At 47.0% G+C, this 59,015-nt stretch overlaps 1 pseudogene; it reads right to left on the bottom strand.

Annotated features, from left to right (window-relative positions):
* Positions 1–5,960: 5,960 nt before the first annotated feature.
* On the bottom strand, positions 5,961–57,157 carry LOC127689840 (ribosome biogenesis protein NSA2 homolog; annotated as a pseudogene).
* Between the last annotated feature and the right edge of the window lie 1,858 nt (positions 57,158–59,015).

The following is a 59,015-nucleotide window of genomic DNA, read 5'->3' on the forward strand; positions in this document are numbered from 1 at the left end:
GATAAGCACTTATTTTGTCCAGCAGTGGTACCCTGGGGATGCAGCCCAGCCTTGCTTCCCATTCATGGGGAAGGCAGACACCACGGAGAGAGGACCTGGGCGGGTCCTGCATCCAGCTCACACAGGAGCGCCTGTGCTTGTGTTCTCACCCTGCCAGCCTCCCCAGCTGTTAGCAATACTCCCTCTGTGCCGTGGGTACCCGAGCCACCCCACCAGCTGTGAAGGGGCCTTCTCTGTCCTCTTTCCAGAGCACCAGTTTTTCCTTGCTGACCAATTGACATTATAAACAGGTTACTCTCCAGTGTGTCCTTAAAAAGAAACCATCTAGGGGGCTGGAGAGATGGCTCAGCGGTTAAGAGCACTGACTGCTCTTCCACAGGTCCTGAGTTCAATTCCCAGCAACCACGTGGTGGCTCACGACCATCTGATCTGTAATGGGATCTGATGCCCTATCCTGGTGTGTTTGAAGAGGGCAGCAGTGTATTCATTCATACATGAAATGAATAAATAAATCTTTTTAAAGAAGCATCCGCCGGGCGGTGGTGGCACACGCCTGTAATCCCAGCACTCAGGGAGGCAGAGGCAGGCGGATTTCTGAGTTCGAGGCCAGCCTGGTCTACAGAGTGAGTTCCAGGACAGCCAGGGCTATACAGAGAAACCCTGTCTTGAAAAAAACGAAGAAGAAGAAGAAGAAGAAGAAGAAGAAGAAGAAGAAGAAGAAGAAGAAGAAGAAGAAGCATCCATCTACCTTCCTCTGCAGCTACCGCCTCTCTCTCCTTCTCTTCATACCCTCTGCTCCACGTACACAACTCCTTGGTCTAATTAGAATTTCACCACAGTAACTGCATCAGGTCTTCTTCACGCAGGCTGTCGAAGCTTTCACTTTACAGTGTTACAGCCAAGTGTTCTGTGACAGCCAGATGTCGTGTGACAGCATTTAACCACTTTGCGTTCTCCTGGCCTCCCCTGTACCACTACTTACTCTGCTCTGCTGAGTCCTCCCTCTCACCAGCGCTCCTCTGCTGGGGTCCTCCCTGATCCCCCACTGTGGTCCACAGTCAAATGCCCCAGGAATGAAAGTGTAGACAGAGGCTACTTCCAAATTCTTCCTGTGATGTAAGGTCATAGGAAGGGGTGTGTGTGTGTGTGTGTGTGTTCTTGAGGAGGAGCCTGAGGGACACCAGGCAGCAGTATTATCACATTGCACTAAGACATTCTTTTGTTGTTCTTTTTTCTTCCCTTTCTCCCTCCTTCCTTCCCTCCCTTCTTCCCTTCCTATCTCCCCTTCTCCCTCCCTTCTTCTCCTTCCTTTCCCTTTCTCTGTCTTGAGACATAGTCTTGTCATGGAATCCAGGCTGCTCTAAAACCCGTAGCAGTGCCTCTGTCTCAGCTCCCAAGTACTAGACTACACAGTGAACGCTACCACACATGGTTAAAACTATTTTTTCCGTGTTGGGACGCTCTGGTGAGACCACTATCACGCCTGACCTTCACATTAATATTCACAGCTGTGTGACTAGACTGTGATGAGCACTTGGTCACTGATAAAATTACGGATTAATCACAGGATTCACCAGCCTTTCTGAGATTAACATGCCCTGCAGACAGACTTGAGGGAGAAGCCACAACGTTCTCCTGCCTTAATGCACAGTATTGAAAAACTGCAGAACCTGACAGGGACTGCATGTGGGGAGTTCCTTTGAGGAAGCTGCTGTGGTATGCAGGACTCTTCAGAGACTCAAGGCAGCGGCAGGGGCAGCGGTCTGGGTCACCACTGTCTCCTTCCATCAAACCTTAAGGGTGTCTGATGGGAACACTGGCTTTCCCAAAAGCGAATTGGCAAAGAAAGGCCTCTGTTGGGTGATGTGTCCTGATGCCACTCTATCGCCAAGGGAAATCAAGGCAGGAACTCAGCAGGAGCAGGAGCAAGAACCGCGGAACTGCCTGCAGCTCAGCCTCCTGTGTGCAGCCCGGGACCACCGCCCCGGGGGTGGGCTACCCACGGCGGGCTGCGGACGTTCACATCTTATCATTAATCAAGAAAGCAGACTTGCCCACAGGCTAATCCGGTGATGTAACTCCTTATTTGAAGTTTTTGATTCCCGGGTGACTCCAGTTTGTGTCGACTTGATAAAAGGAACCGGCCTATCTAACCAGATCAGATGCCTTGCAGCCCGGCCCTGTCGAGGATGCCTTTCTGAGCGCATCCACCAGAGGGCGCACGTACACTGCCCTTTACTGCGCCGGGAGGCGGAATGCTTGGAGCATCAACTTCAAGTTGACTCGGGAGAGCAGCGTGGGATTGTGAAATCTGTGCTTAATTTTTTTTTTTTTATTTTGGGGTTTGTTTTTTTTCGAGACAGGGTTTCTCTGTGTAGCCCTGACTGTCCCGGAACTCACTCTGTAGACCAGGATGGCCTCGAACTCAGAAAGCCGCCTGCCCCTGCCTCCCAGAGTGCTGCGATTACAGGTGTGCGCCACCACTGCCCGGCTTGTGCTTAAGTTTAGATTCCCGCAGGCTGGGCGTTGTGTATGGGGCTCTCTTACACTGTCCTCACCATGAGGAGGGGTGGTCAGCACTGTGGGAGACAGGCACGGAAACAGCTTCAGTGCTGGGGTCGAACTCGGGGCCTCAAATGTGTTAGGCAAGTGCCCTACCAGTTAGCTACGTGCCCATTCCCCACTCACACACACACAGTGATGTCATTGATCATGGATGAAGCCTGAGCATCTAAATGTTTTTAGCGCCAGGTTTAATGCTTAAAAATGCCATGTCCCTGTAACGTCGCCCGGCTTCAGGGTAGCTGGCCCACGAGAGCCCCATCTGCCTCTCCTGCTGTGGCCGTCTAGTTAACTAGCTTCTCCATGAAGCTACCAATTGTAACGAGAAAGGAGACGTGCACCCAGCTTCAGCGCAGCACTGCGTTTGAGTCCTAGAACTTCCACTTGGCCGCTGTGAGACTTTGGGTAAACTACTGAGCCACCCCGAGCCTCAGGAAATCTTATAAAAATCCATATGCCCACTGTGTAGAGATATTGTAAGGACGGTAGCCGTGAAAACCGATGTAACTGGCTTTAGTAAGGAGAACCATGCTATTAGATCAGATGAGAAGTGAGCGGATAACACATTTTAGTCAGCACGCTTGTATGCCAGGCGCTGTGCTAGACTCGAATCTCCTAACGCCGCTTAAAGCATCACATGTGTTTCTAGATACTAATTAGTTTCCTTGCTCATTGCTGTGATCAAATGTGTGGCAATAAGCAATTAAAGAGAGGACGGTTTATTTTGGCTCACAGTTTAAGGGGTCAGGGCATCCTGGACAGGGAGGCATTCGACTGTAGCGTCTGGAGAGACGGTGGCTCCCTTATGCACCGTGGCTCAGAAGCAGAGACAGGCCAGAAGCCCTAGCTCTCCGGCAACCCTCTTCCTTCAGCTGGGCCCTGCCTCCTAAGGGTCCACAACCCCAACAACAGCGGCACCCGCTGGGGAGGGAGGTTGACGCACGCGTGACTGTGGAGGACATTCAAACCCCGGCAGGGCAGGGCGTAGTCAACTTGCCGCTTAAAGACAGGGCTGCGAGGAACTTCACCTTCGCGGGGGATGGGAAGGATGTGGAAGAAAACGTACTTTATGTACATTCCTGTGGGTGCCGCGGAGGTGCGTTCCAGATTCAGGAGCCACTACAGAGGGACATCGCGACTGTGGCTCTTTCCAAGCCGCGCAGAGCAGAGGCCATAGATTTGGACCATTTCTTCCCCGCGGAAGACGCCACCATGTCGCAGCCTTGATTCCTCTTGACCATGGCTAAGACTGTCTCGGAGATGTGCTAGAATTTCTGTCTCTGTCTCCTCCTAACTTCCTGTTCCCTCTGACTGGTGGCAGCTGGATGCTCGCCCAGGCTTGCTTCCACCTCCTCTTCCCGTGGCCCCACCCCATTGAATCCCCGATGAAGATGTGTTTGTGTCTTCCCTGTCTACTGCTTGGGAGACCCAATTGCTTTCACGAAACCAATCTCGTTTTGGTTTGTTGTTGTTGTTGTTGTTTAATAAAAAGCACTTTTAGTCTTAAAACGTCTACCAATCAGAACACGATATCTAAAAGAAACTGTGTACCACGGGCTGCCATAACCTTTTAATGTCGGGTTTTGATTTAGCAATTTCCCATGGGAAAACTGACTCATAAACCTTAGCTCACTTCAAGATGCCAAACACGAAATGCCAGCTGCTCTTGAAGCTTACTGTCAAACGTCAGGTTCTGTCGCTCACGGATGTTAACCCCGGGCCTGGCTCTCTGATCTACCCAGTGCACACGGGCTGAGAAACAGCCGGCGGCTGCTCCTGGAAGGCCGGAGAGAAGACTCATCGCTAATGAAGAAAGGATAAAGAGTAGATAAAGGAGAAGATGAAGACCCTTCCTGTGGACTGTGCATTGAACTTTTGATCTGTTTCTGTAACCATTAGCCCTTAATTATGAAAATTATAGATGGACATTATATAATATGTGGAAAGAAAAAAAGAAAAGTAGGAAAAAAAAGTCCCCAACGTTGGTCCTAGCCAGAGGCAGGCATGGTCAGCACGTGGACTTCAGTCCCTTAGGCGCACCATGCAAGTGTGTAGTTTTATAAACTTTATTATCCACATAAAGCCATGGTATGCATATTTTTCTATTTGATTACAGATTTTCTGTAGGCGTGTTTTAGTAACTAGCAGTTTACTGTGTAAATGCAACAAATCCTTCTCTCTGCTTTTACTGTATTTTAAGTTATTTCTTGCTGTGGGAACAGCCATGCAGTTTTTCTCCCCATTGACAAGTCAGAAAGTTCTAATACTTAAAAATTCATCTTTATTATTAATATCATTTTATGTGTGATTTGACTTATCTGCATGTACACCTGTATGCTGTGTGTGTGCAGTACACAGGGAGGCCAGAAGAGGACATAGGATCTCCTGGAACTGCAATTACAGACTTTTGTGAGCTGCCGTGTGGGTGCTGGGAACAGAACCTTGGTCCTGGGCCAGAGCAGTCAGAGCTCCCAAGTCCTGAGTCATGGCTCCAGTTACACTCATATGTATGTGTGCTAATACATTAGACACTACTACCTCACACTGAGTACATTCGAGGCTGTTACTACACATTGAGTACATTACAGGCTGTTAATATACATTGAATACATTAGAAGCTGTTAATATACACTGACGGCCTCTTCCTAAAATTCCACAAGTACTGTGTTCTCAGGATGGCACTATGGTAGAATTTGCATATCCCACCAAGCCAAAAAGGATTGCTTTTGTTACTGTATTTTATATGTTATTTCTATGTTATATGTATATGTATTTGTTATATGTATTATATGTTATATGTATGTGTTATATGTATTTATATGTTATAGTATTTATTGGATTAGTAAGTAAATACAAATTGAAGCTAAATGGTCATTTGTATTTTTGTCTGTTTTAAAAATCAATGTAAATGAAGCCTTTAGAAAGACCATACTTCTCTGTTTTCAATTTGCTGTGTGCTTTCAATGTCGTGGTGGTATTTAAGCCATGTGCATTTAAAGTTTGTATATTCAAATGATCATGGACTCCTTTAAGTTCATAGGGAGAAGTCCAACTTTCCGGTGTCACCAGAGACGGTGTCGGACACACAAGCCTAGAAATTTCAGAGAAAATGACAAAAGTGGAAGCAAGCTCCCAGAGCTTAGAGTGTTCTAACACTACAATATACAGTCATAGAAAAAAATAACAAAGATTGTCTGGCTTTCTTTTCCATCTCTGTGATGAGACACCATGACCAGGGTAACGTATTCAGAAAAGTGTTTACCGTTTCAGGTTAGAGCTCACGATGCCAAGGCGAAAACACTGTGTCGGAGACAGGTGAGAGCTCGCATCTTAATCCAGAAACAGGAAACAGAGTATTCCACTCAGAATTAAGAGGGATGGCTTGTATGACATCACTGTCAAACCAGCAAGACCACATTTCTGCGCCCATCGTTTTCAGGCTTGTTGGTAACTTGGGCACACGTTCCCCAAGCCACTTACCTCCTTGTGTCACAAGGCCCGACTCCCTCACGCTCACATTCACCTCGATCACTGTACCTTTGGTGATCACACCCAGGGTTGTATACAGTGGGGATGTTGGACGCTTTTTCACCCTGAGGCGAGGCAGGCAAAAGGTAGCTTTCAGCTCAGTGTGTGACATGAAGACCCACTGGCCTAATGAACCCTTCACACTTAGGTGGTTTTCTTGTCAAACCATCGCCAACAGAGCAGACTTTAGTAACCAGCCTCTTTTGTGCCTTCTTTCTTCTTTATCCTGTTCAAATAACTTTCAATACTTCTGTTTCTCCTTGGGCGTGAACTTTGGGTAGAGGGATCTCCCATTTTCCACGTGTCTGAACAGTCTTTTCCATCCGTATTTCCTCGGCATGGCGCTGTTTATGGTAGAGTTTAGCCTTCAGGCCAATCACCTTTTGCCCTTCTGTGAACGTTCATGAGCCTGCCAACCGTCTTTCTTGCTCTTTTTCTCATGGTGGTCCAAACAATATCCATATTATTTGCGATGCAGTTCAATATATTCATTTTGTGGCACGATGACAACCGCAGAGCAGCCGCCCGCGACCTCCCGGGATCCAAAGCCCTCTTCATTTCTGGGTGTCACTGGCCCATGAGCCTGCTTCGCTGAGGCCGGGATGGAAACAGGCTAACACGAGTTTCTCAAATGCTGATCAAAAGGACATAATCGTACTAAGCATAGTGGTGCGTGTCTCTAATCCAGCACTGGGACGCTGGGGTAGGAACATCAAGAGTTCAAGGCCAGCCTGGGTCAGCACAAAACCTGTGCCCAATAGAAATATAATAATGCAAATAATTTTATTGAAGCTATTTATGTGTGCACGTGGCGGTCAGGAGACAGCTTGTGGAAGCTGGTCTCTCTTTCCACCAGGCAGGTCCTGGGATTGAACTCAGGGTTAGCTGAGCCATTTCACTGGCACATAGAGCTAATTTTTAAGGTAGTTATGAAACATGATTTAAAAGAGGAGGGTGCAATGTTAATCTGCACTAATTGCAAATAACCAACATTATAAGATAGCTTTGGAAACAAACCTAGGTTAAAAAAACCCACCATATTGGGAATTCTTAAAAATTAAAAAGATACTACATGCTTAAAAAGTTTGTAAGATTAAAGTAGAATTGGTATTCACAGAGAAATGTGTAGCCTCCCTTAAATATGAGCATTAAAAAGTAAACTTGAGCATTATTTAACTAAGCCGTTTTCTCCTGGCCATAGAACGCTAGCAAGCATTCCCCTCCAAGTGACTGACCACAGCTAAGCACTTCATGGGAAATTAAAAAAAAAAAAAATTAACAAATCCTAAAGAAAGACCTAGAGAATAAAGATTAAAGTCATACCCTTCTGAAAAACAATCAAAATGTAAAATCCAGCAGAAGCATGAACCAAAAAAAATCCTATTCTTGTATTTTTGTTAATGTTCCATTGCGGAAACTTCCGGCTCTGGGCGGACACAGCCCTGGAGCCCGGCTGATTCAGCTCCATGTGCTTGTGCGTGGACGGTGCTGTGCTTTTATCTCCCAGTCAGCCTCCTAACCGCGGACGCCTACCACTCAGACGCGTGGACTAGGAGAACAAAGTTTTAACATAACTCACGAATTTTAAAAGCAGACACAGAGTACGCAAGATGACTCAGCCTGACGACCTGAGTGTGACCCCCAGAACTCACATGAAAGTGAAAGAGAGAGTGGTCCCCTGACGTCCGCACGTGCACACCCCACCTCACCCCCACAACAACAACAGTGATATTAATAAATAAGCAGCAGAAGGCACAATGACAGTGAAATCATTAAGGTTCGGCAAGAGTCAAACAATGAGACTGTTAGAGCACACGTAACCTTTTTGAAATGTCAAACAAATTGCCATATAATTTTAGATAAATATGTAAACTGACAAAATGTTGTCAGGAAAAAGAGTAGAAAGATCTCACTGCAGTGTGAAATTGATGAGCACACGGGTCTGCAGCTGCAAGCTTGAGGCAGCAGACTGGCTGGGTTCGCTTTAGCTCACTCTGCTCCTACAGCGAGCTTGACAAGAAACCCGATCCCTCCTCTCCTTCTTTCCTGAGGCATAAAAACTGCCCGCTCAGAGGCCTGGCACGCTAAGTGGCTATCAGGTAATGAACCAACGTCTTGGAGGAGGCCCTGCGTGTGCCATATTAACTCTGACAGAGTGATAAAAAAGGGAAAAAGCAAGAAGCACTGGTCATCGTAAGCATCTCTCCCCAAAAAGGAGAGTAACGGGGAAGATGGCTGTGCCCGGAGAACAGCGCGTCCCGTCTTACACACGGTGTTCCAGATGATAGCCAAAGACCAAGCCATTGCATCTGTTTTATGAGACAGTATAATACGATTCTGAAGCTACTCAGGACAGGGTATGCCACTCTGTCTAGAAACATCTATGTAACGAATCTGAAATACTCACAAATACAGAGGAAACATTGTAAACATAAGGCTAATCTGTGCCCCAGGCACCCACAGAATATCTAGCTTCAGAAAAGACTGTCAGAGTTATTTATCAAATAGCAGGTGAAAGGGGCGGCCCACAAGATGGTAGGTGCAGGCACTGAACAAGCGCTCGGCACTTAGCACTGTTTGTGTTTTAAAAAGGCAACAAAAAGGGAAGCAAGGAAAACTGAAAATCCTTGGCCTCACCAAACACATCCCAAATCTCCTACGCTGTGTAAGCCATGTCACTGGATACTAAAGTGGCTTTTCCATTTAAGTTAGGAACAAGGAGCTGGTGTGGGACACAGGCCTACAAGGCCAGCATTTGGAAAGAGAGGCAAAAAGATTAGGGGTTCAAGGCTAGCCTTAGCTACGTGGAAAGCTTGAGGTTAGCCTAGGCTACATGAGACTGTCTCTAAAAATACAAAACCAGAAATGAAACAGAGGCAGGAGGGGAGGGCAGGAGACAGAAGTGATGATTTCTTCTGGGTGTGGTTGTCTATTGTCAAGTGCAGACAGTCCTGCAGAGCTAATATTTTCTATAGATGAACCAGGAATGCTTCTAATGCTGGTTTCAGAAGTCAATAATTACAAGGAAAACAATCAAATGCCCAAATATACAAAACAAAACATTTGCAAACATTATGACTGAGAAAGCTTCTTTGAAGTTTTACTAAGTTGATCTTACTGAACTGTGCTCCTGAGGGGGTAATCAGCGTGGTAAAGATTTGCCCTCAAAACATCAATCTGTGCCATTCCAATACAAATCCTAATACAGAACTTTAGAACAACCGCGTGGGAGAATAAACCTCCAAAAACAGCCAGAGAATACCGAGAAACAATTGTGTATTTTAACAGATACAAAGATTTATTATGGAGTTGATCAAGTGAAATAGTGTGGTCTAACCTGAGCTATCTGTGGGCAGTTTCAAAATTCTCAAAATGAGTCTCTACGTAGAGACCCTTGTCAACAGGGTAAGTCGGGTACCACACACCAGGACGCAGGGTTAAGACGGCTGAGCTCCCTAATTCTTACGTGAAGGAAAAAAGAGAAGACTTATTAGAGTGCTTGACAACTAGGAGGAGACACGGGGACCGCCCTGAGGGGCTGCAGCATCAAATACTTCCCAACCACTCACACAGGAAAGGGCTAGAATCTCGGACTCTCTATCCATGAACAACGTCCTGCTCAAATGGAAGGTTTGGTCAGCACATCTATGTCTGCAAGAGTACCAGCAAAGTACATTACTTATTTTATTTTACTTTATATATACACACACACACACACACATACATACATATGTACATATGTGTATATATTTGTATGGACGGCATGTGCACCTGTGTGTAAGTACCTTTGGAGGTACACCGGATCCATCAGGGCTGGAGGTGCAGGTAGTGTTGGGGTGCCCAGTGTGTGTGCCAGAGCACTGTGTGCTCCTGCCCATCAGGCCGTCTCTCCAGTTCCTGGTGAGTGTTTCTGCGCACTTAAACATTCCGGCACCAAGACAGAGAGTGAGCAGTCCTCGAGCAGTCACAGCTGCCCGTGACCTTGTGAGGTTCTGACACGGGCCACCCTTGAGCCACAGTGACACAGATGTGTGAGGAGAGGTACCCCAGAGGCCTTGGAACCTCAGAACGTGGTCCAGGGCTGCAAACGCCTATGACATCAGCGTGGGGGTGAATACTCTGTGAAGTCCACAGTGGAGTGTGCCGGTGATGAGTCCATCCCCTGAGTGACAGGCACAGACGTTCATACATCACATAAAGCAGCCACGCAAGACACTCCGAGAGCCATCCCAGCTCCTCTTAGGTAAGAGTGAGGACGGCGAGGCTGAATTCCAGGCTCTGACCCCACAGTCTCTTGTGTAGCTCTCTGCTCTTATCAGAATGCGAGCCGTACAGTCTGTGCTGGAACATTCCTTCCTCCATCAGGGCTTCGGTCATTCAGGGCTCCTTGCTTTCCGCAGCCCTCCCCCACCCCCAGCCTATTCCTGGAAAGGGCTCCTAAGTTGCCAGTGAGGCTCTGTCTCTGACCAGGGCTTACTGTGCCTGGACTTGCCTTCTCTGTAGCTACTAAAGCCTTCGGTGGAAACCAGCTTTCTACTTGGTGTCGGGCTAATGCGCGTGCAATATTCAACTCCTTTCGACAAGAGTGACTTCTGGCTGAAGTCAAGGGCCTGGTGCCTACAGTGCAGGGCCCGACCTGAGAGACCTGAGAAACCCCATATCTGCTTCTTTCTTACCATCCAAATGGCTTTGCTGTTAAACAATGCCCCAGATGAACTGTGAATTGATGACACCGTTTAGCACCATCCACAATCTCTTGGGACTTAACCTTTTTCTGAGACAGCCCTGCTCCACACCAGGTTCCCTCTCTACATAGCCACTACAGGTGGGGTGCTAGTAGCAATGACTATGACATGTGTCTGTCTACACCAGCACAGATGGCCACAAGGACATGGGCAGTGGGTCCAGGAGAGAGAAGGAAACACCAAGGGGTCTGATTCTGCCAGAGACAATAAGATGAGGGGACGTGGCTGGGACCGAACGGAACAAAGTCTGGGCACTGGAGAGGCTGAACGTGGCTCCTTGAGGGTTGGAAGTACACGGCTCCCTGAGGCTGGCTGGACATCCTAGCCTCTGTGCCAGGAAGTCCTACATGGGACCAATCTACAAGACATCTTTGTTATCTTAAAAGAAATTCTCCTGCTTTTGCTAAAGTAAACCAAAGGAAGATGATCATTGTTATAGAGCAAACAGGAGCAGGAGAGCAAGAGATGAGAAGAGAAACTGAGGCAGCGGAGGGAATGACGTGAGGAAGAGACAGCTCAGCGAGTGGGAGATGCGCTGGGCAGAAGGTTTAAACAGCCTCTGTGATGTCTCTTTTACATTTTATTTTTATCATTTTAAAGTTGTATGTGTGTGTCTCTGTGTGCCTTTGTGTGGGTGTGTGCACATAAATGTGAGTTTCTGCTGAGGCTGGATGAGTTGGAGCCCCTGGAGCTGGTGGTTGTGGTCCCCAGATGTGTGTGCTGGGAACTTTAGTCCTCTGCAAGAGTAGGAAGTGCTTTTAACCGCTGAATCCATCCTCTCTCTCTCTCTCTCTCTCTCTCTCTCTCTCTCTCTCTCTCTCTCTCTCTCTCTCTCTCTGTGTGTGTGTGTGTGTGTGTGTGTGTGTGTCTGTGTGTGTGTATGTGTGTAGAGGCCTGAAGTCAGCATCACATCTTTCCTCCAGTCGCTCACTACCTCATTCTTTTTTCTGCCATATTGTTCAAGGCACTGTCTCTCAGTGAACCCGGAACTTGGTGGTTTGCTTGGTTTGAGTGACCAGCAAACCCTGGACCCTCCAGCACACATCCTGGCACGCCTGGCTTTCAGGTGGTGAGGGGCATCCAAACCCAGATCCTTGCACTGGATCAATAAGCCTGTCACCAACTGAGCTTCATCTGCATCCTCAGCGCCCGGCCCCTGAGATGCCCACGCCCAGCGCTCACACCGATGAGCGATTCCTTCCCCTTCAGCTGTACCGGGGTCTGACTCTTCTACAGCCTCTAATTAACTGACTGTAAGTAATTAAGAAAAGGGACTCATCTGATTGTTAGTCAGCAAGGGATGAGGCGCCCCGGCTTTACAGCTAGGAGACCGTGTTTTCTGTCTATGCTGCTGCGAGCCTGGAAGACCCCAGGCCTCAGTGACACTCAGCCCTGCTGCCAGCTGAACTTTATCAGACTGTGGGACTAGAACCCAAACTCCTATGGGTTTCAAATCTGCTATGCAGAAAACGAATGGCTGTCTGTTCATCTGGCCTGCCGTGGCTCCAGTGTGTGAGGACAGGGTCCCTGAGAGGCAGCTCAGTGCCCCGCCATTGCTGTGGTTTACGGGCACCCTTCAGCCCGGCTGCGGGCCCTCCCTCCACTGAAGTCTCGGGAGAACCATTGCTCAACAGATTAGCCCAGAACCAGTTATAAAGGATGCACCACTCATCGGCCCCAAGGAGAAGAGAAGGGCAATGTGGAACATGGACAGGATCCGGATCTGGGACAGAGCCGGTGAGAAATCTTACTGACGGGAGATGGGACCTTCCCAACGTGGGGAAGTGAGGCAAAAGGAGCAGGAAAGACCTGGGTCCCTTTCCGTTCAGCAGTCTTCACTTGGATCATCCCCCTGCCCCACCACCCCACACGTATTAGCCAGAGCCAACTTAGTCAAGGGCACCAGCATTCTCCTGGCTGTTCAGAATGGAAGCCGTGATGGCTAAGAGGCATGCACTTTGAGAGTCAGGCTAAATGACCAATGCGAATAATAGACACACGCAACTCCACAGGCACGTGATGGCCTGCACCTTTTGAACTGTTGCAAGCTACATTTATCATTTGGTTCCAACAGTCTTCAGTACAAAGTGATTATTGTTCACTTTCTTTATTAAGACAGGGTCTGATACAGCCTAGGGTTGTCCTTGAACTTGCTTTGTAACAGAGGACGCCTTGGGACTTCTGCTCCCCCTGTTTCACCTCTGCAGTCCCGGGATGGCAGTTACCTACTACCACATCTAGTTCGCATAGTGCTAGGGGTGGAGCCCAGGGGTTCATGGATGCCTGGCCAGCACTCTGCCAGCTGAGCCGCCTCCCCAGCCCCATCACGCACATTTTATTAGGTGAAAACATTGAGATCAAGACAAGTTAACCAAAATCACACAGCTTAGGATTGGCAGAACTGGGGAAAGAAGCCAGGACCTTCCTCACAACTACTCTTGACTCTTTCCCCCCAGATGTGTCTAGGGCCTTGGGGCGGGGGCTATGTCAATGAGCAAGGCATGCATGTCCTAAAGCAGCCATCAGATAGCCACAGATGGTGCAGGAACTGCACAAAGTCTTAGAGGAGACTAACTGAATGACCTGCCCAGTACTGACACTAGGAAACTCTCCTACAGTAACACCCACAAGGTAGATCTAAAAGCCAACATTTGTGACCCAGAGGGAGAACATTCTAAATTCAGGGAACAGCTTGGCATCTTTGTACAAAGGGGGGAAATCTAGTAACATAGCCATTCATTCAAAGGGGGAAAGAAAGGGAAGCAAGGGAAACTAAAGAGGCAGGGGGGTCTAGAGGCCTTACGGTTCTGACTGGAATTCTGCATGATTCAGAGAGCGATAGGAGCCTGAGTCTTTCGCCAAGGGCTTCTACTTTCAGACTGCAGTAGAACAGTACTGTTATTGAAAACCATGTGGGGATGAAGAGGAGCAGGGCGGAGATAGGAGAGGATCAGGCTGTTGTGGTCACCCATGTGAAGGGCAAGAAAGAACGCAGTGTGGTGGCGATGCAGAAACCAGCTGGGGTTGATCAACATGGCCGTGGCTGAGAGAGGCGGGAAGCAAAGTCTGTGTTCGATCCTCCTGCACGGTTGTTCTTTACGCTCAGCAAAAAATGGTTCAAGCATTTTTTTTCCTGACACAGACAATACCAGGTCCTTGGTCACTGCCTCTGGAACACAAGGACAACTCAGCCAACAGTCTGAGAAGAGCTTTGCTGAGATCGGTTGCTACAGATCCACGTGGGAGCAGGGCAGGTACAGTGCTCCATCTTGAGGGTGAGACTCTTAGAGGAAGACACTGAACTCCTCAAGTGGAATCTAAACAACCTGGAATCCAGTGGGAAAGGGCCAGGTGACATGAGACCTTCACGTTGCTTTCTTCACGCTAAGCCCAAGATCTTATGGCAGAGTCTGAAAGCCAAGTGCCCCACTCCCGACAAAGGAAATACTTAAGTCCTTATATTCTCTCTGAAATTCTGGAGAAGGGGAGTTTGTAAGGAAACGGGGGACATGAAGGTGTCACAGCAGCTGGAAAAAAGGGGGGTAACATTAAGTGTGTGTCACTGAAGAGCAGTCCAGAAGAAACACGTGGGCTTCTCTGTCCATCTGTCACCCTCATGAGGTTAATGTCCAAGAAACAGAGCCCTCCCCCCCAAAAAACAAAAAACCTGTTGCAAAAGCCTCTTTTCCTCATGGCCATATTTTGAAGCAGTGTGGTCCCTGGTGCCATCTGGATACGACCAGTATACCTGAACCCACAGGGAAAATGGTCTTAGCCAAGTTTTGATTCCTTGGTTGCTCAAGGGACAAAGGTCTTCGTACAACATTAGCAATAATGAAAACGGCATGTCTGTTGGAAACCAGGTACTTGTAACACACAAAATTTACCTTTGAAAGATCCCCACCCCCACTCCTACCTCCTGTCTCTTTCTGTGTGTGTGTGTGTGTGTGTTTGTGTGTGTGATGTATCTCCTTTCTGCTTATTTTGTGAAGTGATGTTGAACCTCAAGAGCATGTGACACAAACCACAGGCCCGCTGGGTCTAAGTCCTTTGGGTCTGGGTCTTGTCAGTTTCAGTGGGGAATGAAAGGGGTGAGCACTCTCACAGACAGGAGTTGATGACCAGCAGAGGGGACATCTGGCAGGTCGAACTGATAAGGACCATTCTTCCTGTATCTGGACATAATTCCTCAAAGCTTGCTCAGAGAAAAAGTAATAAATAAGAGGGCTGAGGAGATAAACAGTGGTTGAAGCGCTTGTCAGGAAGTGTGAGCACCAGAGTTCTGATTCCCAGAGTCCCACACAAATGCCAGCTAGGCCTGTGATCCCAGCTGTAGTAAGTAATCAAAGGGGATTCCGAGAGCAATCAGTGAGATCTGGGTTTGACTGAGTGGCCTTCCTCAGTGAATAAGGTAGAAGAACACCGCGGCAAGTGCCTACAGCAAGCTTAGGCGTCCACATGCATGTTGCACACAAGTGTGTGTGTGCTCACACATAAGTGCCTGCCCCACACGAATGTCAAAATAAAAACAACCTCGTTTGTTTGTTTTAGAGTAGTTGTTTTGAAATGGGTCAGAAGCCAACATGGCCACTTTGGGATGCATAGGGTTCTGCTCTGATGTTCTCCTGTGATGTTACCTAGCTTCTCTCTAAAATGAAATAACTCGGTGAGCATCCAGCCAACCACCAGCATTTGCTTTTGAAATTGCCGCCAGAGACATGCAGGCTGACGAGCCCACTCGGAGAGACCAAGGGCTCCGTCAATTTTTAATTCAAGGTCGATGGCACTCTCTGAACATCCATTCCGCACTGGTCTCATACAACACGGTGGTGCTATGAAGCTTGAAGCTGATGAAGGGGACAGGGGCGTGGACAGCTCTGAAGCCCTGTGGGGGAGACGCGAGGATTAACCATGACATTAAGGAGGTGGGAAGGCTGAACTAAGGTTTGAAGGGGGAATAGACGAAATTTGCAGAAGTTAGGGATCATGGGCGGAAGAAACCCATTCTAATAGTAAGCAGCTGGGACGCAGCGCCCCTCCCCACGGCCCACAGTGGAGTCCTGGGCTGCTTTCCTGCTTCTGGGACGGGCAGAGCACCAGGCATGCTGTGTCCCCAGTGTCTTCTCACCACTGTTCACTGAGACCGCATTTAGCTAGCTTTGATCCTTGCTCAAACCAGATACTGTTGGGGCGGGGGTTGTCATTCTTTGCTTCCAACTTCAATGGAATGTGTTCTTTGTGCTTTGTCGAGAAAAGGTGTCAGGTATTTTCAGAGTAAGGCATTTTTTAGTGCCCTGCCTGCAGCCCTGACCTCTCCATGGTCCAGGACTCTGTGTGCTGATTCCTGTCATGAAGTGCTAGGCCCCGGTTCCTGCCTCCCTCACTGTGACTGTGTACACCCGCCCTCTTGGAAAAGGGCCCCTTCCCCACTCACATTCCATAGAAAGAAGAAAACAGGCCAGAAGATCGCCCCTGTTCTAGCTCTAACAGGAGCTGAGCTGCTTCCTTTTTGAAAAGGTCCCCTCACTAAGGGACAAACCACAGAGCAACCTGCTGATGTCATTCAAAATAATATTCACCTCTGAATTAGCACATTTCAGTTAAAATCCCATCCTCCTCCCTCGGGCTCAGCACTGCTGCTCTTCTCTCTGGGGGGAAGGGAATCTCACTGACTAAAAGGAGCCTATGCCGGGCCTGTCACCAGCCAGGGCTGAGGAGAGAAGTCCAATTAAAACAGACGAGACATGCCTGGCATTCACATCTCCTCAGCAGGACTCTCTCTCTCTCTCCCCCTCTCCCTCTCTCCCTCTCCCTCTCTCTCCCCTTCTCCCTCTCTCCCTCTCTCTCATATCAATATGAAATCTAGGCCATCCACAAAACCACCCCAGGCTGCCTCTCCTCTCTCCCTCCTCCTACCTGCTGGCCTGAGTTGGAGATCAGGTGTTGGGTGGGGAACACCTCCTCCACACACCCTGTGCCCTTTCATCCTTCCCGAATAAGGTTCTACCTCAGCATGGAGACTCCAGGACAAGATCTTCCCATTTATGCCCTTCAACTCTGCATTGCTTTTCCCAATATTCTCCTCACAGTGTCTTAGAATGTCCTCATACCAGAGGCCACGGGATCCCAGTGGACACCTTGGGTGTATCTCACTGGCTTTCTGCTTAGAGGAATGGCAATGAAGCCCAATATCACTGAGTCCAGGAGACTCTCTTCTCCTCCGGCCTGTGAGATAGTCCCTCCAGAAACAAAAGACAGCAGCAGATTGATGGTGTGGCCAGAGAGCTGTGCTCTCAAAGAACAGCAGGGCTTTAGCATGGGGATAGGAGCACTGGCCCCCAAAAGGCATTTGGGAAAGGCCATATTGAGCAGTTGTTTGTTGCATAAGACAATCCCCTTGCATGGGACTACGGTGAGTCCTTTCAGGGTGAAAGGTCAAAGAGAGGGCTGAGCTGGCAATGGCTTCTGGATGGCAGGCAGGGTGACACTAGGCTGGGTAAATGGAAAGAAGAGTCATGCCAGCTCTGTTTATGAGACAATGGCAACGGTGTGCATAGGGGCAGCAAGCATGAGCCATGCCACTGACGGTCAACATGAGACATGTCACTGATGGTCAACATGAGACATGTCACTGACGGTCAATGTGAGACATGTCACTGATGGTCAACATGAGACATGTCACTGATGGTCAACATGAGACATGCCACTGACGGTCAACATGAGACATGTCACTGATGGTCAACATGAGACATGTCACTGATGGTCATTGTGAAACATGTCACTGATGGTCAACATGAGACATGTCACTGATGGTCAATGTGAGACATGTCACTGACGGTTAACATGAGACATGTCACTGATAGTCAACATAAGACATGCTACTGATGGTCAACATGAGATATGTCATTGATGGTCAACATGAGACATGCTACTGATGGTCAGCATGAAACATGCCACTGATGGTCAACACGAGACATGTCACTGACAGTCAACATGAAACATGCCACTGACGGTTAACATGAGACATGTCACTGATAGTCAACATAAGACATGCCACTGACAGTCAACATGAGACATGTCACTGATGGTCAACATGAGACATGCTACTGATGGTCAATGTGAGACATGTCACTGATGGTCAACGTGAGACATGTCACTGACGGTCAACATGAGACATGCCACTGATGGTCAACATGAGACATGCCACTGATGGTCAACATGAGACATGCCACTGACGGTCAACATAAGACATGCTATTGATGGTCTACGTGAGACATGCCACTGATGGTCTATGTGAGACATGTCACTGGCAGTCAACACACAGAACCCATTTCTACTTCACTCTGTCTCTGATAGCTGCTACTGGGGTTATGCCTAGAAGTCTTGTCTGAGTCTCCACCGCTCTCCCACAGAGCCTAGCTTTCCCTCACAATGAGTGAGAGAGCAGGGGCTGGGAGGGGACTTGGCAGCTCAGACTCAGTGCCTCCTGGCTGTGTGGCCCAATCCTCGGCCTCTCTGTCTTTTCATTTCAATTCTATAACAAGGACTTTGACACTAGCTCTCACTGGATGGGGGTAAGGATATTGAACTTGGAAAAAAAATCACTTGGCTAACTGATGCTGTAATCTGAACACTGAATGTCCCTCAAAGCCCTTATAGTAAAGACTTGTTCCAGGGGCCTGGGGATAGAACTCAGTTGGTAAAATGCTTGTCTATGTAGTACCTTGAATGAAGAATAGCCCCCATTTGAATGCTTGGTTTCCAGTTGGTAAACGACTTAGGAAGGATTAGGAAGTGTGGCCTTTTTGGAGTAGGTGTGGCCTTGTTGGATGGGGTGGCACTGGGGGGTGAGCTTTGAAGTTTCAAAGGCCCACACTAGGGCCAGTCTCTCTCTCTCTCTCTCTCTCTCTCTCTCTCTCTCTCTCTCTCTCTCTCTCTCTCTCTCTCTCTCTCTCTCTCTGCCTCCATCTCCAGGAGGTCAGATGTGATCTCTCAACTCTGGTCATCACACTCTCCACCATGATGATAATGGACCAACCCTCTGAAACTAAGCGAGTCACCATTTAAGAACTTTCCTCTTTAAGTTGCCTAGGCCATGTGTCTACTCACAACAACAGAACAGGTTGTGAGTAAGACACCTATCACGCAAGCGTCCCTAGGCTAAATCCCATCCTAAGACTACTTAAACGAAGCATGGTGGCACAGCCAGGACATGGTGGCACACACCGGTAATCCCAGTGCCCAGAAGGCAGAGGTGGGTAGAGTTCAAGGCCAGCTACCCAGAGAAACTTGGTCTGAGGGGTGTGGGGACCTAGCTAGTGGCACATACTTGCTATCTCAGCTCTCATCAGGTGGAGGCTGATGGCTGAAGTTGAAGCCGTCTTCAGCTACATAGGGAGTTTTAGGACAGCCTGGTCTACATAAGGTCCTGTCTCAAAAACACAAATCAAACCAAGACAAATCCGCCCCCCACCCTAGAAGACTTGGTATCTTCTAAGACTTGGTATCAGGGTGTGAGTGGATTCTTGGTATCAGGGTGGTGGATTCTTTAAGAGAGTCCTGTGAAGTTATGGGGTGTGACATTGAGGAAAGCGCTGGAGTCCTGGCCTCTTCCCCTCTGTCTCTCGCTTCCGGGCCATAGATGAGCAGTTTGTTCTGCTATACAATTCACATCCTGGCCATTTGACCCCAAGACCCCAGGGCATGGAGTTTGCAGGATCTTGAATGGGAAATGGTAAAATTGTAAGGCAAAGCAAACACGTTCTCTTCATGTGTTAATTAGACGACCCTCTGAGCAAGCCTGGTTACCAAGGCAGGAGGGAGACCGCTAGAATGCAAATGAGTGGCCTTTGAAAACACTTTAGCTCAGGGGACAGGGTGGGGTTTAGTGCTGATGGAGAAAGGAGCTTACCTGGTGTGACTCTACAGTTGTAAACACAATCTGCATAGGCTACCCACTCATTTCTCCAGAGGGAATTCAAGTGCCCCTCATCTCTCCTTTAGAACTAACTTTCCATCCTGATGGGCATCCCCTGTGGGCGCATCTGTCCATCCCTCAGTGAGGTGGGATGTTCGTGAGGCCACGGGCCTCTCTTTGCCGGGCACTGCTGGAGAAACTGCCTGGTGCACACCTGTTAGAGGCTGAGAGTGAGGATCTGCATCCACCTTGACCGTTTCTTAAATCTGTTAGAGTCCACCTGACCTCCAGGAGCGGCTGAAACACAGTCCTGCTCTGGAAGACTGAGAAATGAATCAATGACCTTCTGAATCTTCAAGATTCTACAGTCACTAAATGTAAGCTCACCAGCATGACCACCAAGTGTCAGTTTGCTGTGAAGTGACAAGGACAGAGATACCTTGTCTCTGGAATACAGCTACCTGGTCTCTGGAATACAAACCTACAGTCTCTCTATGTGTATGGGCTCATACAACGTCGAGTACAGCTCTTCAAAGCTTGACCGTGGATAATGGTAAAAGCCTTACACACACACACACACAAACACACACACACAGAGGGGGAGGGGGAGGAGGGGGAGGGGATGTCTGATATATAAGGTGCTGGTCTGGGATTTCAGCTCCCATGTAGCTCAACAGTTTTTCCTTCAGGAGCCACTGTCATGAGGCCCTCCAGGACTGCAAATGTGACTGCCCCACCCCCACCCCAACGTGACTGCAGCTCGGAAAACTAGCAAACTGCCTGCCTTCCTTTCTCCCCTTCACAGCAGGATAGGGATGCAGCGCTCCCCAGGAGAACCACAGGCGTCCTATCACAGCGGCTGCCTTGCTTGTCAGGCTGTCACAGGGGCGCAGCGGGTGCTTCACCTGGCTTCACCTGCTGCCTTTCTGACAGCCCTGTGAGTCAGGCAGACAGGTATTAAGGTGCCCATCTGTAACTTCCTGGACCAAGCTGGAAATGTGGAAATACTGGTTCCTGATCACAGGACTGGGGTCAGTGCCAGATTCCCCCACCCCTTACACCAGCCCTTACAAACCGAGGATTCATGATGTAACTGGCTGAGTGTTCTAACCCTCTCACTTTTTTCCTTCCTTCCTGCTTTCTTTCTTTTAGTTTGTTTTATTTTTATTTTCTGGAATGCTGGGAACATAGACGAGCTCAGAGGCTTAATCCCATGATGACAGCCAGCTTTGATAGAGCTGCAGACACATTAGAGCTAGAAGACAGGACCAGGCATCTCTCAAAAGGATATATACACCTTATACACACACATGTGCAAGGGGGTGGAGGGACCATCGCCCACTTCTAAGAAGAAAGAGCTTCACTTTGCCTGCCTGACTTGGACTCTATTCAAATTTGATGGGCAGGGTTCCTGAGAGCCAGACAGACAGGGAGGCACGCGTTCCAGGGCCGTCTCTGGAGGCGGTTTTGAAGAGAGCTCGCCAGCATGAGCCTGGAGGATGATTGACACCTCCCTTCCAGGATAACCAGGTGGGGCGTGGACCTGTCCCAGCAGCTGTGGGCACAGCATCCCGACTTCTGTCCTCAGGAGACCAGTGTGGGCGTGTACAAACCGACCCAGGCAGGCCCTCAACCTGAGCCCTCAGCACAAGAGCCCTTAGCACAGCTCCCTCCCATCTATGGCTCTGAGAATCAGCCTCTATCTGGTCCCAGCTTGATTCAGCTCACTCTGCCTTCATGGGTGTGGGGGTCTGAGTGACCCCCACAGGTATTAGCAGTGACCCCAGCACAGCTCCTGGCCACGTCCACCTTGCTCCCCTGGCCATCTTCTCCGATATACAAAATGGCGGTCATGTCAAGGCTGTGGTAGAAGAGAAAGAGGACCATCCCAGAATTCTGCAAATTCTAAATTAAGATTCTGCTGGGGATTATTATCATAATGTGTTCTTTCACTGGCTTGGGCCAGAAGACCCAGGGAACAAATCCAAGGCTGGTTTCAGGAATTGTTCTTCACCACTTTTCTACCAGTTCACTGGGAGCAGAGGCTGTCTCTTACGTAAGCCCAGCTGTGCCACTGGCCAGCTAGCTCTGAGATCACATATTTCTACCTCCTGGGCTGGATTGACAGGCAGATTAACACACCCACGTGGTATTCATGTGGCTTCTGGGGAACTGAACTCTTGGTCTTGACCTTGCATGCAGGAAGGATTTTTCTAGCCCACCTCCTCTGAAGGCGGAAAAGGAACTGAATTCTTGCATGAGTGAGTGAATTAGAATAAAACATAATCCATATATGTATGAACTGGTTACTTTTCTCTGTATGCTGACCAAAAAAAAAAAATATAAAAGGTTCTCTGGTCTAGAATAAGAAACATACTTGGATTTGAGTTTGCGACTCATCCATTTTCTAGCTGTGGGATCTGAAGTGCATTTTAGTCATGAAGGTTAAAACAAACAGTGCTCGCCCGCCTCCGTGAGATGCTGAACATGCCCGGCCGTAGCAGGCATTCGGGAAATTCCTGTGGTTCTGAATTGCTTCAGCTAAGAAGCCTGCACTCCGCAGGCAGACAGACAAGGTTCAGCACTGTAATTATTTGTCATAAGGAAGTTAACTCAGTTGCCTAAACCAGAATCCTGTGAGTGAGTCCTGACTTCTCCCACTCTCTCTCCTTCTCGCCATTGGATGAGTAGAACTCACTGTCCCCACATTGATCTTTAAATGTCTTTTATACCTTTTTTTTTTTTTGCAAGGAGCTCTTCGCCAGTTCAAACCATTTTAATATGCAATATTAGCTTTTCTATTGATCAGCTTATTCATCAAAGACATGTACAACTGGCCACCAGTCTAGTCTTTTAAGATAGCCACGTTTATTTCTGAGGCTGATGGGAGACTGCGGCCCCAGGCAGCAATGTCTCTTAAATGTGTGCTGCACCTTTTACCTGTAGCCTGCCGCAGATGAGAGCCTCTCCCACAGGCTCACGGGGTTGAATACTAAGTCCCCAGGGAGTGGCTTTACCTTGGACAGTTAAAATTGTGGAACCCCTAGAAGATGGGGCCTCACTGGAGAATGTGGGTTGCAGGATGAGGAGCGGCTTGAGGTCTCACAGGGGACACTTTCTGTTTGCTCTCTGCTTCCTGAGCTCAGATCCTGTGTGACCACTGGTTTTCTCCTGCAGACAGACATACCTTCTCAGCCAGGAGGGGCCATATTTCTGAGAGTGTAAACTCTCTTGTGGGCTTCTTGTGAGGCCTCAGCCTTGAGAAAAGTAACAGTATCGAGAGTCACCGACTTTTTTAACCTCAGAGGTCTCTTACAGAGTACTTCTCTGTACCTCGCCCCTTGGTGCCTCTCAGGAAACACTTCACAGGCTGATCCACTTGAGTTCAAACCACTGTGTTCTCTACTTTTGGCACCTCTTGCTGTTTTGAAAAGTAAGATTTTTTTGTGGGAATTTAGAGGCCTGATGCACTGGGCTGACTCTGATTTCATAGGTTAAACCTCCTTCAAGACCGTGGCGGAAGACAGGATAGTCAATATGGTGTTCAGTCTGTAGCTCTGGGCCTGCTTCTGACTTGCCTGTGTTTCTAAGATATGGATCTTTATGCGGCAGGAGAAAGCAACAGCCAGACTGTGCTACTAGACTGGCAGCCCTTGGGGGAGTTCTAAGTCCCCAGTCCTTTCTTTACGCTTTCTGCTTACAACGAGACCCCATGCCACTTATGTCTAGTCAAGGGTGTGGAGAGGAAAAGTATCCCATAATGCCACACTCTTCCTGTCCTTTTCATGCCTCTGCTGCCAAACCGCAGGGCAGCCCTGACCTTTACTGTTTAGCTACCGCTTTCTGCTGGGTGGCTTAGGCTCTCTCCCTGTTGGTTATGAGCTGGCAAATCACCGGAGGGGCTCTCTTCGCCAGTGTCCTCTTCCCTCAGACTCTTTCCTTCAAGTCTTGGCTGCCAGGGCGATGCTAGTTTCCAATTCACCTTTTCTACTATTGTTTGGTCTGCTGCAAATATTCAAATTATCGGGATGCAGCTGAGAGTAAGGCCAGGTTTTCATTTAAAGAGAATTTCTAGATGGTTTTTAACATAACGAAAATTGACCTTAGCCATGCCTGGTGGCTAACATCTGCAATCCCAACAGTCAAGAGGCAGAAACCAGAGAGAGGGTCTTCCTAAATTTGAGGTCAACCTAATCTACATAGCCAAGTCCAGAGCTTCTGATCAACTCCTCCATCAAGTAGCAATGAGGAGGACGCCCTGTTGAAGTGTTGTCTTCTACTGTCTGTAGTGGCTATTCCTGGTCATTAAGGTGACTTTATCTGGAAGGAACTACAATCCAGAATTGGAGGGCTCACCTGTGATCCAGATCTTGAGGCTGGAAGACACAAGTTTCTGACCTGGATCTTTGCACAAAGATCTTGAGGCATAGTGGCCATGAAAAGCTTAGCCCCAGGCAAGGTAGTACGTGCTTAATCCCAGGAGACTGAGGCAAGCAGATCTCTGAGTTCAAGATCAGCCTGGGACAAAGCAAGTCCCAGATCCAGGTGTGGTGGTACACACCTTTAATCTGGGCCACACCTCTGCTGGAGACCTACATGAGGACACTGGAAGAAGGGAGAGTCACTCTTCTTGCCTGCTTGCACTCACTTGCTGGCACATCTGTTGGAACCTGCTTACACAGAAGACCAGCTGAAAACAACTGGCCTCATGGGACTGAGCAACTACTAAGATTCTTGGACTTCCAATTCACAGCTGACCATTGTTGGGAAGACTGTAAGTCATCATAATAAATTCCCTCAATACAGAAAAACATTGCATATGTTCTGTGACTCTAGAGAACCCTGACTAATACACTGTCTATTGTAATGCTAAGTGTGAGTCCTGGTGACTTGGGGTCTGCACATAGTCCCTGTGACCCTTCTCCCAAGTTAATTCTGATTGGCCAATAGCTGGGCAGAAGAGACATGGGTGGGGTTAGGTTTTGCTGGCTGTGGACAGGAGGAAGGAGAAGTCGCCATGAGTTAAGAATCAAGTGAGTGTGGCTTTGAGGGCTGGCCAATTGACATTCAGAGCAGCCAAGACGGAACATAGAAAATAGGAAGTAATAATTCAGGGTTATCAATAGGAAAGTAGATTTTAAGGCACGGAGGCTGGGTATCCGCCAAGCTCTTATGCCGATCAAGGCTTATTGTAAATATAAAGGCCTTGAGTGTGTCTTTCATCTGGGAACTCAATAACCAAGGCAGGGCCGTAACCATGGGTCATGATTTTAATAACTTTTACTACAGCGCTCTACAGACATGCCCACAAGGCAAGCTGATGGAGGCAATTTCTCAACTAAAAGTCGCTCTTTCCAGATGTGTAGAATTAACAACCAAGATTATCCATCACAGAAACCCATCCTTGAAATGGCAGTACTAATATGTCTGCTAGGCCGGAGCCCTCACACCTGAAAGTGCCCCTTCTCAGCACTGTTCCTGGGGCGGGGAAGGGCAGAGCTTCCAACATGACCTTTGAGGTGTAACGTCCCCTATAGAAGTCTTGAAGTACTGTCTTAGACTTTCTATTGCTGTGATGAAATACCATCACCAAAAGCAAGTTGTGTGTGTGTGTGGGGGGGGGAGCAGAGTTTATTCAGCTCACACTTCTACATCACATTCACCGTCAAAGGAAGTCTGGACAGGAAGTCTAACAGGGCAGGAACCTGGAGGCAGGAGCTGAAGCAGAGGCCACACAGGGGTGCTGCTTACTGGCTTGCTTCCCCCTTCGGGCTCATTCAGCCTGCTTTCTTATAGAACCACTCAGCCCAGGGATGCCCCGCCCACACTGTGCTGCTCCTTCACCCATCAATCACTAATTGATAGAATGCCCTACAGGCTTACGTGCAGATTGATCTTATAGAGGCATTTTCTTAACTGAGGTCCTCTCCTCTCACATGACGTTAGCTTGGGTCAAGTTGACAGAAGACTGGCCAACACAATCACCCTCCTAGAGTCCTTCCCTAGGAAGGATCTTCTCTGCCTCTCTGTCTGGTGATTCGCTGGCAATCATCATTCCTTGGCCGCAGAAACCACCCTGGCTTTTGCTTTTATCATCACATGCTGTTTTCCTGTGTGTGTGGCTCCACATTGGTCACTTTTACTTTTTAAATCAGATTTGGACCCACCTGCATTGCCTTGCTACAGTGATCAACCCCTATGTAAATAAGGCCACATTCGGAGGAACAGAGTTTGGGCTCTGGAGTAAGGTTTCCTAGCACAGCCTCTGTCTCGATCTTACCCCGGGGCCTGGTGGCAGCAGATTGTTAGGGGAGTTCCCCAGTTAGGGCTGTTGGTATTCTGTCTAAGCTCCACCCCACACCTACCTGGCAATAGCCAGGTATGCCCCGCCCCATAGATCTGGCCCACTATAAAAGGAGCTACTTGCCCCTCCTCTCCCTCTTTGCTCTTCGCTCTCCCACATACTCTCACCTCTCTGTCTCTTGGGCTCTCCCCCCCCCTCCACGTGGTCATGGCCGGCCTCTACTACCACTGTACTCTCTCTCTCTCTCTCTCTCTCTCTCTCTCTCTCTCTCTCTCTCTCTCTCTCTCTCTCTCCCCCTCTCTACCACTAACTCCCATCCTCTACTCTGAATAAACTCTATTCTATACCATGTCTGTGTGTGTGGTCCTTCAGGGAGAAGAGGTGCCTGGACAAGGGCCTGCCTGGACACCCCCTTCCCCCACACCACTGTGCCACTCTCTTAACCCCCATCTTCTCTTTTTAAGCCCCTTCAAGGGCCATGTGCCCAGCCAGAGAACAGAACACAACAGAAGTGTAAGGATGAGAGGCATTGGGGTCACACAAACTCAGCGAAGGCTGAACATGCTCACTGACCTCAGGAATGTCAAGGACACCACTCTAGAGCCTCAGTTGAAAGCACACGCCAACGTCTCATTATAATCTCATTGCAAGTGACCAGGTTCCTCACAAGCTAGTTCCACAGTTTGCCTTTGGTGAGAGACACCTCACAGGAAAAGATACTGTGAGATTCTTCAACCAAGAGACTAAAGAGAAAGGATTGTTTCGTTAAACAACCGAGTTAACACTGATGTTTGACCGAGAAAAGGCGGGGCTCAGTTCCCAGAACACATTGTAATCTTACTCAAGCTAACCAGAAAACTGATTGATAAGAGCTTTTAGGAGAACATACTCTAGGGATGACAGTCCAGTCCCATCCATCACAAAGGCAGAGCCTTTTATAGAAACAGACTCTGGGTTCTGTCCTTTATCAAACCTAGAAGGAGGCTTTGTTTTGCTTGGGAACATTCGTGGAGTTTGAACCCAAGATGTGCTTGGAAGGCCCACTGCCACTGACCTCCATGCCAGGCCCAGAAAGCATTCTTTTACCAGGGTTCCAGACCAGTGCCAGTAACACTTGGGCTACTTCCTAAGGGTCTCATGGCTGTCACATGGTATCTACTCCTCAGTCATCTCTCCACATAGAAGCAGGCCCTGCCTACCCAGCCCGACGAACACTCACAGTCCTCCAGTCACCCTCTATCTCAGACCCTGTCCTTAGCTCACTGCCCTCTGCCCACTCTGGCCTCTTCCCAGTGTTTAGACCTACCTGCTTCTCTTCTGCTCAGGGCTTGGTCACTTGCTGGTCCCTCTGCCTGGAGTGGTTGGGGAGCCTGTGCTCTCCCATCTGGGGCTCTGCTGTCCCACTATTCCATTCCGTCTCCTTCCATCACTGCATTCAGTACCACACGCCTCTTACCGTGGCTTTTCATCTGCTCTGTCTTCCGTGACAACTTGTTAGATACACATAGGCAAGACACTTATCCGTATTGCTTACTGTAGTATCCAAGCATCTGGTATCTGTCACAGACACTTAACAAATTGTTGAGAGCCATTTAATATAAATAAAAAACTGTAGCTCTAGGGTCACACAACTCCAGGTGCTGCCTCATGGAGAATCTGACTGGCCCTTCCACGACCCGTCCTTTATCCATTTCTCCTCCTGACCTTTCTTCTGCATCTCTGAACCAGCATTTATTCGTTTGCTTTTCTTTTCCTTCCTGTTTTGGACAATCCCATACGTGAATACAGCATACTTGTGATACAATTCTCCTCCATTACTTTGCTTATCTCCCCCACTCCTGCTGTCCCCTCTTCTTAGCTAGTACGTCCACCGTCACATGCCTTCGCATGCAGGTCTTGTGTATGCAGCCACATCTTTAGTGTGTCCGTGATTACAGTGGCCATGTCATATTCAGAAGACAACTTTTCATAGCTCCTTTCCCTGTCTTTGGCTCTAACAACCTTCCTACCCTGTATGATACCATATTACCCAAGCCTTGGAGTGGGTGATAAAGATTTATGTTTGTGAATATGTGTGTACTGTGGTGTATGTATATGAATCTGTGTATGTGTAGTATATTTGTGTGTACACATGTGTATGTATTGTATGTTTGTGGTATATGTGTATGTATATATGTATGTATGGTATATGTGCATGTTTGGGTATATGTATAGTATGAATATACATGTTTTGTGCATGTATGTGTTAGTATATATGTGTGTATTGGTGATATATATATGTGTTTGTGCATGTATGCTATATGTGTATGTATGTGGCATATGTATGTCTATATGCAAATTGTATGTGTGGTATATTGTGTATGTAAATATGTGGTATATGTGGGTGTATTGCACATGTGTGTGCTTGTATACATGTGTATATGTATAATGTATGTATGTTTCTGTGTATGTGTGGTATATGTGTGTCTTATGCATTGTGTGTGTTTGTGTATATGTATACAGCATGGGGTAGATATGGGATATATGTTTGTGTCTATATGTGGTATATATGTATTTATGTTTCTGTGTATGTGTGGTATATATGTGTCTTATGTGTGTGCATTTGTGTACATATGTGTATGTAGATATGAAATATGTATGTGTGCGCATATGTGTGTAGTGTGGCATAGGTATGGGATATGTGTGTGTTTTGTGTATATGTGTGGTATGGATGCATATGTTTGCATGTACATGTGCTTTGTGTGTATGTGTGTTTTGGGCACGTGTGCATCCTTTTTCATGTAGAAGCCAGAGGGTGGCATTGGCCATCTTCCTCTCTCACTGAGACCAGTGGCTAAACCAACTGGCTAAACTGGCTAGCCAGTGAGACCCTGGGCCTGCCTGCCTCCTATTCCTTCCTCTCTTCGCTCTCCCTCAGTCTAGGGTTACAGTGTATACCACCACTCCTTGGTCTCATACAGGTACTAGGGACCGGAGCTCAGCTCCTCACGTTTGATGCAGACACTTTACTGACTGAACCACAATTGCAGCCCCAGGAATTCTTTCATTGGGCTTCACAATCTCTGAGCCGCACTGTGCTCTCCAATCTGTTGCATAGCATCAAATGCTCACAGAGGAGTCAGCACTCAACTCCTCCTCCTCGCCCCAAGTTTCTCAATCCACACTGCTCCGTGTGGAGTCTGGTCTGGGAGCAGAGTGCCATTACTGCTTCCTAGTGACACTTGGTCCCATGACTTCTACACCAACTAAACACAAATCATTCAGTAACCCTTTCTACCTTTGCTCACACCAGACTTTTCCTCCTGTCTCTGACCCTCTGCCTTACTCACACTTGACTGCCTCTACCTCAGGGTAGGCGGGAAACAAGCCATGCCAGGTCAGTAAAAGCTTTAGCTTATCACATTCAAGTAGATTTTTGAGGCAACCAGCAACATGCATCTCAAGTTCTTGGCACGCCGCTTCTGACAACCTGCAGCCCTGAGGAGATCCGGAGGGGGCAGGTAGAACTGGCTGGCCTTGCTTCACATCAGATGTGAGCCCAGGACAATCTAAAATTAGCCACATTCCCTGCCAGGCTGAGACTCTGCTGGAGCAACTACAGCTGCGAGCCGGGCACTGCTGCAGCACCCTCTGCCCTGCCTGGGGCTCTGTGCTGAGCGGTAGGAACAGGTGATGGAAAATTGGCCCTGGAAGAAGAGCCGGATCAAGTTCAGAGACTGAAACCAGAATGCTGGGTTCAGGAACCAGGACCACTAATCCAGGCTGGCATGGCCAGGGTCAAGGAGAGATAGCTTTAGAAGCAAGCCAGGCGTGCCCACAGCAGTTTCTGCAGGCTGGGGAGGAGGTAGGGTGCAGGGAGGGAAGGGAGCATTTAGGGACCTGCTGGTTGTGTTATGTCCAGAATCTCCTCATTGGCCTCCTCTGCCATTTGTCTCTTTTATCATTTACCAGATGGAAACCAGAGATGTGCAGCCACTCTGCCACGGTCACACAGCCACTGAATGGTAAAGCAGGGATGTAAACGTAGGCCTGTGTAACACAAGATCTGGCACTTCCCTCTGTCTGGTCCTAGAAGTAAGCAAGATGAGGTGTTGCTATGATTGGTTGCTAGGACAAAATACCTGACAAGAGCAACTTGTATTATAAGCGTGTATTGACTTCAGTTCCTAGTCTTAGGGTACAGTCTGTTGTGGCTGGGACGCCCATCTGCAGGAGCTCGACTGCAGGTCCCACAGCACTCCCAGTCAGGAAGAAGAGAGAGAGAGAGAGAGAGAGAGAGAGAGAGACAGAGACAGAGACAGAGAGACAGAGACAGAGATAGAGACAGAGACAGAGACAGAGAGAGGAGTGCTGTTGTTCATTATCAATCTCCTCTGTGTGCAGCCAGGACCCTGTGATGGTGGCACTGACCACATTCAGGGCGAATCTATTAGAAATGCCCCACAGATGTGGCCAGAGGCTGATGCTAAAGTTTTGGAAGAAGAAATGTGGACACAGACACAGGGCCGAGGGCGGGTAGAGACTGGTGGTGGGTGGTGAGCAGATGCACAGGGAGCAGTCCACGCAAAGTCAGAGGCCGGGGACTACCAGCCAAGGCCAGTCAAGGTGCCCATCATGATGAGAGGGTAGGAGGCAGTGCAGAAGGATCTCCCCCGAGGTCCAGGGCCAGGCTCCTGCTGAGAGCTGGATTTTAGCATCCAGAATTGTGAGACTATACATTTGTGTCATTTAAGCCAATTTGGGGGACATGTTATAGCAATCTTAGGAAATTATCACAATTACCTATCACCTTGACCTACAGGACAACCCCCACTAAAATCCACACTCAATACAGACACACATGATCAGTGCACATGCAACAGTGCCTTAGCCATGAGGTTACAGGAGGTGACACTGTGTAGAGTGTGTTCTCTGACCATGTGGGGATTACATTAGAAATCAGTAAGAGAGGAGGGGAAAGATCATAAATTAAATAGCATATCTTTAAGCAATCTGTTGTTGTGAAAAGAAACATGTAGACCCAGAAACATTTTGAACTGAAGGAGCAAGATATAACATTTTGAAATTTGAAGTTTCAGTTAAAGTAAAGCTTAGGGGATATCGTTAGCTTCAAAACCTATCGAAAGAATGTCAATCCAAAGATGTAAGACTTTGTCTTAAGGATGTAGAAAAAGAAGAAAATCAGACAACATGGACCCAAAATAAGCAGAACAAATATATATATATATATATATATAAATTACTAAAGGCAAAAGGTAGGTTTTTTTTTAAATATTTTTTATTTTCTATATTCTTTGTTTACATTCCAAATGATTTCCCCTTTCCCGGATCCCCCCTCCCCATGTGTCTCATAAACCTTCTTCTCTCCATCTATTCTCCAATCACCTCCCTCCTTTTTCTCTGTCCTTATATTCCCCTCCAATGCTAGGTCAATCCTTTCCAGGATTAGGACTCTCTCCATACTTCTTCATGGGAGTCATTTGTTATGCGATTTATGCTAAAAGGTAGTTTTTTTGTTTTCTGTTATGGTTTGGTTTTTGTTTTGTTGTTGTTATTGTTTTTTGTTTGTTTAAGATTGGGTCTTGCCATATAGCTTAAGCTGTCTGTGAGTTTCCAGGATTCCAGAATTCTCCAGCCTGTTTTCTTAGCGCTGAGGACAGTAAGCCTAAAAGTCAGAACTTGAAAGTAAACGGCAATTCGCCTTAATTTGGCAAATTACTTGCAAAAGACCGTCAGCTCAGCTCCCATTACGGTTGTGAAATGTTGAGTTCTTAAAATTCCCTTAAAATAGGGAGCAGGGCAAAGACACCCAACTGTCACCATGTTTTTCAGTATTGGGTAGCAGGACCTAAACCATTAAATAAGCGAATAAATCGACAGGAAGCTTACAGTTCAGAAGGGTGTGAACGGCAGATGATGTGATTGCCTACACAAACATTCTTGTCATGAATTTATCAGAGTTACAGGTTCGAGATTAGCATTCCGACGTCATTTGTATTTTCATGTGTTATCGGGAATGAAATGGAAAAAATAAAAGTTAAAAATAATTCCACTCTTAAGTGTCGAAGGGAAATGCTTGAGAACATGTTCAGAAGCCCCAGATGACCTCAAAGACAGTGTTGATCGCTGAACCAACTCAAGGCAAGTCTCCAGTCCTCGCTGTAAGGTCCACCTTCCCACCACAGTTAAAAACGTTAATAGAACATTGACAACAGAGGCAACTGGCAGATTGTCTACCCTTCTAGAAGGCGTCCAGGCCCCAGGGACAAGATGTGAGTGTCTAGTTGACTTCAAGGGCGATAAGGTCTGAAAAGGAGGCTTCTGGGTCTGGCTCCTGGGTTAACACTGTGACCTTGGTGAGGAACCTGAAAGCAGAGACAACACTAAGGACCGAGATCTCCTGTGTCCCACAGACCTGACTTCCATCCTCTCAAATGGTCTTACTGACAAAACAGTGACTTTAACATTCAATGGGACTATTCTAGAAACATGGAAAGGGCAGAGGTGGCCCCATGCATCCTCTATGGGACACTTGCTGTGTGCCTCTGTAGACTAGACTTTGAGAATTCTATGATGAACTGAATAAAACAGCTCCTTCACTTGTGAACTTATCATTGATACATTCCACCCCTTCTCTGTTTGGATCACTATTTGTACCTTGAAGAGAAGCCTTCCGAGTCTCTTCAGAATCCATGTTGACATTTCTTATATTTCAAAGTTCAAACACCCTCTTCTACTCTTAGATTCTAATATAATATTTGATTAGACAGGGATATTTATTATTTTTCTGCAGTGAAACTTGGCACAGAGAGATCCCAAAGGCCCAGAATAGCTCAGCAAGAAATCAAATCCATGTCCAGTGACCTAGATTCTCCTTAAATTCCCATGACATAGAGGGATGGGTGAAGGGCAGGCAGCTGCTTAGCTCAACGCTCTGTTCCATTCCAAGAGGGGAGTACAGCCATCACCACTCAGCACCCCAGCTAGAACAAGGACTCATGCAGAGGTGGCTCCTGGACCACTGAGTAACTGACATGACTCCCATGTTAGAAACCGGATTGCTGCGCCCTCTCTCTGCTTAAGATACAAAACCAAAAGTTCCGTATGCAAATGTCCTTCCCCAGTGTTTCAGATAGAACATGGACATGTTTAGGACTGATTTGCCAATATGACACATGAGCCCACACACACAGTTGGGTGAATATTAGAAAATGAAACCCAGTCGTCTTTGTTAGACTGGCCTCTTGCTTAAATCAATACTTTCCCCTGTGAAGTCCAGTCTCCAGTTCACCAGTCACCTTTGTGCGCTCACATAAGAGCTCTGAAAATTCCTCAGCAAGGCAACTGTCCCGGACTTCTCACCCACCTCCCTCCCCTCCCCTCCCCACCGCTTTCCTAGGGATGCTTGCCTCCCTAACTACCTGTTTCTTTCCCTAGAGTGCTGGTAGGTTTTAGAGTTGGATTCTTGGGAGATAATGACCTGGCTCAAAGAAGTGCCTGCCTGGCTTTCCTCCCCTTGAGCCAGCAGAGGCGACTGATTGGTGCTTCAGGACCTTGAGAGGATCCACAACAACTGAGCTGTAGGATTCCAGCCTCCACCTTGTGAGAGCTGAGCGTGTCCGGGCAATGCCTGTGGCTCTGGATGGAGTCATCACGGTTGAGGTAGAGTTGGCTCAGCTAGGGAGCCCTCGCTGCTCTTTTTAAACTCCACGGCACCAGGGATGAAGTCACCTTTTAAAACTAGCTGACTTACTCGTGAGTCGCTGTCACTGCTGTTAGAACTTAGTGGTTTTTTTCCCCACGGCTGGGCACCAGAACCTTCTCTCAGGTAAGCATATTTTTATTTAGTAAGTTCCCACCTAGGGACATTGGGTTCAGGGGACTTTGGAGGACATCCTTGGAGATATTGGAGTGAGGTCAGGAGTTAGGACAGGGGGGAGGGAAGCCCTTGGTGCTCGTCTGAAAGGATAGCAGACCCTGGCTGGATGGTTCAACTCTGAGCCTCAGGTGTGGACAGGGGGCTGTGAGTGGGGCTGGGTTTGGGTGCCTTTCTCCAGTTGTGCTTTAACTGATGAGGTAGATGATGACCTGTGTTGGGCTGGCATCCTCCGCACTCCGTACCTTTTGACCACGGCTTTTCTGTTTGAGTGCAGAAGGGCAGAGGCTCTGTGGCAAGCCTCGGTTTGTTCTTTAGCTGGCTTGAATGCTTCCCTTCTTCTTCAGGCATGTAGCAGGAGACAAAGGGGCCTAGGATCCCTGCCCCAACACGCAGGCACCTCTTGTAAACAACGGCTGTGCCGCTATGCTCGTGGCAGAAATGAGCAAACACACGCTAGAGCCTGTCTGTGCAAGTTCTTCTAAGGAAATGGAATGGTGTGTGTGTGTGTGTGTGTGTGTGTGTGTGTGTGTAGAACTCTCCCAGCCACTCTGTCCCTGAGTTACATTGTCACTGATTGACTCACAGAGATCTTACTACCTTGGGAATCTTGGGAAGGTTTGATAAAAGCATCTCAGTTATCACAGAGATTATCTAATGAATTGGATTTGGAAAAGGAGCTGAGCCACTACCACGGGAATACTGAGAGCGAGACTTTTTATGTCTTGACAGGACTCCGTCTCTCACAGGACTTGGAACTATCTTGAATGACACCAATACCAACTTTCTAAAATTACTATTTTATTTTTCAAACAAGATTTTGCTATGTAAACCTGCCTGCCCTGAAGTTTACTGCGTACCACAGATTGGCCTCAGATTCACAGAGAGCCTTCTGCCTCAGCCTTCTGGGAGCTGGGGTTACTTTTTATTTTGAGATGGTCTCATCAGGTTGTCCAAGCTTGATTCAAACTTACTGTAACCCAGATAGGATCCTCTTGCATCAGCTTCCCAAGCAGCTGGGGTTACAGGCGGGGTCATGAGCCCTGGCCTAGCCTATGGCACAGCTTTGGCCTGGTCTTAGCTATGTGGCATTCCTTTGATTCATTTTTCCTGTTCTGGGATGGAAATGGGGCCTATCTTACTGGGCCCTATAGAGAAGTAAGTGCACTTGTAGAAGACTCGGCACTGGGTAGTTAAGAACTGCTAGCTATTTTTCTCTTTTCCTTTTCTCTGAAGGTCTATAAGCTCTCACTGTAACACAGCTGTGTGTGTGTGTGTGTGTGTATAAATTTTGCCTATATGTGGCACAATAGGAGGGAGGCACAGCAACAAACACAGAGGGACACGTATGTGAGGCCTGATAGATAGCACAGAACACTGAGATAGGCAAGTGTCCAGAAAATGCAATGTACACAGCGGCCAGGGAGCACAGAGCAGGGGGTTTGAGTGAGCTGTGCCTATGCCCGTGAAGACAAAGAAAGATTCATATCTAGTACTTTTGTGTTCAGAATCCTTAGAAATTTAGAAAGTATGTAGGATTCTCTGAGGTAAAATCTTCCAGAAGGCCTTTTGCTTCCAGAATGACGTGATGATTGATATCTATGTTAGTGCTTTAAGTGCGAGTTCATCCATTCACTCATTGGTCAAACATCTGGATGTCTGCTCTGAGAGGGCTCTTTGGTACTCTTTCCATGGAAGATTGATGGAACTTTTTATTTGAACCCGAGCCAGCCTTGGGGAGCTGTTTGTCCAACAAAACAGAAGAAGGTGACATCCAGGGGCAACCAGAGCTAAGGTCTGCAGCTTACATCTACCCCTTGTCTACCCCTCACTCAGAGGGAAGCCAGTCGCCATGGAAAGTGACATAAGTGACATGCGGCTAAGCCAGCTTCTGGGAAACGAGCAACCAACTTGAACTTTATGATTGCTAGTTTTCACAGCGCCAACTCTCTCTCCCCTGGTGGCATTTCAGGTATCCCAAGCACAGGTGGGAAAATACACTCACCCTCGTCAGAGGACAGATATGTGGGGAACTCACACAGTAGGTGTGAACTGACCTGCTTAGCCCAGCCGCCCACAGCACCTTGGGAGATAACCATTTGTATTGTCCAAGCTCAAGGTTGGATTTATGCAGCATTAGGCAACCATTCCTGGGTAGAGAGCTCTTGAGCTGATGTAAGGGACAGATATCCCATGATAATGTTGGTTAAAAAACAAACAAACAAACAAACCAAGATCATTATTTGTGTTTGTTTGTGGAATTTTTTACTGAAGCAATAATTCTTATATGACAAAAGAAGTGCGAGAAACTTAGTAACTTTGCTAATGAGTCTTATCATTGTAATAAAATCATTGGGAAGTACCCTGTCACATCACACATACTTCAAGACATCCCTTTTCATCTCCTACCTACCCAAATCTCTTTGAATCAATTCCAGAGGCTCTGTGTTGCCTAACCTATTGGCCCCATCTCATCTTCCGAAACAAATTGTTTAGAGGAAACAGGTACCACGGAGAAAAGATAAAGTCAGAGAACATCCCAGCCGGACACCTCTAGGGGGAAAAAATCAGTAAAGACTAGGATTGAAAACAAGTCTTAAAGAAGATACAGATTTAGTAGTTAAGAGCACAGATTTTGAAATCAGATGGCAGAGTTGGAGCCCAAGGCTCTAACATTTCTAACTGGCTGACCCTAGACTGTATGGAGACATTCCTCAACTTAGTTCCCTCATTCTTCAAGTCTTGATGATGATGTTATTGAACCATGATCTTGTGAGGATTAAGTAAAATTATGCATGTTGGGTCATCAACAGTTGTATGGTGTCCCCCCACGTATATGGCACATAAACAAGCACTGGCTAACTGTAGAAGCCATTATGTTGATATGGCGCTACTCAGAGAGCTGCTACCACCATGCCAACGTCATAGCCACTCTGGCAAATCCAGGATTTTAGCCAGTCACAGTAGAGGTGCCCAAGACGAGCCAACATTATATTCAACTGAGTACTTGCTTTGTGAATTCCCTTCTTTATACCCAGGTTTGTCCTCTTATCATCCCAAATGGTTTTTCTAAGATTGCCAAGCCTTGCTGGCCAGTGCAAGCCCATGTGTTTTTGACTTCTTGAGTCCTTTTCTAATCCTCGTCTTACCCATGAGAGTTGAGTAACTGAGAGTTGAGTAGTTCAAAGCTCCACTCATTTAAGCCATTATTATTTTTTAAACTCTGGGGACAAAGGGTTGGTTCATTAGTAAAGAGCTCACACCATGAAGATCCAAGTTCAAGCCTCAGAACCCACATGAAAGCGCGCTGTGGCAGTGTGTGTCTGTAATCCTGGGGGTGTGAAGGCAGAAGGACCCGCAACACTTACTCGTCAACGAATCTAGATGAATCAGTGAGCTCTGGGCTCAGTGAGAGACTCTATCTCAAAAGATACAGTGGAGATAAATTGAGAAAGACAGCCAACACCAACCTTTGTCCTTTACAGCACACACATTGGGGTACAAATTCTATTTAAAGAGGCATTGAAGTTGGATGACATTGACAGCAATCCTGAACCCAGGGTGCTCCAAAACATTGCAGGTTACAAGCTCACAGCTTACTCTTTGGTAAGACAGCCCAAGTGAAGGATAACATCACTCTGGCGCCAAGAGGTACATATTCAGTCCCCACCCCCATTTATTTATACCTTTGGAAACAGCACATTTTAATCTATGAAAATGTAATCTCTTGGTTAATTCTTGGTAGGCATGGCTCTTTTGGCTTATGGCTGATCTAGTCATATAAGAGCTCTAGACCAAGCATGATGCAGACATTCTGACTATTAAAGAATGGCTGGCTCATATATTATACAGCTTTTATTATGAAATATTTAGATATCTATGAGTCTGTGGTCATTTCACCAAGCCTCACTCAGATAGATTTAACTTTCTGCATAATTACAGTGCTGTATCAGAACTAGGTCATTGATGCTGGTACGACCACAGACATTCAGATTTCTCCAGTTGCTTGCACTCCAATATGTGTGGGTGGGGTGAGGTGGGCATGTACACTCCTGCCTGTGTGTAACTGTATGCAAATTTGTCTCATATTCTTCATGTAACTACCATGTCAATGTAGTTACAAGACACAACACTATGACATAACTACAGACCTGTTTCTACCGCCTCCTGCTATTTCTAATCCCTTGAAGCCCATTGTCTCTATCACGCTGTTTAGTGAGTGTGCTAAGAAGGAATTTATGTAGAGTTGGTTCCACTTGAGGTCCCCCAGACTGTTGCACGTCACCACTGATTCCTTCTTGTTATGGAGTGGCACTGCTCAGGATAGACATACTACAATGGCTGGTCATTTGCCGTTCTGCACACTGGAATACATTGAAGTTGTTTCTATCTTTCATTACAAATGCATTAATTACTTTTCTTATTGGTGCAAGCAAATATGGAACACGAAGCAGCTTGGATTACTGTTTGAGGGAAACAGTCCATCCTGGCAGAGAAGGCACAGTACATGCTTGAAGCAGCTGGTCATATTGCTGCAGTCAGGAAGCAGAAGACAGGAAGTAGGTGGGGTTATGCAACGCCAAAGTCTTTCCACAGTGACCCACTGCCTCCAGGGGGACTCACATCTTTTAAAGGTCCCACAACCTTCTAAAATATCTCCATCGGCTGAGAAAACACAAGAGTTCAAATGCATGAGCCTTGGGGGACACATACCCAACGCTACCATTAGCATTACTTACAAGCTTCTGAATGAAGGGAGATGAACACCTCTCTGTGACAAATGCAGAGGATGGTATATCTGATTCCTATGGGAAGCTGATTTTAATTTTAATGGAAGCTGCCAAACTGCTATTCAGTAGAAGGGGGGATTATATATATGATATATATCCATCATATATAGCTGATATATGGATGATATATTATCATGTGCAATAATGGAATTTGTCTGTATCTTTCCCAGCTTTTAGCATTATATCTATTTTTTATTTTACTCACTATGATAAGTGGGCATATAATCTGCACTTGTAATACTGTGGTTATAATCTGCGCTTGCCTAGTGGGTTTAATGTGGTTATTCGCTATCAGTATATACTTTCACTGACATGTGAACTTGTATAGTTTGCCTGTTTAACAACTGACAAAAATTTTACTGAATACACACACACATACACACACACACACACCACATACCACCCCTCCACATATATATGTATGCATGTGTATATACAGATATGCATATAGTCTAGGTAAATCCATTTATCATGTGTTTGGAAATATTTCAAGTATTTAATTTTCATGAAGTTCAGTTTGTCAGTGTGTTTGTTTTTCTTCAAGTAACCCTCAAACATGCCATATCTGAGCCTCTCAAGTTTTCCTTTGATATACTGTGCTTTTTATTGCAAGTTTTAATCTTTTACCTAAGCATAATTCTTGAACTCTACCCTTATATTTTTCTAAAAGAGTTGTAGCTTTATATATTGCACTTACATCTTTGATTTACTTATCATTGATTTTTTTTTATAAAGTGTCAAGTTAAACCAAAGTTAATTTGGAGAGAGGATGGAAATTTGTCAAAGTACCCTAGGACCATTTTTTAAAGGCTAAGCCTCCTTCATTGAGTTACTTTTGCACTTTGTCAAAAATAAGCTGGGCTGGGCTTGGTGGCACATGCCTATAATCCTAGCACTTGGGAGGCTGAAAAAGGAAGGTTGTATACACACCTAAGAAAGTGCTCTGACACTGCATTCTGTACAGTAGACTCATCAATCTAGCTTCCCCCACTGATTGAAAATGTTATTTTTGCTACACCAAAGTAACTACACAATTTTCTTTGAGTTGGGGTCTTACAATGTAGACCAGGGTGGCCTTGAACTCACAGAGCTCTGCTTGCCTATACTCTAACTTCCAAGTCTGGGAGTCTATGTCGATTTTTTGGCAAATAGTTTATTCCAGTTACAAGAGCATATTGCTTTATTTCAGCCTTATGGTAAGTGTCATTATAGACATTATAAATGCATCCACATATACATCTGCATGTTTAAAGGTAATTATTGAAAACAGAACAAGAAACAGTAACAGCTACCTCTAGAGAGAACTTTTAGGGTGTCACTGGTGAGTGAGATCTCTCCTTTCGATCATACTCAACACCTATGTTCTTTAAAGTCAACAAAAACCATTTTATTGCATTTCGTATATAATTGAAAATAATGTCTGCTCAAACCCAAAGCCTGTAGGAGGGTGTATTCTGTACCTCAGTTCCTCCATATTAGAAGATTATATTATATAAAAGGGAGCTTTTAGGAGACATGGAAACCTGGAGTCTGCCCCTAGATGCTCCATATTCTGCTTCAGATTCAGTACATTAACATATTTTAAAAGTCCCCTAGAAAGTTCTAGTGCATAACACAAGATGGGAAATTCTGCTGCAGAGAATGGGAGGAGGCACATAAGGGTCCCCAGAAGGCGCCCATGGTGAGGCAGTCTCAGCATATGGGTATTTGGAAAGACAGTTCAGAGCTCTCTAGCTTTTCTGTTGTGCTAATGTGAAACTAAACTCAAATAAGCATGAAGAAGCAGGGCGAGCTGTGCTCACACTGTGTGCACACCTGCAGTTCTGGGACACCAAGGTAGAGCTACTCAGCTCCTGCCACATGAGAGGATATAAAGATATAGGATATCCTAGCCACGACCCTGAGAAATCAGACCAAAACCCAACAATGGGGTATTCCCACCCTGTGACTGGCATCAGAAGGCAGGAATTCTTTTGTCTGGAGAGCCACTTTGTTCTAACGACGTGGCTGGAAACCTGGTCTCAAAGGAGGCTGAAGAACTCTCCTAGGGGGGGCTTATTCTCCACCTAATACTCCTCCCTGAAGGGGCTAGACTCCCAGTGTGGGTAGCTGTTCCCTCTCTGCACATCTCTCCTGATGTCTTCTCCATCCTGACTGATCCTGTCTCTGTATTCTTGACACATATACTTGGCCTACCTCACAATGCTCTCTGCCTCTGCTTGGGTGACATTTTCAGCACTGGGTAGCTGTCTTACTCAGGGTTTTTATTCCTGCACCAACATTGACCAAGACACAAGTTGGGGAGGAAAGGGTTTATGCCACCTACACTTCCATGTTGCTGTTCATCACCAAAGGAGGTCAGGATTGGACCTCAAGCAAGTCAGGAAGCAGGAGCTGATGCAGGGCAATGAAGGGATGTTTCTTACTGGCTTGCTTCTCCTGGCTTGCTCAACCTGCTTTCTTATAGAACCCAAGACTACCAGCCCAGGGATGGCACCACCCACAATAGGCCCTCCCCCTTGATCACTAATTGAGAAAATGCCTCACAGCTGGATCTCAGGGAGGCACTTCCTCAAGGGAGGCTCCTTTCTCTGTGATAAGTACAGCTTGTGTCAAGTTGACACACAAAACCAGCCAGTACAGTGACTACAGGAACAAATCCATTTTTTTTTTTGGAGTGTGTGTGCTCGTATGGTTGGCAGGGCCTGAGGGAAGATGGGAGCAGGAGGAACAGTATGATCAGGCCACCGTGTGTTTGTAGGAAGAAAGCAAGCGGAGAGGTGGGTTTCCTTCGTGTGGACAGAACGTGTGCCACAAATAGTGTATCCAAGTCTTGCATTAGATCAGCACCAGGGCATGACCTGGAGGACAGATTTTAGTGGAGTATAAAACTTCCCAGAGTAGAATAAGATCCTGGGGAAAGCCTGAGATTCATCTCCAAAGACCTGTTCTGACTGCAAGAATCTAGAATTCTCAGAGGTCTCCTCAGCAGGAAAGGGCAGGGTGATGGTGTTCATTTTGCCCTTCATTTTGAATATTGGCAAATCAGCCCTTGAAACATAATTCAGTCCAATGAGACATGAAATCATAAGACATTTATATTAACAATGTCATACATTAACAGTGTATAAAAGTACTATCTTGACTATGTAGAGTAGATAAATTAGGGGGACAGGGGAGATTGCTTAGTGGTTAGAGAGCTTGTTGTGCAAGTATGAGGACCAGAACACACAGCAAATGTGTTGTGCAGCCTGCTTATAATTGCAGCCTCTGATGGTGGAGATAGGGAGGAAGCTGCTAAAGATGTGGTTCATATTTGCAAGCTCTGGGCTCAGTGGAGAGACTCTCTTCTCCTGACCACCATTGACCTGCATGTGCAGGTAACCCAAGAGCACTTGCACCTACACACATGTGAACACACATATGCGCACAGGAACACCATATCAATACATGGAAATGGAGAAAGAAAACCAAAAATACTTCCTCTGTAATTGAAAAAGTTTAATTAAAATTTAAAAGTAACTTAAAATTTTCTTTAATTTGGAATTTTTTAAAATGAGTAGACTCAAGTTGAATGCTTGGTTCTCCCCAAATTCAAATTCCTATGGCAAAGACCTAGCCCTCCGGGTGGTTGTATTTAAACGTGGGACCTAGGAGAGAGGATAGATTCATAGGAGGTCGTGGGTGGGATTCTCGTGATAATGAGGGTCCTTCAAGAAAAGGAGAGAAGAGGCTTCCTGTCACTCTCTCCCTTGTGAAACGTAGCGAGTGGGTGGTAAAGAGCCTTTTTTGTGGCATGTAACCAACCAGTTGGCACCTCACTCTAGAATTCCTCATCCTCCAGAGCTGCTAGACAGAGATGGCTGTGGTTTAAAACACTCGTTTACATTCAAACCGTTCTGTTGTTATATTCAGTCGAGCTTAGAGAATTCAAAATTATCTAAGAACCTCATAGGGTTGTTTTGGATGGTAACTTATATTTTTCCCTCCAACTCAAATATGTCTTTCAAGATGCACTACAGCCTCAGGCTCTATTCCCGCCAACACTCTATTCTTGGTTTGTAATCAGAGCTGCTGTGACAGTTGATCTCATCTGACTCTGACTCCCTTCTCTAAGACAGTTAATCCTCTGCAGTGGTTTCCTGGCACCCCGTGGCTAGCCGGTGCTGTTTACAACTCTTCCCCAGAAAGCTCTTGCTGCCCCTTCGCCTCTTCACCTCTGCTGCACTTTGCTGGCTATTCTTCTCCCTCTGAGAACCGGCCACAGGACAGCTGCACTCTTACCCACTTTTTCCAGTGATCTTCTTCCATAGAAATGTACCCTAGCCACCACCCAATGGAGCCCTCACGGAGACCAACGGCAGCCTTCTAGAGCTCCTCACAGTCCGCTCTCACTCCCTGTGAAACGAAAAGGACTAAGATACTCTTCACATGTTACCAATGACAACCAAGAACAATGGCTAGTGTCAGTGGTTGTGCAAGACCCCAAAAAACCGAGGGTGCCCCGGCACCCCACGCCCTGGAAGGCAACACCCAAATCACTCGCGAGAAACTGTCTCGATGCAATAACATGAGGATTTCTTTATTCCAGAATTCTGGGTTCCACAGCTGTATACCTCGCAGGGTTAGAGGACTGTGGACCACGAGTGCCGAATTGAGACAGCTTTTATAAGTTTACGACAAAGCCCGCGACTCACAAACCAATCATTTCTTAGCATGGAGAGCACATGAAATGTGAGCCAATTGATTTGTACCACTCCATAGTTTTTAGGCCAATTAGTTTAAATTATCGGAGCCCACGCTCAGTGGACCAATTAGTTTCCTATATTCTTGAATGTCTATAGCTGTGTGAACTCTTCCTTCATAGGGATAATGATGTAAGCAGTTTACAGAAGCAAGATAAGCTTAGTCCATTTCCAGTTACCCTATGGGGCCAGGATCAAGGCCTTTCTGCTAGCTCTAAACAAAGGGCGGGCTCTGGAATGTGACCTTTTACCTAGTTTCTAACAAAGCGAGATAGCATTTTAAACTTCTGACTTCTTGGGGTCATTAGAGAGTTAGGCTGTATTATTTTCTATCCTTTCAGTTGAATTATTATTTTTTAATGTGGTCAGGATTTCCACTGGGCGCATTACAGACCTTTCTCCATTGCTTGCTGCATTGACCCGACAAGCTGTGATCCAATGTTAGAAATGAAAAAAGTCAGGCTCATCAGGTTAGCTTGCTCAAGACCACTGCTACTACTGGGATTTAGCTTCGGAGCTATCCCCAGAGTCCTTGCTGCTAACCACTGTGTTTACCCTGCCTCCCTCAGGCTTGTCCCCTCACAGCTTGAGCAGCCAAGTTGAAATTCAATTCTGATTATGGAATGATGTCTATAAACAAATTCACTAGGAGCTGCTATATATTTGTGTATTGTTTTGCATATTCTCTAGATGATGTCTGTTTTCCCCAAAATTGTGCTCAGGAAGGGAGAAGAGACTTTGTGAGCCCCTTTTTGCATACTGGAAAAACTGAGTTTGGGGGAAAGTCTCATGCTGGGTCAATACATTAAGAAAACAAGGAAGAGAACCCTGATCTCTTCAAACACTTTTGTTTCTTTGTCCATCAACTTATATCTGGACAACTGCCAAGATGGTGGATTTTGTGACAGGACTTTTGTTATGGCTGTAGGTTTACCTGTCTTGTGTGAGGAGTTGTGTTTCTCAGCTGAGAGTTTAGTATACCAATCTCTACTCAACAAGCATTTCCTGAGCCAGCCTGGTCATTGTGCTCCTAGGCAGAATGTAGCGGTAAAGGTAGGGCTTTGCTCTGAGAAGGAAGGTGGCCTTAATGTGATAGACCGTCATCTTGTGAGAGGAGTGGTCTCTGGTGCAAAAGAACTGTGTTGAAGTTCTAAAATGAAAGGGAACGGGAGCTAGTCTGCATGGGAAGGTCTCGATGGGGAGGGTTCCAGGTTTGACCTCCATGGACCAGCAAGGGAACCAGGAATTAGTGTGCACAGGATAGACCTGCTGGAGAGAGTCTGGAGTCGGTTCTCCATGGACCAGCTTTAGAAATGGAAAGCCTGAGTTCTGATAACTTGTAACTTCATTATACTTCCTAAAAATATGCCTGTTGCCATAGCTCCGTCGAGAGCGACAGTATGAATTATTTATTGGCATACTTAAAATATTAACATCAATAAATTATACCACAGCTTTGAAAACACTCTACCCCTTTGGAGAAGCCAGTGTTCAATAATGTTTTTCAAGTTATTGAAATTTCCCAGTTCTATGATGTTAGGGGGATTCTCAGAAACAAGTAAGAAGCACAGAATAATTGGCTCAATGCTCGGACATCAAGCATTTCAGACAGAAGAGTGCTCTGCCTTTCAATGCTTCTCAACCTTTATTCATCCAAAAAGCAATGCCTTCACAGTATGTGTTCACGCAGTTTTTTTCCCCAAAGTTTAAGTGCTGTCTATTGCATGTTAAGAGTCCAAGTGTCTCTTTTTCTATATTTGGGTTCTTCTGAGCTAGATGGAATGCATCTTCCAAGGTTAGATATTGGAACTCATCAGAATAAACCCTTGCGGTTGCCCTAAGGGGAGAGTATCCACCGTTCAACTGTGGTCAGCTATGACACTTTGTCCTTGACATGGAGGCTTGGGACTTAGGTGTTTGAGAACTGAGTGGTAAAGGAGGCCGAGTCCCATGCTGTGCTCTCTTCTCTTTGCCGTTTCAGTCAGTTGTATCATTCAGCTTCTGGATGGGGCCGTATAAATTTATGTCACCATCATCCTTACTCCTGCCTCATCAAAGAAGCGGGCCTCGGTTTGCAAGCATGGAGACTACTAGATCTGGGTGAGCTCTTGCCATTCATAGAAAGATATACATCTCACCTTTAGACATCCTTTCAAAAACAGAACATGGTCCAGAAAGGGCTGAAACAGTTCAGAATGCAGGACATTATCAGTTTTTTGTTGAAAATCTAAATATGAATTGCTTGATAGGTGTTCGCAGATGCCCCGGGCTGGCTAGGGTCTCAGGGCGCGCGGTGTCTCTGGTGGGGCTTCAGCTCAGGCTGAACAGCATTTGCTAGAGAGTCAAGAAAAAGGCAAGGCTTGAACTAAGACCTCCAGATCATCCTCACAATTCTAGAACCTACTCCTTGCAAATCCTTGTGTTTCACTGGGTGTGCACCCACATTTCCACTTGTTACATTGTCCTGTAGTGATCTGTCCAGACATGTTTCCCTCAAAAAATAAAACAAAAATCTATTCTTGTCTCCATTTAGTCCAGGGGCTAGGACATGAAAGCCACTCTTAAGATTGTATAAATATTCATCTACCGAGTGAGTGAATTTATATGCATGCATTCATGGGTACACACACATTTGTGTATAGTTTAATTTATAGCTCAAGTTATCATCAAGTAGACCTGCCTCCCAGGTCAGATTTACAGTCCTTAGAACTAATATGGTTGTTTAAGTCCCTTAACAACAGAATGCACTACCTGATTCCCCAAGCATTGTACTTGTAATTAATGAATTCCTTTACAGATGGAACCACAGAATGGCAGAGTAAATAACCAAAGTCCAGGCAGGATTCTTCTGAATTGTATTTCTAGGTCAAGTTCCTAACATCAGAAATGGCCCTGGTGACTAGGGCTCCAAGTGTGACTTGGCTGCTTTAGGGAGGTTGGTGTCTACATGGGTGATCAGGCATGCCAACCAGATAGGCAGGTATGTAAGCTGAAGTGGGGACATGGGTAGGGGGCTCTCAGCCAGTTAAAGCCAGACAGGGTCAAGACCAGATAGAAGTAGAGGTAGATATGGTGTGCCTAGGTAGAGAAATTCCCAAAACACGGGCTGTGGAGGAGGGTGCAGACAGAGTGCTATTCAAAGAGACTTGCTAAAATGAGATGGACTTATGCCAGATGCATTCCTACATATTCATTCTCCCTAAGTGTATTCATTTGCTCAGTGTATCTGTATTGTTTACTCTGGGACAACCACTGTGAAAATATAAACATACCAACAAGGCACAGCCTCTGTTCTAAGCTAGTAAACTGTAAACCAAACCTCTCAGACACATGAGTAGAACAGTAATACCGTGTCATAAATGGCAGAAGGGGTGGGAGCTGGTAGAAGACTCTGGGACCCCTTGACCAGGTCAAAAAACCAGATCGGTAGGATGTAGTTAGCAAAGTGAGGATGGTGATCAGTCAAAAAAAAGTCCTGCTCAAGGTGCATGAATGTATGTATGAATGAAAATGCAAAAGAAACCAGAGGAGTCTTACTCAGGAGTTGTACACACCCAGTCACAGCTGGATCGTGTATGCACCATTGAAGCATCCTCACTTTCTCCCAGGAACAATGAGTTGATTCAGCTGGGGAGTGGGTTCATCAGATAAGTTTCAAAAGCATCTGCTACAACCAAAGTGTGATTATCCGGACAGAGGCCGGAAGACAGACAAGGGACACGGTCCGCTGTGAGTGCAGCGGAGGCAGTGAGAGCCAACACAGATGGATTCCATGTCAGAGCATTACCAAAGGCCAGTGGTTGGCTGGATGTGAACACGCTCGCCCAGGCAGCCACAGTTTGTTGGCCAGATTCTGGTCTGAGTGGCTGGGAGACTGCCTCACTTAGGAGGCACAGAAGCAAGAGGAGAGGAGTCAGCTTCATGGAGCTAAATCCCCATACATCCTAATCCCTGCCACTCAGCTACCTTACCTCACTTCCTCAGAGTCAGCACGTCTCCTCTGGGAGTTTAAAGTGATGTAATGCCTGGCTTGTCCTCACTTGCATGTGATCCTTATATATTCCTTCCTTTACTCAACCAGTATTTATTAAACAACAAGTATGTCCTCACAACAGCCCAGCATCTCATAGCCCCCGGTGCTCATGTGTGCAGCACCTCTCTGCAGAGGGCAGCTAAGTCCCAGGTACAGCTATCACCGAACACGCTGTCCTGTGCTGCCTAATGCAGTCCCCTGTTCGCATAGCGGCAGCAATTTGTCACTAGATTAATGTGGCTTCCTTAAATTTTAGTTTAGTTTTTGAGATTTTACTTGGGATGTTAGATACCCAGAGAAAACTCTGGGTAAGTTTCTTTATAGGGACACGGGCTTGGAAACTATTTTCTAAAATCTAGAATTTTATGACTAACCCCAGGGCTTTCTGGGACTCAAGGGATAGTGCTGTAGTCACAGTAACAGATGTTTGAGTCACTCAATTTCACTTCATATGTGATGCTTGGCTTTTCCAAGTTAAGGTATGAAATTCAGGCATCAAGACATGTCAGTGGCATCTACAGAAAGGAACCTAAAATGTTCAGATGGCGAAAATTCATTCATGGCTCGAGTCTTAGCCCACACATCCAGAAGACATCATCTTACACATCTAACAGTCCTGGAGTTCAGGACTGTCTACATTAGTGGGCCTGGAAGGATGAGGAATCTACTTCACACACTACTCTCTGAGGGATAATTAAAAATCAAACAAAGCTCTTGGAATTTTCAACTCCTCAGGGATATGCAGAGATTAATAGAGTGATTTGGAATTTCTAGCCTGTTGTAAATAAAATCTTTTCCAGGATTTTAGTATTACTAATATCATTTAATAATCAATAAAGACATAAACATTATATATTTGTTTCAGTTGATTAAATGAGACCATTGTGGACATGGCTCAGATTAGTTTTGTTTTGAAGCTACCTTGTGCATTTCATGTTTGTTGCCGCCAGCGGCCACATACGAAACGGAATACCTGAAAGAGAATTCTGAGGTTAACGGGAAGGGGACGAAAGAGAAATGAGTCAAGAGGACAGTTGCCCATAGAGACTGACTTTACTATCATTAAGCCAATATTTATAATCTTTGGAAAAACCACCCTGCCCCCCAAATGGCTGCGAGTTCGTAGGATCTTCTTCTCGGCAGGTTGTCTGCTTTCAGTCACGCAGTTTTCTGCTGGTCTCCGGGTGGAGCTGCGCTGAGGCGGCCTTGGTAGTTAAGGTGAAAATGGCTGTATTGTTCCCAATGGAACAAGGGCCAGAGATAACGCCAGGGGAAGGGTGGAGGCTGTAGGCCAGGAATGCCGCAGGTTGAATAGGCCGGAGATAACACCTGGGGAAGGGTGGGGGGGTTGCCAGCCAGGAGGGTCACAGCTAAATGCTGTGGGGGGAAGGGACACATGTTGGTCTGTAACTTTCTGTATTGCTGACAATGACACTGAACACTTGATGGTCCTGTGTTCATCTTCCAAGTGCTGAAATTACAGCTTATACTACCCAACTTGACTTATATTTTTAGTTTTGCTCAGAGAATGTCTCTTGCTCAATAGTAGGCAACCTCTAGCTCAGTTGGCTGCCTATTACACACTTAGCTAGCCAAAAACCAAATAATGTAGCTTCCTCAGTCCACTGACATAGGAGAGAGATTGCCTTTGTGTCTTGTTTGTCTATGGCTGTGAAAAGCTAGCATAGCCAAGTCAACTTACAAAAGAAAGAGTTTAGTGGGGTTCTGGTTCCAGAGGATTAGAGTTCATGCCCATCATGGTGGGGAACATAGCAGCAGGCAGGCAGCCGTTGCACTGGAGCAGTAGCTGAGAGCTCACATGTGATCCATGAACAGGAGGCGGAGAGAGGGGGAGGGAATGGCATGGGCTTTTGAAACCTCAGAGCCCACCTCCAGTCACACACATCTTCCAACAAGGCCACACCTCCGAAGTCCTTCCCAAACAGTTCCACCAGCTGGGAGCCAAGCATGCAAATATCTGAGCCTGTACAGGACATCACCATGCAAACCACAAATATAAAAGCAAAATATTCTTGCTTGCAGACCTCGGGAGCCTGGTTCACCCTCTGACACCATCAAATCTTGATTCTTTCAGTAAGAGTGTGAAAATTTAGCCTGGATAAAGGGATTTGTTTAGAGGTCAAAGTTATCATGAGAGCCAGGATGAGCTCTGGCTTCTTAAGTCCAGGGCTGTCGTCAGCTATTACTGTTAATGCACACTCTTGTTCTAAATTATCTTATAAGACCTTGAGGCTGAACACAGATTCCTGGCGAGCTGTCTGCTGAGTGCACCACGATTTCTATTGTTCTTGGTGCTTCATTTAAGACTTCTGCTTGGTGCCACTCTCAGGAGAACCACATCTAGAAAACAGCAATTGAACTGCTCTGGCTACAGCCCTTGTAGGCTGTGCGCAGACCCACCGAGTGGCTCTGAACAGCATTCTGGAAGTTTTAGAGACCAAATCGAGCTACCTGGTCTGATTACAGCAACCCATCAACTGTGCCCAACCATTCAGGCCTCAGGGTTTCTGCCACAGTGGAGGTCCCACTTGCCACATTCACAGACTGTTACTCAGTTATGTTCAATTATTCAAAACCCACTTTTATTTGCAGCCCTGCCCCATGCAAAATGTTAGGAACATTGCAAAACTTTGGCCAGGAGCTGTCACCAGCGAAGCTGCAGTTTATGCCCCAGGAGGCCGTCTCAGAAGTAGTTATTGTGGTGGTTGGATCTTTTCATGAAAGCCAAGCATCCTTGTGACACAGCCTCCCTATTGGGCTTGGCAAACAGAAGTAGAAAATTGGTCTCTGAGGTCCTCCAATACTCTTACCCATTACTGAAGCCTGTAAGGAACTGCAAAAATTTATAAATGTATATATAATTTATAAATGTATATGTTATATCTAATGATAGTTATAGCCTCTAATTTGATGATTTTTGATCTGTTTTTCAGGTATATATATATATATATATATATATGACTACAGTCTCTCTTCCTTCCATCCCTTCTTCCATCTTCCTCCTTTCCTTCTTCCTTCTCTGTCTCCTCCTACCTCTTTCTTCCTCCTATTCTCCCCTCTTTCCCTGAAATTCTAGGAGTCAGTAACATACATGAAAGTAAAAAGAAAAATTTTTCCCCAAGATGCAGGTGTAACAACATCTGCTTGAGAACATTTCTTCACCAGTGGACAGAGGAATGTGGCTTGGGGACGTAAACCACCTCACACTCAGGCCAGCTTCAGAGCTCTGCAATAAGACTGGAAGCTAAGATAACAGGATGGACTGGAAACTGGCCACTTTGACCCGGGAAGGCGTCTTCTCCCGGAGGGAGGGCGTCAGCAGCACCCCACACCCCTGTTTCTGTTCTTTATGTCTTTCAGGCGTTTGGTGTGAGCTGCATGCACGAGGGGCTAGGTGGGGACATGGACCTCAGCGGAGACTGGGCTCTGGAGGAAGGAAGCTGGCTGTCACACACTGGGGACCGCCATTTCCCCAACACCACAGGGGGTATGGCCACTTCTCCACTGCTGATCCTCATGGTCTCCCCCATTCCTGCCCTTCACTGTGCCAGCCTGTCTGTGCTGCCTGTGTGCCCAGAGCTGTTGGCTTTCAGGGTAGCTGAGTGGGGAATACTGAATTTGGGCTTGGAAGTCCAACAGACCTGTGCTCAGATCCTGAATGTACCTATCCCTAACTAACATTACCTATGTTACTTTAAGAAAAACAATTGCTCTGGGAGACCAGGATGAAGACTGTTTGCTTTGCAGAGTACTGATGTGAACCAGCAGTGCTGTGGATCACCAAGTCCTGAGCTCTAGCCCTCAGCAGGTGGGCTACAAGCCAGCATCACTGAGCTGTCAGGCACTGAACTCTAGCTTGCTATAGGCACTGAGGCAGAGGATAGAACAGCCAGGGCTAACAGCGTAGTCTATCCCCACTCCAGGTCTTTCTCTTTGTCCAATTATTGAATTAGTGGGGCCCAGCCTTAAATGATGGGACTGCTGAGACTTCCTTAGAGTAGGGTATACCTGTAAGAAGCAGAATGGTGATGCAGAGCTGTGGTCCTCTGTTGACTCTGAGTCACCCTTCCATGCTTCCAAACGAATAGAGCTCTGTCTCAAGAGCTGGAGCCACTGAAGAGACCAAGATCCCTGAGGTCCATGCTTTTTAAGAATGTGCCCCCTGGTTATATATTTGCCCATTGCCAAACAATGGAAAGATGAAGAGGGAGGGAGGGAGGGAGAGAGAGAAAGACAGAGATACAGAGAGACAGAGAACGCATCCAGGTAGACATAGACACCACTCTGATATGTCCTAGCTCTGACATGAAGTAGCTTACACAGAGTGAATATGAACAGTGTTTGTGTATTATATACCCTGGTATCTCTTCTCACCAAAACTACCAGAAGGAAAGCCTCTGAAAACAGGTTCTCAACCTGTGGGTCCTTACACAGGGGTCATCTAAAATCATCAGTAAACACGTATTTACATTAGGTCTATAACACTAGCAAAATTAGTTATGAAGTAGCAGTGAGGATGATTCTATGATGGTGGTGGTTCACCACAACATGAGGAACTGTATTAAAGGGCTGCAGAGTTAGGGAGGTTGAGAACTACTGTTCTAAAAGCAACATCATATGCTGAGGGAAGAAACACTGTCGCAGCCTATTACCAAACCTGCAGACCTTTGCACCCAATACCCACTCAGCAGACAGCTCCTGGGCGGCTGGCAATGAGTGTATAATGGATGGACCCTGCTCCATGCGTGTTTGAGAACACTTTAGCTTCCACCAGCACCGCCCCCCACCTTCCCCCCACACACCCCCGACACACACCAGTCCATTCCCATTGCCCTCAGAATGTGAACAGCATCTCAGCCAATGACCTGATGGGCAGCAGGGAGAACAGAAGTCAGTGGGACTCACTGGTGCCTTTGAAACCATTCAATAGAATCATCAACTCTAGATTTTTTTAGAATGGTAAGGCTCAGTTACCATGGTAACATGGGTGTGACCATGCTTAGTGTGACCATCTGTAAACTCTTAGCCCTGCAGACCTTGGGGCATGCTGGGAAGTAGAACTGTGCTGAGGCTGCCCTCGGAGGAGCCCAGCTCTCAGGGATGCGATGACCTGACGCTGCTTAGCATTGCAGAGGAGAGAAACCGAGAAACCAGGTCCGTTCAATCAGTGTGCGATAATGGAGATACCCAGGGCAGAATGAAGCAAGACTGACAGAGGATACTGCCCAGTGACACGTGGTCAGCCTGACTGGAACCTGAGAGTTCCTGTGGGCAGCTGGTATGGGGGGGGGGTCCTCAGAGGACCTGGGCAGGCAGGGTTCAGGAACAGTGCATGGCCTAAACTAGAGCCTGGTGACAACAGGAAACAGTGAGAAAACACATCAGAAGCTGTGCCAACCCTCTGTGGCAGAGCTAGCTCTGAGCTGGATGAATTACAAAAATTATTTATTAGTTATATGCGATTTCCTGGCTAAGCCCTTTTTGTATAGTTATAGACATCTCAAACAATTCTATCGGGGGGGGGGGGGGGGATCATTCTTAGATGATGAATGAAGAAACAAGGCCTGAAGGGTGGAGAACTTGCCCAGAGCCACTCAGCTGTAAATGGTAGAGCTGATCCTGGAGCCTGAGTACGCAGCACCACAGGCCCCACAGGCCAGTCTGGTCACTTCCCAACACTCCTCACTCTGCCCGTGAAATCTGAGATCCTGGTGGCTCAGTGACAGACTTGAATGGATGGCAACAAGAGATTGCTTCGTAGAGAAAAGAGCTCCTCTGAGCAGAGGCCCAGAGGGCGAAATCACTGTGATGCTGAAACACTCAGATGGCTGAAGGGGGGAGTGGGGCCTACATCTGTGTCTGTTTGCACATCGCAAGGCCTGGGGTCATCTGTGTGGACAACCATCCTCTAACCCCACCTCAGCAGGCTGCTGAGAGGCCGGATACCCAGGGCGGGATTTGCATTTCTAGTGGAGTTCCAGGGAAAGTTGAAGTGCAAAGGCCTCAGGGTTCTGTTCTTGGCTTCATGGAGTCCTCATTAAAATTCAGTCTCTGCCAGTAAGGCTCTGTCATCCTGAGTCATAGAACCTTCAGGCAGGACCACAGTTTCTCCAGGCAGTTGTTAGGGAGGGACTAACTCCAGGAAGCCCCTTAAGAAGGCCCTCAGAGCAGTGTGTGTGTGTGTGTGTGTGTGTGTGTGTGTGTGTGTGTTGGTGGCTGTGCTGCTGCTGGTGGGGGTGGGGATGATAAGAAGTTTCCGAAGGAAAGTCCCGCTCCTGGTTCTTGCTTCCTACGTGCTTTCAAATTCTTCAAAGGACCTGGCCCAGTGGGGTTTCAAACCTATTTTTACAACCTGGAACATATTTCCTGGACAAAATTGTATGTAGTCACTGACATATAAAACGTGAGGAGGAGGAGGAGGAGAAGAGGAGGAGGAAGAGGAGGAGGAGGAGGAGGAGGAGAAGGAGGAGGAGGAGGAGGAGGAGGAGGAGGAGGAGAGATCAGTGTGTGGTCACTGCCCTGCCTCTGAGTGTCACAGTGCAAATTGGTCTGACCTGGGCTACAATCTACCACAACTGGGATTTGGAACAGGGTGAACTGGCCTTTCAGGGTACCCACAAATCATTTCTTCTTCTAGCTGTGCTCAGTCAGCTGTTTGGGGTGGAGGTTGAGGACTTCCCCCGCCCCCTGCTTGCATTCCTCCTTAGGGGAGAGGCAGGAAGATTGGGAAGCCCAGCCTGTCAGCATGAGGCAGGCAAATCACAGAAGGTCAGTGGTTAAGGTCTCAGTGAGGTCATCAAAACAGGAAGATTTCCCTTGAGTGCCGCAGGGCCAGGGAGAAGCCGATCTTGGTGGGGAAGGAAGGAAGTGGCTGTTTCTGGACGCAGTGTGTATGCCTAGCCTTGCCTTTGTCAGTATTCACTCCTGAGGTGATCTCAGTAACAGGAGGGGAGGATCAGAAATCCAAGGGCCTGTAGGCAGGTTACAGCAGGGCTCCAGGCCAGCCCGGAGCCTAGAAAGACCCTCTTTATCTCAAACAAAACAGCCCTCACTGGGCTCCCGTGAGGCAGCTGTTCTTATCTCCGTGTGTCCCGTCAGCCCCCTAGCTCAGAGGCATCTGGTGAAGCAGGCTCATACAGTGAGTGGCAGCAGAGCTCAGCCCCGAACTCTGCCCTGTCTGTTACTTCTCTGCCAGTTTCAAAGGCAGCACTCTCCAGCCTCCGCACTTCTCTGTGACTGCTGATGCTCTGTGTCTTGCCCCTCCTCCCCACCCCTGCCACACCCCCACCCGGGGTAGAACAGAGAAGCAGCTCTCTTACCCCAGATGTCCTGTTCAAATATGTCTTCCCATCCATTTTACAGAGAAGGGCATGGCAAAGCCTGGCCTAGAGTATAGCCCCTGCCCGTCCCTGCCCCAGGCACAGCACGTTGACTGCCAAGGTGACCTCTTGAGGAAGCCACGCCGTTGCAGACAGAGAGGCACCCAAGCAGTCCAGGAGGGCTCCATGACATCTCTGAAAGAGCAGTTCTCCCTTGAGCCCAGGATGCAGGGGTGAAGAGTGGGACCAGAGAGGCGGCTGCATATTGGCATCTGTACCTCTCTTCCCGGATATTGTGTTCCTTAAAGCCTTGGTTGTGGATTTCACTTACTGAAAGTGCATTTGCCCCTAGTCCCAATGTGGGCTATTTTGTCTGGTTTCAGTAGGTCCAGCTGAGCGTTAGTGGGAGTACATTATTTTCCTCTGCAAGGGCCCTTTCTCTGTGTGTATTTTTGAAATCATGTCTCATTCTGGCTCCTGTCTGCACGCATCTTCTAGGAACATCTTGACTCAGCCTGAGCTGATTTCCCTTGCTATGGCGTTGAGTGCAGAACCTTTTAAAGTTTTATCTTTATACCGGACTCTGGGGCCTGGATAGGGGTGGGGGGTAGGGGGGGTGGGAGGGTAAGGGAGTGGGGGTGGGGTGGGGGGAGGGCTGGATGCATCCAATTGGCTTGAACCTTTCAAAGGCGGCTTGCTCTTGTCAGTTGCCGCTCTTCTGTAGATACTTGGTATTTTAGAGACCTTACTTAGTGTCTTACCGAAATGAATCCTTGCAGTTTGTGCCAAGGGCAACAATTGTGGAGTTTTGTTTTGTTTTTCAGATGAGGAATTTAGTACTCCATTTACACAGCTAGTTTATTTAAATTTATACATTTCTCAAATTTATAAAATGAGGTGTGAGGAGGGAAAAGCAACAGTGTTTTCTTCTTTTCATAGAGGATCTGAAGCAAGGTCGTGCCAAAAGGAAGGGAGGGGGATGTTAAGCCTAAGGGGGAATGCCACCTGGACTGCTCACCCCAGGATGTAGTCAGTCACCCAGTAAACCAAAACAAACCGCAAAGCCCCTGGGGGGGTGGGCCTGTGCTTGTCCTTGTCATCTGTTAGCCTGTTCTAAGAGGTGTGGATGGGAGCCGGGGCTACAGATCAGAAGCTGTGCTGCCAAAGCCACCATTGTCTTCTCCAGGCAGGAGGCAGGAAGCCTGCTCCTCCAGCAAATGGATGGCCCGCTACCTGCAGAAAAGACACCAAGGGCCATGCCATGTCCCTTGTGCCAGGGAGCACAGCTGGCAGAAGAGGCGCTGGCCCACTCTGTCCTTCACACTTGAAGCGGGGTCATCCCCAGGCCTAGAAGGCTGTTCACATGCTAGTGAGCCCTGTCCGTCGCCCTGTCCACTGTCCATCTGACTTGTTACAATGACATTTCCATAGCTTTCTTTCCTTTTTTGAGACAGTGTGGGCATTCCTTTTAGTTCTGTGACTTTTTAATGTATTTGCTTGCTCTCTAAACAGCAAACAGCATACATACCTCACATACACACCATCCATACCTCAGCTTACAACTGAGAATGGAGTGCAATTTAGAAACACGCTGCCTTTAGTTTAAAAGCATCTTTCTTTTGTGTGTAGAAGCACAACTTAGCCTTGTATCATTACACTCAGCTTTTTTTTTACAATTCGTATACACATTTGATTGTCTGGTCTTTGACGTGGGTCTTAATATTTAAGAAGCTGACCTCTGCCTTAGTGCGTGGCTCAGGTAGGCCTTCAGTTTGGGATCCTCTTAATCTGCGCCTTCTTAGTCATGAAGATACAGGCTTGAGGCACCCTACACAGGTCACACACACTATTACATATGTTCTAATGATAACACCCAGGATATATAGAAATCCGGGCTGTATTTCAGGTGGAGGATGGGGATTAGGATAGGTGGGAAATGGACTTTGTTTGTACATGTGCCGGACGATGGTCTCTCTCCTCAGCCTGGATCTAGTGTTATGGTCTTGTCTGATACAAAATTTTACAGCTTTGGGAAATAAGAAACATTAAGCTAGCTGGGTGGTGGTGGCACACGCCTGTAATCCCAGCACTTGGGAGACAGAGGCAAGTTGACCTCTGAGTTCGAGACTAGCCTGATCTACAGAGTGAGTTCCAGGATACCCAGGGCTACACAGAGAAACCCTGTCTCAGAAAAACAAAAACAAAAAACAAACAAAAAATCAAAACAAAACAAAAACATTAAGCTATGAGGAGGGTTATAAGTTACCTTCTTGAGGTCGTGTTTGTCCTGTGTCGCGGTGACAGTGACAATGGCCATGAGATGCTTCCCTTTATTTAGGCTGCTTTTACAGAAACCCTTGCCCAAGCCACAGAAAGATTCTCTCTTTACTGCTGTCTGCTGATGTGTCCAGCTTTTCAATACTGCTGCCCTTGAAATAAAAGCAGGGACTCCTTCTTGCTGACCACAGGGGCCAGTAGAGCAGAATAGCCGCCCTCCACTTGGGACACAGAAAGGTAGCACTCTGGGGTGCTATGAAGCACCGTGCAGGAGAAGAAAGATTTAGGAAGCACCCAGCTGGCAGGCACCACACCTGCTTGGCTTCTCCAGACAATCTCGTGAGAAAAGCACTGCTGTCAGGAAGTTGAGCCTTTGTGTGAGAGTTGTCACTCCTGACAGAGTATCCCCATTCATAACTAACAGCTGAGGTGTAAACTGATTGACTGTGCAGTGTCTATTTAACCGAGTGATGCCCCAGAACCATCGTTTTATAGAATAAGTGCGTGGCGTGCAGTCACAGGAGCCAGCAAGGTCTTCTGCAGGGGGACCCTTGAGGGAAAGGGCTAGAGAGCTGGTGATTCGGAAAAGTGCTTGCCAATCAGTTGTGAGGGTCAGAGTTCAGATTCCCAGGACTCACCTAAATTCTGGATGGGCATGGCAACCTGCCAGTGATTCCAGACTCAGAAATCAAGACTAGATAGAAGATCTCCAGAGCAAACTAGCTAATGGGACTAGTTGTATCGTGACCTCTGGGTTTGACTAAGAGACCTTGCTACATTGAATAAGGAAAATGAGTGATGGAGGATGATTCTGACACACACACATGCGTGTGTACACACACACATGTACACACACACATACATGTACATACACCCAGACACATCCATGCACGCGCGTGCACACACACACAGAAACAGACACACACATACACATAGACACACACACACACACACACACACGCATGCACACACACACACTTGTATACACACTCAAACACATGTACACACACACACAAAAGGAAGAAAAAAACAGTTGAGTTAGCACCAGTCTACTCTGTATCTGCAGATCTTGACACAGCCTTGAAAGCACAGCAAATTCCTGATGAATAGCTTTGTTTGTTAGAAATGGGGTCTCCCTTTATAGTACAGACTAGCCTCTAACTCATAATCCTCCTGCTTCAGCCTCCAGAGTACTGGGATCACAGGCATGTACTACCATGCCCGGCATAATCATCATTCCAATTACCAAAGTATATATAATGTCTCCACTACAAAACGTGGAAAATTAGAGCCACATATTCCAGAAAAGTTCTTTAATAGCAAATATTGAAATGAGGAAAATGTGTTCTCATTAGCTTCCAGCTGACTGGGGAATGCAGGCTACTGAAGTGCTGGGAGGAAAGGCCTTGGTTTGCAATCCATGCGTTTATACAATGAATCAAGCCCGCTGTGGGTTAGAGCAGTTTGGCAGGACAGCTTGGCGGCTCCAGATCTAACACCTTGTAAAATGTTTGCTACACTGTGTCTTTGTCAGCTTTCTCTTGCTATAGGAAAGCACTGAAGACTGGGTAATGCATAATAAAAGCGTGCTTGCCCCGTGGTTCTGGAGGCTGGGAAGCCCAAGTGTATGTTGTAGATATGTGCAGTATCGATGAGGATCTTTTTGCTGCATCCTGACATAGTGGAGGGTACCACATGGGGCACGGCTTGAGTGCCAGCTCAGATTTAGTTCTTAGGAAGCCATGAATGCCACCACAAGAGCCCCACTTCACCAAATCCCAATTGCTTCTCAAAGGCCCTCCACGTGAACTCAAGAACCTGGGGTTCATAATTCCAATCTATGGTTTTCGTGTTATCATTTTTAAGCCGTAGGGAAGATGGCTGTTGCCATGGAAAGC

Source organism: Apodemus sylvaticus, chromosome 7 (assembly GCF_947179515.1).
Source record: "Apodemus sylvaticus chromosome 7, mApoSyl1.1, whole genome shotgun sequence".
In the NCBI taxonomy this organism is placed as follows: Eukaryota; Metazoa; Chordata; class Mammalia; order Rodentia; family Muridae; genus Apodemus; species Apodemus sylvaticus.